Genomic DNA, 71,291 nt, shown 5'->3' on the forward strand with positions numbered 1-71,291 from the left:
GAATTTTTTATACAAACAAACCCTTCTACCCACAAAACAGGAGTGGACATTCTCCAGGTTGTGGTTGGGATCAGCTTTGCAGCCTCCCTCTCCTCAGCATTGATCTCAGGAACAGCTTTGGGCCACAACGTTATCTCAACCAACCAACTCCAAAACAACTCCAGCAGTTACAAGAGGAGGTCACCAGATCCACTGAGACCTCGGCCGACATCATCTGAGGACGTGATAATGGAATGAATCAAAGTTTCACCCACCAGGCGGACAGCCAAATGTTACTACAGGGATATACTCACACAGGAGATCACAACTTGAGAAAAGGCCAAGCCAGAGGAGAGTAACTCGTCACCCCATGGCAGCAGGAAGTTGCTCTAGAAGAAGGATCATCGTTGTAACAACCCTACTGGATGTTGGGGCCTATGTAACCCCATACATCACTTGCTTTATAAAAAAAATGGGGGGAATGTTAGTAAAATGGTATGGTCTTATTTGGGATGCCATTTTAGGCTCTGACCCTGTTGCCATTTGTGCATTAAGCTTCTATTCTAAGCCCAGCCTGCCTAACTAGAAGTCAGGTGACCAAATGGCCCAACAACAAGTGTCCACTCCACCCCTCTTAATGGGATTTGCTGCTCCCACTTCCTGACCTCTGCAAGCTATATCACACATGTTCTTCTGTTACAGGCTGTTGCTATCTCACACATGGGACAGCAGCCTATTGGGTTTCTCAATGCAACAATAAACCTTTTCCCTTAAAAAAAATAGGAACAGGCAATTTCCAGGGCTTCCACTCAGATTTCATGATGACAACAGCTCTTTCTTCTTAGCTAAATGAATGCAAATGTTGAATTTTTACATTTGACAACTGGGTGGATGAACAGCAGGTGTGTCTGTGAACTCAGCAGACAGACTGAGCCAATATTCCACACACATTCTGATGACCACTTCCTAATTCTCATGCTGACCGTTTGAGTATCCAGCTGTCAATATCAACTCAGAATTGGTATCAAATAACATTCAGTTGCATGGATACTCCATTTCCCCCTGAATAGATGGCCATAAGTATCTTTGGAAAGGGACTGAGGAGGTCAGTACTGAACTCACTTGGTTGGTCCTATCTCCAGGCCACTGACCTTTCTGTCACTTGACATGATGTATCCAGGTACATGGTAGCTGCAGTTCCTGAATCATGTTTGCAAACATCAATTGGGTTCACTTCCTTCAAATATCTTTACATTTACTCAACTGAATTCCTTTATCATGGCACTCTAAGAGTCAATAAAAAGATTCAAAAGAAGTACATGAGGAAAGAAATTACAGTCTTCTGGGTAAAAATAGAGGTATGGTTTAGGCAGAGTTGACATTTTGTATGTGTATGATCCTGATGTCAGTTACCAATTCTACTTTCTGACTATGGGCAACATTAGGCATGGAGTCTATAGGGCAATGGCTGTCTTAGTTTTGAGTTTCTTTTCCATATATACCCCCAGTGAGCTTTCTAAAGAAATCGTCCACTGTGGCTTGTGTGTTATTGGTTCATTCTGATTCATGGAGGATGGGTGGTCATGTTACCAGCATGATTGAAAAGCGTTAACACCATAAATACTAAAGACAATCACAAGCACTTGGTCTGTAATGCTCAATGTTTAGGGTTTTAAATTCAGGGTCTTCTCTATTATGTTGTTAAAACAATTGTATTTAATTATTTTAGCTATGTCTGTCTTCAATTCACACTTCTACAAATGGATGCAATACAGCAATTTAGAAGGTGCTTCTCAAGCTTGGTGTCCTATTGGGATTACTGAGAAGCTTAAAACACTTCTAAGCCCAGGCCACATCCCACACCAATGGAATCAGAATGTCTCTGAGCAGAAGCCAGGACCGGTGGTTTCTGACATTCCCCAGGTGACTGCAAGAGGCAACTTGGAAAGCCACTGGCTGGGCTGTGACTGCACACCAGTCAGTATGAAGCCTGCGCTGTGCCCTGTAGCTGTGGTGAGAGTTCACTTTATCCCCCTCAACCTGTGCAGAAACCACTCTCCTGATAATCAACAACTCTTTCTTTAAGGTTTTATTCTTCGCTTAGCCACTCATACACAGTACATCCAGGGAAAAATCTGCCCCCGGGGACATCATGCTGCTTCACAACACAGTGGTTTAAATCTGTCCTTCCAGCTTAGCAAACACCAGCTTATGACTAAAACATGTCAATAAGTGTTTGATAAGGAAGTAGGTAAGATAATATTCTGCAAAGTGCTCTGTCTTTAATTAATGAACTTAAAGATGACATCATGGGTTACCAACTCATCTCCCCCCAGATTTCCTTGGCACAGGGGCCACAGATGGATGGGCTGTATTCATCATGTTATGACACTGTAGTGGTCCAGCAATTTGTTTGGGCATTTCTGTTCCTATAAGCTTCCACCTCATCCTCAGTACAAATAAATATAAGATGATTCTCTTTGATCTCGAGGCTCTTTTCTTTAAAGTGTTTTTATTTATTAAATTTTTACAGGCATACAAAATAGTATCTAGTCATGAGTCCCCTGTGATGTCTGATACGTGCACACATTGTATACTAACCAATCAGAGCAAACATATCTACATCTGAACAAGTTCAACATTTCTTCAGGGTGAAAACATCTAGTATACTAGACACTTTGCAGTACATTCTGTGCAGTCACCCTGATGTGCAATAGAACCCAGACCTCCTCTCCATAGCTACAATGTAGGACCTGTTAATTAACCTTCCCAATCCCTTCTTCCCTATTTCTCTCCCCAGCCTCTAGTAACCACCTTTTTACTTCTATGAGATCATCTATGTTGATGCCACACTACGGGGTGTATACCCAAGGGAAATGAAATAAGATTGCTAAAGAGACATCTGCACTGCCATGTTTCCTGCAGCACTAATCAAACCAGCCAAGAAATGCAAACACCTAAGTGTCCATTTGAATAAAGAAAACATGTTATGCATGCATGAAGGAATACCATTCAGCCATAAAAATGAAATCGTGTCACCCACAACAACATGGATGGAATGGAGGCCACTGTGTAAGACAAGAGTCACATGATCTCCCTTTTAGAGCAACGTCAGGGCTGAGACTCAACAGAGACAGGAAGATGGCAGTGTGCAGGTTAGAGAAGACACCAGAACACGGGGCAATCTCCCTCGGCTTCCTTGGACAGTAAGTCAGGGAAACAGAGGACACCACTTAGTTCATCTTGTAAAGCCAAGGGACAAGAAGTCAAAGGGACAAGGAAACCAGTCCTGGGGGGGAGCTGAAGACCTAACCATTAAGGTGCAGGTGATCATACTACTCAGTCTGTCCAGGTGGGCCTGAGACTTGAAGATGTTTCAAAAGAAAAAGCAACATAAAAACTTTACCACTTAGATTTCTTCCTTAAAACATTTCTGTTTCTCATGAAAAAGTCTAAACACTGGGTCGTGTTCCACAGAGGGAAGGGATGTGTCCTAGAAGCCTTTTTCTCTTCAAGCCCAGGGTCTTTTTCAGAGTGTGTTTACTGCCCATCTTACAGATAATGGACCTGTTATCACTCTGGAATGGAACTCTATCAGCCTGGATTGGCAAAAGGAAGATGAGGACCTAGAAGAATCCTTACAAAACTGGAGTCCACATGATGTGCTGTGCACGACCACACAGAGGCAGACAGCACCAAGAAGACGAGTGTCACATGACAGCTTTCCTTGAGAAACTCAACAATAACGACACATGGCAGGCGATTCAGGAAGAGCTGACCCATGAGTCCCAGCACTCCAGGAAAGGGAAATAATGTTTCCCACCTAGTGTGAACATTTCAGGCAGGAAAACACACTTACCTAATTTGATAATCACCTATTCATTGGAACAAACAATAACAAGGAAAGAGCACTGCACCTGATGCCAGAACCCCTCAGCAGGGTATAAAAGGGGACCACAGTCAGGGAGACACCCACACCTCACAAACCCACCGTCTGTAAACCCACAGCAACCTCCACCCTCTGACACCATGGTCAACTCCTGTTGTGGCTCCGTCTGCTCTGAGCAGGGCTGTGGCCAAGACTTCTGCCAGGAGGAGTCCTGCTGCCGCCCCAGCTGCTGCCAGCCCAGCTGCTGCCGCCCCACCTGCTGCATCTCCAGCTGCTGCAGGTCCCAGTGCTGCCAGCCCACCTGCTGCCGCCCCACCTGCTGCATTTCCAGCTGCTGTAGGCCCCAGTGCTGTCAGCCCTCCTGCTGCCGCCCCACCTGTTGCCAGACCACCTGCTGCAGAACCACCTGTTGCCGCCCCAGCTGTTGCATCTCCAGCTGCTGCAAGCCCCAGTGCTGCCAGTCTGTGTGCTGCCAGCCCACCTGCTGCAGACCCTCCTGCTGCATCTCCAGCTGCTGCCGCCCCACCTGCTGCATCTCCAGCTGCTGCAGGCCCATCTGCTGCCAGACCACCTGCTGTAGAACTCAGTGCTGCCGCCCCAGCTGCTGTGTGTCCACCTGCTGCCGCCCCTGCTGCTCTAGTGGTTCTTGCTGCTGAGCCTTTCACCTCCACTCACCTGTTCTTCATGAACTAATACTCTTGATGTAGTCAGTGTATGCGCTGTCTTGTGAGGGCCCAAGTGTGAACCCTCATTTCTAATGAAATTTTAGATGGAATTTTGGTCTCCAATACATTACTCCCTACTCCCTCCATTTAATTTCTGTCTCCCAAAGACAAATCTCCTCTGAAATCTCTCCACTATCATGTCTCTGAAACGGAAAATTTTGATATTTTGCTCTGTGCCACGTTTTCTCATATGAAGGTATTATCACATCTTGAATAAATCTGAATTTTCCCGAGCATACAAATCCAAGTGCATTATGCTCATTATTTCTCTGTATGGAAATTCCATCTTTATCTGGCAGTTTGTCTGAGTTATTCTGTGAGGAAGAGAAGAAGCTGCAGGTGATTTCTGAGTGCTACCTCTACTCCCTCTGCACTCTCCTCACTACCTAGGAGGACGCTTGCTTCGAGCAGGCTCCTCCGCTCTCTGCACGAGGACTCTCAAGATGAAAGCATGAGCCCTGGGCAGGAGAGTCAGAGCCTCTGAGCCCAGTGATCACCCAGGGCAGGAGGTGGTGAGCACAAGTGGTCCTCACTGACTGCTTCCCCAGTGGGGACGTCTGTGCTAGTCTCCAGTGTCCTTGAGGGATGAAGCCCAGCCACATCCAGGAGTCCTCTTCTCACTCTCTCACTCTGTTTTGGCTTCCATGCCTGCCCTGCTCATTTACCCAGTTTCTTTCACTGACTGTAGGGATCATCTCGCAAATGAACTACTTCTCAAAAAAACACCTGTGTCTGGGTCTGCTCTAGATGTGGCCCAATCTAAGACCATTCCCAACCTCCCTAAGAACATCCTTGAAAACATTTCTCATATAAAGCTCAAGGTGTTCTGATGGATCTGTAGTTCACTCTCAAAAACCATGCTAAACCCTCTTTTGAATTTTGCACAGATGTTGCAATGCTAGTTGTCTTCTCTCCTTTCCTCTATAACCACATCTGAGGGTTGGGGCACAACAGCCACACAAGTAACAGTCTTCCTTGAGAAGTCTGTGGTTGAGGAGAACACCTGAGATGTGCATGCTGAGGCGGATATAAATCAGGAATTTTGCATTAGGAATTTCCATGACAGTGGACCTATATCTATTGTGGTCTCAGAATCACATTGGTGTATGATCTATGTTGCAACCTGAAAGATGGTGCTCCAACCTCACTGTGGGTCAGCTGCAAGCTGTTACCTCATTCACGCCATCAAGAGGTGACTTCATCGCTGTATCAGCTCACTGTGTTGCCTGGTGCAGCAAAAATCAGGACCCAATGAGGCCATGACCACTGTCCACTGGTCTCATGTCCTGTGATAGGTGTGGGTCCGCTGACCTCAGAGCTGTTACACGGCACTCCTTGGTGACAGTCATTTCCGCAGGATCCATATTCTCACCAAGGACTGCACAGGACCTTTGTGCTGTTCTTGTGGCAGCACAGATGAATATTGTACCTACGAGGGCTAGTGCTTAGACTTTGTTTCCTTTGAGGATAGCTGGTGGGCATGACAATACACTGACAAAGCAGAACACAGCTCCTCTCTGATTTAAAAAAAATAGAGGAGATTTACCTCGATGAATGTGGGTCTCACCTTGGAGAGTCCCTTCACCCTGCAGCACTGAGCAGAGCTCCAAGGCCACACCAGCACACAACTCTGGGTATTCACTGAAAGAGCAGACACTGCACTAAAACACAGAGGCAAGTTCAAAGATAAAGCCATCAGAGGGAAAACAACAATGACAACCACAGGTATCCCCACAGATGCCTGATAATAAATGCAGCAATTCAAGAACCAGAATAGGAAGACAGCACAATGCCTCCAAAGAAACACAGCATTTCAGTAAGAGAACGTGAATATTAGATTGACGAAATCTCAGAAACAGATTTCAATAACTGATCATAGCATTACTTAGAAGTAATCAGAAACTAATTCACAAACTAGAAAAATCTGTACATGACATGAATAAAAATCTTTCCCACAAAACTGAGATTTAAAGGAAAATCAAAATGAAATATTGGAAATTAAAAATTCAATAGAACAAATAAAATATGGTGGAAAATCTTAAGAATAGACTTAGTGAGGCAGAAGAAAGAAGATCCAAGTTAAATATCCAATCCATGGAAATTTTACAGTCAGACCAAAAAAGAAGAAGAAGAAGAAACAGAAATTAGAAAACTAAAAAATTGTGTCAGAATTTACAGTGTACTATCAAACAATCCAACATAGTGATATTAGGATTCCTGAAGGCATGGAAAAATAAAATGGACCAGAAGACCTTTTTAGTGAAATAACTACAGAAAACCTCCCCAATTTGGAGAATCAAAGGGACATCTAAGTGCTGGAAGCACACAGAACTCCTAATAGACATGGCCAGACACATTGTAGTCAACCTTTCCACAGTAAACCATAAAGAAAAGATTCTAAAATGTGCACAAGAGAAACCTGATTCCTTTCAGAGGATTTGCAACTGGACTCACAGTGGACTTCTGATCAGAAACCCTACAGGCTAGAAGAAAACGGTGAGATATAGTCTAAGTCTCAAGAGAAAAATACTGTCAACCCAGAATACCATACCCTGCAAAACTCTCACTTATAAATTAAGGTGAAATAAAGATCTTCCACAAAGAGCAGAAATTGAAAGAATCTGTCACTAGTCATCCAGCATTACAAAAGATGCTTAAGGATGTTCTACACATAGAAACACAGAAACACGGTCATCACTACAAAAGAAGGTGAAGGCAGAAAATCTCCCAGTAAAAGTACAAAGGGAATCCAAAGGAAATAATAAGAATATTTATAGGAAAATGGCTGGGCAAAGTCGTTACTTATCTACAGTCACCTTGAATGTAAATGGCCTCAACTTTCCAGTTAAATGAGACAGACTGGCTGAATGCATTAAAAATAAAACCCATCCGTTTGCTGCATCCAAGAAACACATCTCACCAACAAAGACTGAAAGTGGAAGGATGGAAAGGAACTGGTGTAGCCATCCTAATATCAGACAAAGAAGACTTTAACACAAAAGCTGTTAAAATAGACAAAGAAGGGCACTATGCAATGATTAAGGGATCAATTCAACAGGGAGATGTGACTATTTTAAACATATATGCAGGTCATCTGGCTATTTAAAAGAAATGTTATTGACTCTAACGGGAGACATAGACTCCAATATAATAGTAATAGGGGACCTCAATACTCTACTTTCAGCAATGGACAGATCAACCATACAAAAAATCCACAAGGAAATAACAGAGTTTATCGACACGATGGACCCCATGGATCTAATGGATATCTACTGAACATTTCATCCTACAGATGCAGAATACACATGCTTCTCACCAGTGCAAGAAGTTTCTCTAGCATAGACCCCCCATGCTAGGCCATAAATCAAGTCTCATCAAATTCAAAATAATCAACGTATACCATGCTTCCCTGACTATAATGGAATGTAGCTGGAAATCAACAACTCAAGAATCTCTAGACCATATGTAAACACACTGAGACTAAACAATGTGCTCCTGAATGAACAGTGGTACATTGGAGGAATCAAAAAAGAAATAAAAAGATTTCTGAAAACCAATGAAGATGACAATACATATATCAAAACTTATTGGATACAGCAAAAGCAGTGTAAAGAGGAACGTTTATAGCAGTTGGTTGGAAAGGCACTAAGTAAATGAGGTATCAATACTTCTTATGGACATAGAAAAACACCAGCAAACAAAATCCAAAATTAATAGGAGAAAAGAAATAATTAAAATTAGAGAATAAACAAAATTGAATCAAAAAATACAAAAGATCTGCAAAACAAAAAGCTTTTTTTTAAAAAATAAACAAAATTGACACAATTTCCCAACTAACAAAAAAAAGAAGGAGAGGACCCAAATCAAAAAAATTAGAGGTGCAAACAGAAATGTAACAACAGACACCACAGACATAAAAGGAATCTTCAGAAATTACTACAAAGAGCTATATGCCAACAAATTAGGAAACCTTGAAGAAATGGACAGATTACTGGACACATACAACTTACCTAAATTGAGCTATGAAGACATTGAAACCTAAACAGACCAATAACCAAGACAGAAATTGAATCAGTAATAAAGACCATCCCAGCAATGAAAAGCCCACAACTGGATGACTTCACTGCTGAAGTCTACCAGACATTTAAAGAACTAACTCCAATTCTTCTCAAGCTATTCAAAACAATTGAAAGGGAGGCAATCCTCCCAAACTCCTTCTATGAAGCCTGCATCACCTTAATTCCTAAGTCTGAAAAAAATACAACAGAGAAAGAGAATTACAGACCAATTTCCCTGATGAACATAGACACATAAATCCTCAACAAAATACTAGCCAACTGAAGCCAATAACACATCAGGAAGATCATTCAACTGGACCAAGAGAGATTTATCCCAGGTATCAGGGATGGTTTGACATTTGCAAATCAATCAATGTGATACAGCACATTAACAAAGTGAAGATCAAAAACCACACGATTCTCTCAATAGATGCATAGAAAGCATTTGATATAATACAACACCTTTCATAATGAAATCTTTAAGTAAATTGGGTATAGAAGGAACATTCCTCAACACAATCATGGCATCTTATGACAAACCCACGGCCAGCATCCTATTAAATAGGGAAAAGTTGGAAGCATTCCCACTGAGATCCAGAACTAGATAAGGATGACCACTCTGACCTCTGCTATTCAGTATAGTTCTGAAAGTTTTAGCCAGAGCCATTAGGCAAGAAAAAGAAATCAAAGGGATACAAATTGGGAAGGAGGAAGTCAAACGATCCCTATTTGCAGATGACATGATTCTATACATTGGGGATCCCAAAGACTCCACTAACAGGCTATTGGAACTCATAGAAGAATTTGGTAAAGTGGAAGGATATAAAGTCAAAACACAAAATCCATAACCTTTGTATACACAGACAATGCCTTGGCTGAGACAATTCCATTCACAATAGCTACAAAAAATATCAAATATTTGGAATAAATTTAACCAAGGATGTTAAAGTTCTCTATGATGAAAATTACAAAACATTAAAAAACACATAGAAGAAGAAACAAAAAAAATGGAAACATATTCAGTGTTCATGGACTGGAAGAATCAATATCATCAAAATGTCCATACTACTAAAAGCAATGTATATATTCAATGTAATACCAATCCGAATACCAAGAACAGGGGCTGGCGCTGTTGCACAGTGGGTTCATCCACCACCTGTGGTGCCATCATACCATATGGGCACCGATCCTAGTCTTGTCTGCTGCTCTTCCCATCCTGCTCTCACTATGGGCTGTGAAGGCAGTACAGGATAGCCCGGGTCCTTGGGTCCCAGCACGCATGTGGGAGACACAGCAGAAGCTCCCGGTTCCTGGCTTCAGATCAGCGCAGCTCCAGCCATTGCAGCCTTTGGGGAGTGAACCAGCGCATGGAAGACCTTTCTCTCAGTCGCTCCCTCTCACTGTCGGTAACTCTAACTCCAAAAAAATCTTTAAAAAAACTTATGGGATGTAAATAAAACTTATACCAAGAAAATTGTTCTCAGATAAAGAAAAAACATTGCTGAAATTCATATGGAGGCACAGGAGACCTTGAATAGCTAAAGCAATCTTATACAACAAAAACAAAGCTGGAGGCACCACAATATCAGATTTCCAGTTATACCACAGGGAAGTTACAATCGAAACAGCCTAGTCTAGCACAAAATCAGATGGATAGACCAATGCAACAGAACAGAAACACCAGAAATCAACCGATGCTTCTACAACCAACTTATCTTTGACAAAGGAGCTAAAATCAATTGCTTGACAAGGACAGTCTATTCAACAAAAGATGATGGGAAAACTGGATCTCCACATCCAGAAGTATGAAGCAAGACCCCTACAATACATCTTACACAAAAAAGCCACTCAGAATGGATTATAGCCCTATATCTATGACCCACTACCATCAAATTATTAAGAACATTAGAGAAACCCTGAGAGACATTGGCATACCACATAGTTCTTAGAAAAGACCCCAGAGGCACAGGCAATCAAAGCCAAAATTAACAAATGGGATTGCATTAAATGGAAAAGCTTCTGCACTGCAAAGGAAACGCTCAGCAAAGTGAAGAGGCAACAGAATGGAGAAGTTATTCACTAACTATGCAACTGATACAGGATTGATAACAAGAATATATTCAGAGATCAGGAAACTCAACAACAACAAAACAGACAACCCAACTAAGAAATGGGAAAAGGACTTAAACAGGCATTTTTCCAAAGAGGGCATCCAAATGGCCAACAGACACATGAAAAATGTTCAGGTTCACTAGCCATCAGGGAAAGCAAATCAAAACCACAATGAGGTTTCACCTTAGCACCGTCAGAATGGCTTTCACACAGAAACCAACAAACAACAAATGCTTTTGAGGAGGTGGGGAAAAAGGTACTCTAATCTACTATTGGTGGAAATGTGCACTGGTATAGCCACTGTGGAAGACAGTATGGAGATACCTCAGAAATCTGAATGTAGACTTATCATACAATTCAGCCATCCCACTCCTGGGAATTTTCCCAAGGGAAATGAAATCAGCATATGAAAGAGTTATTGATTCCCCCATGTTTATTGTAGCTCAACAATAGCTGAGATATGGAATCAACCCAAATGCCCATCAACTGAGGACTGGGAAAAGAAATTATGGGATATGTATACCCTAGAATACTACACAGTCATAAAGAAAATGAAATTCTGTCATTTGCAACAAAATGGATAAAATGGAACAGCATCACACTTAGTGAAATAAGTCAGTCCAAAAGGACAAATGCTATATGATCTCCGTGACCTGTGAAAACTAACAATTACCTAAACGGTAATCTCTAGAAGAGAAATTGACACTTTGAGATGGAAAAACTTTGAACAGCCCTTGTCTTAACTGTTGACGGTCAGTTTTTTTTTCATACAATCTGTGGAGCTCTTTACTTAGAAGAGTTAATCATATGTGTGTAAAATCATATGTGTATACTTAAAAAATTATCATTTCTACTACCCTACCTATGGGTAAACTCATCAGGTAGTATACAGAGTCTTGGCTGTCCTGGTTCTGAGGTTCTTCCCAAATAACCCAGGGTGCTCTCAGCAGAAATCATCCACTATGGCTCATGCTCTAGAGATTCATTCTTATCCAGGTAAGACTATGCGTTATGGTATTAGAGTGACCTAAAGAGTAAAAAAAATTCAGGAAAAAAAGAGTAAAGAAAATCACCACTGTTTCCGACTGCCATGTTCAAAACTCAGTGTTTCAAATTCAGGGTCATATTCTCTATTATTTTGTTAGTATCAGTTACATTTTAATTATTTTTAGCTACTTATGTTCCCAGCATAAACTTCCACAGTTGCATGCAAATGAGAAAAAAAAAAGAGGTGGTGCTTCTCAAGCTTTGTTATCCCTGGATTTACTTGAGAAGCATAAAAACTTCTCCTCCAGGCCAAATCCCACACCAATTAAATCAGCGTGTCCCTGGGCAGGAGCCAGTCTGGCAGTTTTTCACTGCAACAAGCAGCCGACATGGAGGGCCCCTGGCTTAGGGCTGTGACTCTGCACAAGGGTCTGTAAGGAGCCTGAGCTGCGCCCCTGTAGCTGTGGTGAGAGTTCACTTAACCTCCCTCAACCTGTGTAGAAACTTCTCTCCTGATAATCCACAACTCCCTCTTTTAGGTTTTGTTCTTCCCTACTTTCATACAGTAAATCCCGTGAGAATCTGGCCCCTCGGGACACCAGGCTGCTTCACAGTACATCTGCATACATCTTTCCTGCTCTGCACACATAAGCATAGGACTAAAACGTGTCAATCACTCGTTTGATAAGGAAATAAATGTGATTAAAATGCTGCTGGGGATGGTCTTAGAGGATCTTAACTAAGATACTTAGAGCTGCCACCCCAGTTACCACCTTGTCCCTGCTGCCCCTTTCCTTGGCCCAGATGGGTAGGGGTGGACTGGCAGCCCCACTCAGCACCTCATGCACAGTGATGGTGGCCCAGGAACTTGGCAGGCATTGCTGCAGCCTCCGGGCTTTCATCTCATCCCCGCTATGATCAAATGTAAGTGGGTGCCCATGGATCGAGATGTTTATTTCTACTTCACCTTTATTTTGCTCTGAGCTTTTTTTTGGTTGAAATCAATGACTAGAGAGTGAAATCTGAGCAATGACTTCAATAAAAAAGCAGGGCAGAGGGCCTGGCACTGTGGTGTAGCAGGTTAAACCGTGGCCTGCAGTGCCAGCATCCCATTTGGGCACCAGTTCAAGTCCCGGCTGCTCCACTTCTGATCCAGCTCTCTGCTATGACCTGGGAAAGCAGCAGAAGATGGACCAAGTCCTTGGGCCCATGCACTCAAGTGGCGCTCCTAGTTCCTGGCTTCAGATAGCCGCAGGTTCAGCTGTTGACAGCCAATCGGGGAATGAACCAGTGGTGGAAGACCTCGCTCTCTCTACTTGCCTCTCCTCTCTCTGTGTAACTCATAAAATGCATAAATCTTTTAAATAATAGCAAGGTAGAGAGTGCACCCTCAGATCTGGGATCAGCAGAGAGAAATGGAAGGGGTGAGCTAAGCTAAGAGGCCAGGACACTGGAGTCCTCTGGTTTGGCTTGGACACAGGTCACAGGTCACACACCTGTCAGCCAAGAACAGGTGATGAGAAGCAGTCCAAAGAGGAGGAAGGGGAGGGGACTGAACTGTGTGGTGAGGCTCATTTCTGCATCCAGATTCCTCAAGTTCCTAAAACTCACTTAGATGTTTGTGCATGGAGAAAAAAATCACAGCATAGTTTTCTTCCTTGAAACAGTTCTGTGTTTCTTTCCATGAAAAATTTAGAAAGAGGGCTGTGATTCAGAGTGGAGACAGGACATGTCCTCCCAGCCTTGTTGTTCTACTGTCTGGGGCCTCATTTCAGAGTCCCAATGTCTTGTCCCCCTGTCACGCAGGGAATGGGATCTGACAACGACGCACATCTACCCACTTGAGCCACCAGAAGTCCTCACAGTCCAGGAGAATTGAGGACACTGGAGGTACAGCCATGTGGGACTGAGCTGCAGAGCCCAGAGTGTGAATGCCACATGACTGCTCCTGCAGAAGCTCAACACCACCACACGGGAGGTGATTCAGGAAGGGCGGATGGGCTGAACTCTAACACACCAGGAAAAGGAAATAATGTTTCCCATCTGCTGAGAAATTTCAAGCAGGGAAACACACTTGCCTAATTTGCTAATCACCTATTTATCAGGGAAAACAATAACAAGGAAAGAGCACTGCACCTGATGCCAGCAGCCCCTCAACAGGGTATAAATGGGGAGCAGGGGCAGGGAGACACCCACACCTCACAAACCCACCGTCTGTAAACCCACAGCAACCTCCACCCTCTGACACCATGGTCAACTCCTGTTGTGGCTCTGTCTGCTCTGAGCAGGGCTGTGGCCAAGACTTCTGCCAGGAGGAGTCCTGCTGCCGCCCCAGCTGCTGCCAGCCCACCTGCTGCCGCCCCACCTGCTGCATCTCCAGCTGCTGCCGCCCCACCTGTTGCCAGACCACCTGCTGCAGAACCACCTGCTGCCGCCCCAGCTGTTGCATCTCCAGCTGCTGCAGGCCCCAGTGCTGCCAGTCTGTGTGCTGCCAGCCCACCTGCTGCATCTCCAGTTGCTGCCGCCCCACCTGCTGCCGCCCCACCTGCTGCATCTCCAGCTGCTGCAGGCCCATCTGCTGCCAGACCACCTGCTGTAGAACTCAGTGCTGCCGCCCCAGCTGCTGTGTGTCCACCTGCTGCCGCCCCTGCTGCTCTAGTGGTTCTTGCTGCTGAGCCTTTCACCTCCACTCACCTGTTCTTCATGAACTAATACTCTTGATGTAGTCAATCTATGAGCTGTATTGTGAGGGCCCAATTGTGAACCCTCATTTCTAATGAAATTTTATCAGGGAATTTTGTTCTCCAAATATGTCACTCCCTAACCCCACCATGTACTTTCTGTCTCCTAAAGAAAACTCCTCTGAAATCTGGCTACTATCATGTCTCTGCAATGGAAAATTTTGATATTTTACTCTGTGCCATGTTTTCTCTTATGAAGATATTCTCACATCTTGAATAAATCTGAATTTTCCCGAGCATACAAATCCAAGTGCATTATGCTCATTATTTCTCTGTATGGAACGTCCATCTTTATCTGGCAGTTTGTCTGAGTTATTCTCTGAGGAAGAGCAGAAGCTGCAGGTGATTTCCGAGTGCTACCTCTACTCCCTCTGCACTCTCATCACTACCTGGGAGGACGCTTGCTTCGAGCAGGCTTCTCCACTCTCTGCACGAGGACTCTCTAGAGGAAGGCGTGAGCCCTGGGCAGGAGTCAGATTCTCTGAGGACAGTGATCACCCAGGGCAGGAGGTGGTGAGCACAAGTGGTCCTCACTGACTGCTTCCCCAGTGGGGACGTCTGTGCCAGTCTCCAGTGTCCTTGGTGGGATGAAGCCCAGCCACATCCAGGAGTCCTCTTCTCACTCTCTCACTCTGTTTTGGCTTCCATGCCTGCCCTGCTCATTCACCCAGTTCTTTACACTGATTCTTGGTATCATCTCCTAAATGAACTACTTCTCAAAAACCCTTGTTCTGGGTCTGCTCTAGAGGTGGCCCAACCTAAGACTGTTCCGAACCTCCCTAAGAACATCCTGAAAACATCTCTCATGTAATGCTCAAGGTTGCTGTGGTGCACTGTGAATCTGTAGTTCACCTGCAACCAACGTGCTGAATGCCTTTTAAATTTTGCACAGATGTTGCAATGCTAGTTTTCTCTCTTTTCCTTCATAACCGCATCAGAGGATTGGGGCACAACAGCCACACAGGTAACCATCATCCTGAAGAAGTCTATGGTTGAGTGGAACCATCTGAGATTGCGTGCTAAGTGGATATAAATCAGGAATTCTTGCACAAGGAAATTCCATGAAAGTGCTCTCGGGGAGATCTCTAGGTACTCAGGCAGGTAGGACATGCTGGTAGAAGCAGTGAAGCCCACGTGTTGCCTGCCAGTGATATTCTGACCCCAAACGAAGCTTCCCAGTACAGCCAGTACCAGAGGGGAGGTGGTGCGAGCTTCATGTCCATACATCAGACCTCACTAGAGCTGGATGCCCAGCAGTCAGGAGAGGGTGCAGAGTGGGTAGAGCCACCCAGATGAGGTGATTCCTGTGAGCTGGGAGACTTCTGGTAGCAGTGCAGGTGGACACTGAGAGCCACCAGCAATCCCCACCCACACTGACTTGGGTGTAGGAGCACCTCTCTGTCAGCAGATACCCAGACCTGGCACTGAATCATGGACTTGCGCATGGCTCTGGTCCTCCTTCCAGTCTTTCTCAGGTCACTGCAACTGCTGGGCCACAATTTCTAAAGAAAGTGACAAGAGGTGGTTTAGTGGGCGTCATGTCTGGTTGTCCAGGTAGACTGTAGCTGTTCTCCCTACCCAATTACAACAAAAACTGGAATTAGTAATGCCTGGTGCCCCCAGCATTACCTGTGATGAATTTCCTTGTCTCTGTCCCCACTGTGTGGCAGTGCTCACACAGTGAGCATCCGTCACCAGAGTGAATAGCTCTTTTTCTTTGCTTGTGGACCCCATAGCACAAGTAGCCAAAAGAGATAAAGAGGTCAAAACCATGTCTCCTGGAGGTGGCACCTGCCCTCTAGATCCAGGCCCTCTGGATTCATAAGGGCTAAAACTTCACTGGAGGGAAGCAGAGATTTCCCCAAATGCATCCTCAGGATCGAAAGGGAACAGCCTGTGTATGATCTACGTTGCAACCTGAAAGATGGTGCTCCAACCACACAGTGTGTCAGCTGCAAGCTGTTACCTTATTCACGCCATCAAGAGGTGACTTCATCACTGTATCAGCTCACTGTGTTGCCTGGTGCAGCAAAAATTAGGACCCAATGAGGCCATGACCACTGTCCACTGGTCCCATGTCCTATGTGTGTGTCTGCTGACCTCAGAGCAGTTACACGGCACTCCCTAGTGACAGTCATTGCTGCAGGATCAATGATCACACCAAGGACTGCACAGTTCCTTTGTGCTGTTCTTATGGCTGTGGAGATGAATATTGTACCCACTAAGGCTAGTGTCTAGGAATTGGTATCCTTTGAGGGAAGGAGGTAAGCATGAGAATACACCTACCTAGCAGACACACCTCCCCTTTGATTGAAAAATAAAAAAAGAGAGATTTACCACGCCAAATGTGGGTCTCACCTTGGACAGTCCCTTCACCCTGCAGCACTGAGCAGAGCTCCAGGACCACACCCAGCACACACCTCTGGGTATTCACTGAGAGAGCAGACACTCCACTAAAACACAGAGGCACAGTTCAAAGATAAAGCCATCACAGGGAAAACAACAATGACAACCACATGTATCCCCAGAGATACCTGATAACAAATGCAACAATTCAAGAACCAGAATAAGAAGACAACACAACGCCCCCAAAGAAACACAATTCAGTAACAGAATGTGAATATTAATGATTGATGAGATACCAGAAATGGAATCCAAAATCTGATCATAGCATTCCTTAGAAATAATCAGAAGCAAATTCATGAACTAAAGAAATCATACATGCCATGAATGAACATTTTTCCCACATAACTGAGATTTAAAGAGGAATCATAATGAAATATTGGGAATGAAGAATTCAATAGAACAAATAGAAATACAGTGGAAAGCCTTAAGAACAGACTTGATGAGGCAGAAGAAAGAGTATCTGACTTAGAAGACAAATCACTGGAAATTTATAGTCAGACAAGAAGGAGAAGGATGAGCCGGAAGAGGAGGAGGAGGAGGAGGAGAAGGAGAAAAGAAATAGAAAGGTAAAAACATTGTTGGTTCTGTTCTCTGTTGTACAGGGAGGCAGACTGTCGGGTTTCCCCCACCTGACCATAAACCTTTCCCGGGTCCAGGCTCTTCCGTTGACCTCGCTCTCCCCTTGGGGATGTGAGGTCCTTTGGGATCTTGGACTTCTGACAACAAGCTCAATGCCTTCCATGGGCTCTACACCTCCCATGGGCTTTACGCCTTCTATGGGTTCTACGCCTTCCAAAGGCTGTATGCTTGTTCCCGGGCTCTATACCTTCCAAGGCTTTATGCCTCTCCATGGGCTGTGTGCCTCTCCATGAGCTCTATGCCTTCCACGGGCTTTAGGTCTCAGGCTCCAGTGGGTGTGTGGGTGACTACCCCCATTCTCTATTCCCACACTCTCCCCATCAGATGGTCGTGATCTTGGGGATGCCTGATATCCGCCAGTCCGACTCCAGGAGTCACCATGGGAACTTCCTCATCCTGTGTTCCATCCAGCTCTCCTCTCAGTTGCCTTCGAAATCAACAACCAGTCCAGATGGCTGCTTAATGGCACATTTGATCCTGACATTCAGGTTTTCTACCACTTCTGTGACCATTTAGTAAATGGAAGAAAATCCTTATGTTCAGGCTTTCACCTATCTGAGCTCTAAACCCTCTCTTCATACCTCATGTTCTCTGGCTCAAGCTTTCTAACTTCCAAAGCTCTCACTAAAAGACAAAACCCCTTTCTTCTATGTTTGCTGCTCCAGCTCTCATGGTCCCACTCACTCTACCTCCCCCTCCCACCCAGAAATTCTAAGCATCTGCTTACCTTTATCTCAGAACCAGCCCTTATCCATGTCTACTCCCCCTGCCTTATCAATGACCCTCTCTACCACCCTCCTCCCGGAGAAGCAAAGTCGAGCTTGGAAAAGGGCTGTCTCTATGCCATCATCCTCCGGCCCTGATCCCCCAACTCGACAGGCAATTCCATCCTGATCGCAAAGTTTATGAAAAACATGTCACCTACCTCACGATTTTTTTAAAAAAGATTTATTTATTTACTTAAAAGTTCAAGTTATACAGAGAGAGAAGGAGAGGCAGAGAGAGAGAGAGAGAGAGAGAGAGAGAGAGAGGCCTTCCATCTGCTGGTTTATTCCCCAATTGGCTGCAATGGGCAGAGCTGCGCCAATCCAATGCCAGGAGCCAGGAGCTTCTTCCAGGTATCCCACACAGGTGCAGAGACCCAAGGACTTGGGCCATCTTCCACTGTTTTCCCAGGCCATAGCAGAGAGAAGGATGAGAAGTGGAGCAGCCAGAACTCAAACTGCTGCCCATATGGGATGCCAGCACTGCAGGTGGTGGCTTTATCACTATGCTGTTGCACTGTCCCCCATCCCAGGCTTTTCATGGCTCTTAGTTCTATCAAGAGCAAGCCAGACAGGATAAAGGATTGCAAATCAAATCTTTTGATGGGTTTTGTTCACACCTTTTACTGAATGTCAAGTTGACCTCACCAGGTCTCCTCAATTCCTGCAAACTGATTTCCAGTGTCCCATTGGCATGTTTGTTAGCTCTGGGTTAACAGCCAAAATTGCCTCTCTCTTCCTAAACCTTCTTCCTCCATTCTGCTGCTCTCTTTTTTTAACCTAGCCACCTTGCTCTCCTGCCCTGACCAAAAGGGCCATAAAGCCCTGAGAGAAATTTCAGAAATTCTGCACCCATGTATCTCTCCCAACCTCTGTGAGATAATGATCAAGACTACTGGCCCCTCAAACCAGTAGGCTCACTGCGTTAATTATTATTTCCAGACATATCTTCTTTTTTATTAATTTCCCCTTACTCTGTCACCTATCAGATTCTACCCCTCAGAAGTCTCTCTCTCCAACCTGGAATCCTCCCCCATTAAACCTAACACAATGGTGAACAACCTACAGCGGAAAACTAGACTCATAGCCAATTAAAATCTAAAAAAGATGCCTCTGGTAAATAACAGTCTCACACACTAGTCTGTAACTGGTTATTGTGTTTAAAGAAATTTCTCCCCTTTGAATCTAGGAAGATCACTGCCCTTAAAAATATTGCTTTGTGGCCAGCGCCATGGCTCACTAGGCTAATCCTCCGCCTGCGGCGCCAGTACCCCAGGTTCTAGTCCCGGTTGGGTGCTGGATTCTGTCCTGGTTGCTCCTCTTCCAGTCCAGCTCTCTGCTGTGGCCAGGGAGTGCAGTGGAGGATGGCCCAGGTCCTTGGGTCCTGCACCTGCAAGGGAGACCAGGAGATCCTGGCTTCGGATCGGCGCAGTGCACCGGCCACAGGGCGCCAGCTGCAGAGACCATTGAGGGGCTGAACCAATGGAAAAGGAAGATCTTTCTCTCTGCCTCTCTCTCTCACTGTCCACTCTGCCTGTCAAAAAAAATTGCTTTGTAATTTGCCAAACTTGTTTTGCAACTTGGTTTAACAGGTTTCTGATAGCAATGGGTATTTCTGGTTTAATGTCACTGATTCATAGCTAAATGAAGTAGAACTCCATATAACTGCAATGTTGACCTTAATTCAGATGGAGGTATGATATAATATCAGCATCTTCAGTTATCTGGGTGCAATTGTTAAATGCAAATTAGGTAAAGGCAACTTATAAACGTGTCCACATGCAAACATTGGTACACATAACACCTTATATTCTATAGAAAAAACTATTTGGGTTTGTTGACAAATATGTCTTCATAAACTGTGAAAAATGTTTCAACACTGCTTGAAAAGAACTAAGGCTGAAGATGTGTTACCTAATTGTAAAAGTGTTATCTTCTCTTAGTCTATTTTTCTTTCACATAGAACTAGAATCTGATCCTCTATTAAAGCAATGAGATTTTTGCAAGCATTTATATTAGTAAATATTTTTAAATAGCCTTAAAAATCTGTTTAAAACCTACAGTATCTCATTTTGATAGTTTATGTTTAATTGGTGACTCACTGTCAGTTTTCTGGCCAGTCCCAGTAAGCTATTTTCTCTTCCTTAATTCTGACTGTTAAAATTGTTCCGTGCTATGAGATGATTACTTGCACTATCTCTAATACTTATTTTATTTGTGATTCTTAAAATGACCAAAGAGACAGATTTGGTGTTTTGTTAAAGTAATATATTGTGAATCTACTGTCTCTGTCAAGCTCCGATTGTTTAGGAACACTGAGTTTTAAAAGACTTATGGTATGATTGAATATATACCCATTCTAAAGTATATGAGTAATCACCTTGTAACAATGACCAAATCTGACCTATATTGTATCATGATGTTAAGGGATCCTGTTTCTGCTAGATAATTTAAACCTCCTTTGCATCCTGGATAGACAAGCAAAAAAATCAAAGTTCCAAATTCTTTGGATTTTGATATTTCCAGTTTGGCCCTTCTTCACCACGCTCAGCTCAGCCTTTAAGACCCAAAGTCAGCTGCCTGCTGACGCCCCGGGGGCCCCGACCTTGGAGTTCCCCGTCACGGACAGCCCGAGGCTCCTACAGCAGCTGGAAGAATGTGTGGAGTGCGATTTCTTGGAATATCCGGAATGTTGACGTTAGAAGGGCGCGTCTATGGGTACTTCCCTGCAAACCAGGACACATCCTAAAGGAGCAAAGACTTTCAATCAAGTCCAGTCTGCTGCTGCAAGTGCATTCCAATCCCTTTTTGTTCAGCCACAAAACACGCACACCCCCGAATGCCTTGTAAGATACTTGGGTCTGATTCTGTGTTTCCTCCTCAATGTATGTAATGGAAATAAAATTAATATGTCTCCCAGCAGTGGCACAAAAGCTGTGACGTGAGCAGAGCACGGGACGAAGGAGCCACTCCCTTTGCTGAAGCAGAGATGTGACCTTCCTCAGGAGATTTCTCGCACAGTGTAAGCTTATTAAAGATATCAATAGGAATATCAAATGGGAATATCAAAGGATAAATGTCTCTTATCTTGTAGAGACAACAAAAGGGCCATTTGGATTATATTACAGGTACTGCCAAAAGAAATGGTGAGGCGTGTGCTGTGGTATAGTGGGTGAAGCCGCCACACGCAGTGCCGGCATTCCACATAGGTGCTGGTTGAGTCTCCGCTGCTCCACTTTTAATCCAGCTCTCTACTATGGCCTGGGAAATCAGTAAACGATAGCCCAAGTGCCTGAGCCCCTGCACCCACATGGGAGAACCAAAAGATTCTCCTAGCTCCTGGCTTCAGATAGGCAAAACATTGTGGCCATCTGGGGAGTTAACCAGCTGATGGAAGACGCTCTCTCTCTCTCCTTCCCTCTCTCTCTTTCTCTCTCTCTGCCTCTCTGCAACTCTGCCTTAAAATAAATACATAAATCTTTAAAAAAATAAATCTCTGGAGCAGGAGGCTGCCCTCTGAATTTTTTTTTTAAAAAGATATGAAGTGGTGTTAAATTTACGTTATGATAATAAAAATTGCTACTGATACAAATGTCCAAAAGTTAAAAAGTCTAATGAACTTGTGTTACCAAAAATGATGGTTTTAATGAGAATGGCGCAGAGGCCTAAAAGGATAAGTGTTTTATAAAATCGTACAGGTGCTTTTGAAAATACTGTGTGGCATAAGCAAGTGCCTCTTGTTGGTTAATGAGTTTATAGTTTTAACCATGGCTATTTAAAGTCTTTTGTCATCCACAGTTTGTGCTCTCCTCCAAACTCTAAAAATCATCCTTTCTGCTCCGAAGAACTCAAGCATTGTTGGTTCTGTGTCTATGTGTCCCCATATAGGTTCTGAAGGACTTTTCCCAGTGACTTCTATTGTATTCCGTACTTTGGGATGGCTCTGCAAGCAGAGAAAGCCAACAATGGACTACAGGTTCCAACTGAGAGAAGGGGGGGAACTGACTCCATACTGCAGGACTCTCCGGGATGTCCAGTTTGACCTTGAGACCTTATAAAAGGGGTGTCTAACTTTTTTCTGTAGTAATGCATAGCCAAAATGAGAGATTAAATTATGCTTTCTTTTTTTTTTTTTTTTTTTTTTTTTTTTTTTGACAGGCAGAGTGGACAGTGAGAGAGAGACAGAGAGAAAGGTCTTCCTTTGCCGCTGGTTCACCCTCCAATGGCCGCCGCTGCAGCCGGCGCACCGCGCTGATCCTGGCAGGAGCCAGGAGCCAGGTGCTTTTCCTGGTCTCCCATGGGGTGCAGGGCCCAAGCACCTGGGCCATCCTCCACTGCACTCCCTGGCCATAGCAGAGAGCTGGCCTGGAAGAGGGGCAACCGGGACAGAATCCGGCGCCCCAACCGGGACTAGAACCCGGTGTGCCGGCGCCGCAAGGTGGAGGATTAGCCTATTGAGCCACGGCGCCGGCTCTAAATTATGCTTTCACAGCTATATTTACTTTGCCGGGGGCACAGTAAACAGGCAAATCATCATGTACGATGTTAAAGTGAGAATATAGCTTTCCTCATGGGCTTGTCTACCCTATCTCACTGAAAAACCACTGTCAACACATGCCTGTGACTATAGATTTCTAGTTTAGATTTCAAAGCCCAGGGATGGAGCACGCCCTTGACTTGAATCCTCTTAAGGGTCTCCTCTAGTCTGCTTTAACAAAAACCAGGTGGAAGAGAAAAGCTAGGCAGCAGAAGCAATGTAAAGAGAGGTGCCAGGCCAATTAACAGCTGCTCTACACAGTGATCTGCCCTCAAGGAGGCCCAACAGCCCAGTTCCCTGCATTGGTTTTCAAGGTGGAAAGTCAAGGCTCCAGTAGAAGTCAGCTTATGAAGAGTCCTGGCAGCTCTGCTGGCCAAGAGTTGAGTCACTGGAAACGGAACTGACGTGGAATCCAAGGACTCCCAGGTCAGAGTCGCAGCCCTTGTTGGCTCTAGGCTGAAAAGCCCAGCTTCCAAAACAACCACCGATGCTGAGTGGGCGGCCAAGCAGGGTCTGCATCACGGCAGGCAGAATTGCAAATTTCCTGTTGGAGATGCCACCAGCCTTTACCTGGCCAGCTCTCCTCCCAGGCCAGCTAGGTAATGGGTGCTAACAGTGTGCCTTCCCTAAGGAGGCAGACACCTCCTTTATGGTGTACTCCACGTGAAGAGATGGATGGGTCTGGGCCCCATAAGTGGTAAGGCCTTGGAGCCCACCTGATTATGGTCAAGCCCCTTCTGTCAGCTTCTATTTGCCTCTCAATAGGAAGACGAGCTCATGGTTTGGACAGCACCATTCCTAGGTCCTCTAGTGATTGCCTCTGTCCTTTGGTTTGGACCCTGTCTAGCCGACTTGGGGCCTCATTCCTTTGTAATTACCCTCTACTCTTACATCAGTGGCTTTAATCCTGACCCATGTGTATTGGTGGTCCTCTCCCCCTCACAATGTTGTATGATTATTCAGAATTTTTTATACAAACAAACCCTTCTACCCACAAAACAGGAGTGGACATTCTCCAGGTTGTGGTTGGGATCAGCTTTGCAGCCTCCCTCTCCTCAGCAGTGATCTCAGGAACAGCTTTGGGCCACAACGTTATCTCAACCAACCAACTGCAAAACAACTCCAGCAGTTACAAGAGGAGGTCACCAGATCCACTGAGACCTCGGCCGACATCATCTGAGGACGTGATAATGGAATGAATCAAAGTTTCACCCACCAGGCGGACAGCCAAATGTTACTACAGGGATATACTCACACAGGAGATCACAACTTGAGAAAAGGCCAAGCCAGAGGAGAGTAACTCGTCACCCCATGGCAGCAGGAAGTTGCTCTAGAAGAAGGATCATCGTTGTAACAACCCTACTGGATGTTGGGGCCTATGTAACCCCATACATCACTTGCTTTATAAAAAAAATGGGGGGAATGTTAGTAAAATGGTATGGTCTTATTTGGGATGCCATTTTAGGCTCTGACCCTGTTGCCATTTGTGCATTAAGCTTCTATTCTAAGCCCAGCCTGCCTAACTAGAAGTCAGGTGACCAAATGGCCCAACAACAAGTGTCCACTCCACCCCTCTTCTAATGGGATTTGCTGCTCCCACTTCCTGACCTCTGCAAGCTATATCACTCATGTTCTTCTGTTACAGGCTGTTGCTATCTCACGCATGGGACAGCAGCCTATTGGGTTTCCCAATGCAACAATAAACCTTTTCCCTTAAAAAAATAGGAACAGGCAATTTCCAGGGCTTCCACTCAGATTTCATGATGACAACAGCTCTTTCTTCTTAGCCCAATGAATGCAAATGTTGAATTTTTACATTTGACAACTGGGTGGATGAACAGCAGGTGTGTCTGTGAACTCAGCAGACAGACTGAGCCAATATTCCACATACATTCTGATGACCACCTCCTAATTCTCATGCTGACCGTTTGAGTATCCAGCTGTCAATATCAACTCAGAATTGGTATCAAATAACATTCAGTTGCATGGATACTCCATTTCCCCCTGAATAGATGGCCATAAGTATCTTTGGAAAGGGACTGAGGAGGTCAGTACTGAACTCACTTGGTTGGTCCTATCTCCAGGCCACTGACCTTTCTGTCACTTGACATGATGTATCCAGGTACATGGTAGCTGCAGTTCCTGAATCATGTTTGCAAACATCAATTGGGTTCACTTCCTTCAAATATCTTTACATTTACTCAACTGAATTCCTTTATCATGGCACTCTAAGAGTCAATAAAAAGATTCAAAAGAAGTACATGAGGAAAGAAATTACAGTCTTCTGGGTAAAAATAGAGGTATGGTTTAGGCAGAGTTGACATTTTGTATGTGTATGATCCTGATGTCAGTTATCAAGTCTACTTTCTGACTATGGGCAACATTAGGCATGGAGTCTATAGGGCAATGGCTGTCTTAGTTTTGAGTTTCTTTTCCATGTATACCCCCAGTGAGCTTTCTAAAGAAATCGTCCACTGTGGCTTGTGTGTTATTGGTTCATTCTTATTCATGGAGGATGGGTGGTCATGTTACCAGCATGATTGAAAAGCCTTAACACCATAAATACTAAAGACAATCACAAGCACTTGGTCTGTAATGCTCAATGTTTAGGGTTTTAAATTCAGGGTCTTCTCTATTATGTTGTTAAAACATTTGTATTTAATTATTTTAGCTATGTCTGTCTTCAATTCACACTTCTACAAATGGATGCAATACAGCAATTTAGAAGGTGCTTCTCAAGCTTGGTGTCCTATTGGGATTACTGAGAAGCTTAAAACACTTCTAAGCCCAGGCCACATCCCACACCAATGGAATCAGAATGTCTCTGGGCAGAAGCCAGGACCGGTGGTTTCTGACATTCCCAGGTGACTGCAAGAGGCAACTTGGAAAGCCACTGGCTGGGCTGTGACTGCACACCAGTCAGTATGAAGCCTGCGCTGTGCCTTGTAGCTGTGGTGAGAGTTCACTTTATCCCCCTCAACCTGTGCAGAAACCACTCTCCTGATAATCAACAACTCTTTCTTTAAGGTTTTATTCTTCGCTTAGCCACTCATACACAGTACATCCAGTGAAAAATCTGCCCCCGGGGACATCATGCTGCTTCACAACACAGTGGTTTAAATCTGTCTTTTCAGATTAGCAAACACCAGCTTATGAATAAAACATGTCAATAAGTGTTTGATAAGGAAGTTGGTAAGATAATATTCTGCAAAGTGCTCTGTCTTTAATTAATGAACTTAAAGATGTCATCATGGGTTACCAACTCATCTCTCCCCACATTTCCTTGGCACAGGGGCCACAGATGGATGGGCTGTATTCATCATGTTATGACACTGTAGTGGTCCAGCAATTTGTTTGGGCATTTCTGATCCTATAAGTTTCCACCTCATCCTCAGTACAAATAAATATAAGATGATCCTCTTTGATCTCGAGGCTCTTTTCTTTAAAGTGTTTTTATTTATTAAATTTTTACAGGCATACAAAATAGTATATAGTCATGAGTTCCCAGTGATGTCTGATACGTGCACACATTGTATAATAACCAATCAGAGCAAACATATCTACATCTGAACAAGTTCAACATTTCTTCAGGGTGAAAACATCTAGTATACTAGACACTTTGCAGTACATTCTGTGCAGTCACCCTGCTGTGCAATAGAACCCAGACCTCCTCTCCATAGCTACAATGTAGGACCTGTTAATTAACCTTCCCAATCCCTTCTGCCCTATTTCTCTCCCCAGCCTCTAGTAACCACCTTTTTACTTCTATGAGATCATCTATGTTGATGCCACACTACGGGGTGTATACCCAAGGGAAATGAAATAAGATTGCTAAAGAGACATCTGCACTGCCATGTTTCCTGCAGCACTAATCACACCAGCCAAGAAATGCAAACACCTAAGTGTCCATTTGAATAAAGAAAACATGTTATGCATGCATGAAGGAATACCATTCAGCCATAAAAATGAAATCGTGTCACCCACAACAACATGGATGGAATGGAGGCCACTGTGTAAGACAAGAGTCACATGATCTCCCTTTTAGAGCATCGTCAGGGCTGAGACTCAACAGAGACAGGAAGATGGCAGTGTGCAGGTTAGAGAAGACACCAGAACACGGGGCAATCTCCCTCGGCTGCCTTGGACAGTAAGTCAGGGAAACAGAGGACACCACTTAGTTCATCTTGAAAAGCCAAGGGACAAGAAGTCAAAGGGACAAGGAAACCAGTCCTGGGGTGGAGCTGAAGACCTAACCATTAAGGTGCAGGTGATCATACTACTCAGTCTGTCCAGGTGGGCCTGAGACTTGAAGATGTTTCAAAAGAAAAAGCAACATAAAAACTTCACCACTTAGATTTCTTCCTTAAAACATTTCTGTTTCTCATGAAAAAGTCTAAACACTGGGTCGTGTTCCACAGAGGGAAGGGATGTGTCCTAGAAGCCTTTTTCTCTTCACGCCCAGGGTCTTTTTCAGAGTTTGTTTCCTGCCCATCTTACAGATAATGGACCTGTTATCACTCTGGAATGGAACTCTATCAGCCTGGAGTGGCAAAAGGAAGATCAGGACCTGGAAGAATCCTTACAAAACTGGAGTCCACATGATGTGCTGTGCACGACCACACAGAGGCAGACAGCACCAAGAAGACGAGTGTCACATGACAGCTTTCCTTGAGAAACTCAACAATAACAACACATGGCAGGCGATTCAGGAAGAGCTGACCCATGAGTCCCAGCACTCCAGGAAAGGGAAATAATGTTTCCCACCTAGTGTGAACATTTCAGGCAGGAAAACACACTTACCTAATTTGATAATCACCTATTCATTGGAACAAACAATAACAAGGAAAGAGTACTGCACCTGATGCCAGAACCCCTCAGCAGGGTATAAAAGGGGACCACAGTCAGGGAGACACCCACACCTCACAAACCCACCGTCTGTAAACCCACAGCAACCTCCACCCTCTGACAGCATGGTCAACTCCTGTTGTGGCTCCGTCTGCTCTGAGCAGGGCTGTGGCCAAGACTTCTGCCAGGAGGAGTCCTGCTGCCGCCCCAGCTGCTGCCAGCCCACCTGCTGCCGCCCCACCTGCTGCAGAACCACCTGTTGTCGCCCCAGCTGTTGCATCTCCAGCTGCTGCAAGCCCCAGTGCTGCCAGTCTGTGTGCTGCCAGCCCACCTGCTGCAGACCCTCCTGCTGCCAGCCCAGTTGCTGCCGCCCCACCTGCTGCATCTCCAGCTGCTGCAGGCCCCAGTGCTGTCAGCCCTCCTGCTGCCGCCCCACCTGTTGCCAGACCACCTGCTGCAGACCCTCCTGCTGCATCTCCAGCTGCTGCCGCCCCACCTGCTGCCGCCCCACCTGCTGCATCTCCAGCTGCTGCAGGCCCATCTGCTGCCAGACCACCTGCTGTAGAACTCAGTGCTGCCGCCCCAGCTGCTGTGTGTCCACCTGCTGCCGCCCCTGCTGCTCTAGTGGTTCTTGCTGCTGAGCCTTTCACCTCCACTCACCTGTTCTTCATGAACTAATACTGTTGATGTAGTCAATCTATGCACTGTATTGTGAGGGCCCAATTTTGAACTTTCATTTCTAATGAAATTTTAGATGGAATTTTGGTCTCCAATACATTACTCCCTACTCCCTCCATTTAATTTCTGTCTCCCAAAGACAAATCTCCTCTGAAATCTCTCCACTATCATGTCTCTGAAATGGAAAATTTTGATATTTTACTCTGTGCCATGTTTTCCCATATGAAGGTATTATCACATCTTGAATAAATCTGAATTTTCCCGAGCATACAAATCCAAGTGCATTATGCTCATTATTTCTCTGTATGGAACGTCCATCTTTATCTGGCAGTTTGTCTGAGTTATTCTCTGAGGAAGAGCAGAAGCTGCAGGTGATTTCCGAGTGCTACCTCTACTCCCTCTGCACTCTCATCACTACCTGGGAGGACGCTTGCTTCGAGCAGGCTCCTCCACTCTCTGCATGAGGACTCTCTGGAGGAAGGCGTGAGCCCTGGGCAGGAGAGTCAGAGCCTCTGAGCGCAGTGGTCACCCAGGGCAGGAGGTGGTGAGCACAAGTGGTCCTCACTGACTGCTTCCCCAGTGGGGACGTCTGTGCCAGTCCCCAGTGTCCTTGGTGGGATGAAGCCCAGCCACATCCAGGAGTCCTCTTCTCACTCTCTCACTCTGTTTTGGCTTCCATGCCTGCCTTGCTCATTCACCCAGTTTCTTTCACTGACTGTAGGGATCATCACCCAAATGAACTACTTCTCAAAAAACCCCTGTCTCTGGGTCTTCTCTAGATGTGGCCCAATCTAAGACCGTTCCCAACCTCCCTAAGAACATCCTTGAAAACATTTCTCATATAAAGCTCAAGGTGTTCTGATGGATCTGTAGTTCACTCTCAAAAACCATGCTAAACCCTCTTTTGAATTTTGCACAGATGTTGCAATGCTAGTTGTCTTCTTTTCTTTCCTCTATAACCACATCTGAGGGTTGGGGCACAACAGCCACATAGGTAACAGTCTTCCTTGAGAAGTCTGTGGTTGAGGGGAACACCTGAGATTGCGTGCTGAGGTGGATATAAATCAGGAATTTTGCATAAGGAAATCCCATGACAGTGGACCTATATCTATTGTGGTCTCAGAATCACATTGGTGTATGATCTATGTTGCAACCTGAAAGATGGTGCTCCAACCTCACTGTGGGTCAGCTGCAAGCTGTTACCTCATTCAGGCCATCAAGAGGTGACTTCATCGCTGTATCAGCTCACTGTGTTGCCTGGTGCAGCAAAAATTAGGTCCCAATGAGGCCATGACCACTGTCCACTGGTCACATGTCCTGTGATAGGTGTGGGTCCGCTGACCTCAGAGCTGTTACACGGCACTCCCTGGTGACAGTCATTGCTGCAGGATCCATGTTCTCACCAAGGACTGCACAGGACCTTTGTGCTGTTCTTGTGGCAGCACAGATGAATATTGTACCCACGAGGGCTACTGCTTAGGCTTTGTTTCCTTTGAGGATAGCTGGTGGGCATGATAATACAGTGACAAAGCAGAACACAGCTCCTCTCTGATTTAAAAATAATAGAGGAGATTTACCTCGCTGAATGTGGGTCTCACCTTGGACAGTCCTTTCACCCTGCAGCACTGAGCAGAGATCCAGGACCACACCCAGCACACACCTCTGGGTATTCACTGAGAGAGCAGACACTCCACTAAAACACAGAGGCACAGTTCAAAGAAAAGCCATCACAGGGAAAACAACGACAACCACAGGTATCCCCACAGATGCCTGATAATAAATGCAGCAATTCAAGAACATAATAGGAAGACAGCACAATGCCTCCAAAGAAACACAACATTTCAGTAAGAGAACATGAATATTAGATTGATGAAATGTCAGAAACAGATTTCAATAACTGATCATAGCATTACTTAGAAGTAATCAGAAACTAATTCACAAACTAGAAAAATCTGTACATGACATGAATAAAAATCTTTCCCACAAAACTGAGATTTAAAGGAAAATCAAAATGAAATATTGGAAATTAAAAATTCAATAGAACAAATAAAAATATGGTGGAAGATCTTAAGAATAGACTTAGTGAGGCAGAAGAAAGAAGATCCAAGTTAAATATCTAATCCATGGAAATTTTACAGTCAGACAACAACAACCAAAAAAGAAGAAGAAATTAGAAAACTAAAAAATTGTGTCAGAATTTACAGTGTGCTATCAAACAATCCAACATAGTGATATTAGGATTCCTGAAGGCATGGAAAAATAAAATGGACCAGAAGACCTTTTTAGTGAAATAACTACAGAAAACCTCCCCAATTTGGAGAATCAAAGGGACATCTAAGTGCTGGAAGCACACAGAACTCCTAATAGACATGGCCAGACACATTGTAGTCAACCTTTCCACAGTAAACCATAAAGAAAAGATTCTAAAATGTGCACAAGAGAAACCTGATTCCTTTCAGAGGATTTGCAACTGGACTCACAGTGGACTTCTGATCAGAAACCCTACAGGCTAGAAGAAAACGGTGAGATATAGTCTAAGTCTCAAGAGAAAAATACTGTCAACCCAGAATACCATACCCTGCAAAACTCTCACTTATAAATTAAGGTGAAATAAAGATCTTCCACAGCAAGCAGAAATTGAAAGAATCTGTCACTAGTCATCCAGCATTACAAAAGATGCTTAAGGATGTTCTACACATAGAAACACAGAAACACGGTCATCACTACAAAAGAAGGTGAAGGCAGAAAATCTCCCAGTAAAAGTACAAAGGGAATCCAAAGGAAATAATAAGAATATTTATAGGAAAATGGCTGGGCAAAGTCGTTACTTATCTACAGTCACCTTGAATGTAAATGGCCTCAACTTTCCAGTTAAACGATACAGACTGGCTGAATGCATTAAAAAATAAAACCCATCTGTTTGCTGCATCCAAGAAACACATCTCACCAACAAAGACTGAAAGTGGAAGGATGTAAAGGAACTGGTGTAGCCATCCTTATATCAGACAAAGCAGACTTTAACACAAAAGCTGTTAAAATAGACAAAGAAGGGCACTATGTAGTGATTAAGGGATCAATTCAACAGGGAGATGTGACTATTGTAAACATATATGCAGGTCATCTGACTATTTAAAAGAAATGTTACTGACTCTAACGGGAGACATAGACTCCAATATAATAGTAACAGGGGACCTCAATACTCTACTTTCAGCAATGGACAGATCTACAAGGAAATAACAGAGTTTATTGACACGATGGACCCCATGGATCTAATGGATATCTACTGAACATTTCATCCTACAGATGCAGAATACACATGCTTCTCACCAGTGCAAGAAGTTTCTCTAGGATAGACCACATGCTAGGCCATAAATAAAGTCTCAGCAAATTCAAAATAATCAAAATATACCATACTTCCCTGACTACAATGGAATGTAGCTGGAAATCAACAACTCAAGAATCTCTAGATCATAGGTAAACACATGGAGACTAAACAATACCTCCTGAATGAACAGTGGTTCATTGGAGGAATCAAAAGAAAAAAAAAGATTTGTGGAAACAAATGAAGATGACAATACAACATGTCAAAACTTGTGGGATACAGCAAAAGCAGTGTAAAAAGGAACGTTTATAGCAATTGGTTGGAAAGGCACTAATAAATGAGGTATGAATATTTCTAATGCATCTAGAAAAATAAAAGCAAATCAAATCCAAAACTAGTAGAAGAAAAGAAATAATTAAAATTAGTGAATAATCAAAATTGAATCAAAAAATACAAAAGATTGGCAAAACAAAAAGCTTTTTTTAAAAAAATAAACAACATTTACTCAACAATTGCCCAACTAACAAAAACAAAAAAAGAATGAGAGGACCCAAATCAAAAAAATTAGAGGTGCAAAAGGAAATGTAACAACAGACACTACAGAAATAAAAGGATTCATCAGAAATTACTACAAAGAGCTATATGCCAAAAAATTGGGAAACCTTGAAGAAATGGACAGATTACTGGACACATACAATTTACCTAAATTGAGCTATGAAGACATTGAAACCTAAACAGACCAATAACCTAGCCAGAAAATGAATCAGTAATATAAACCACTGATCCCAACAACACATCAGGAAGATCATTCAACTGGACCAAGAGAGATTTATCCCAGGTATGCAGGGATAGTTTGACATTTGCAAATCAATCAATGTGATACAGCACATTAACAAACTGAAGATCAAAAACCACATGATTCTCTCAATAGATGCACAGAAAGCATTTGATATAATACAACACCTTTCATAATGAAAACTTTAAGCAAATTGGGTTTAGAAGGAACATTCCTCAACACAATCAAGGCATCTTATGACAAAACCACAGCCAGCATCCTATTAAATAGGGAAAAGTCGGAAGCATTCCCACTGAGATCCAGAACTAGATAAGGATGACCACTCTGACCTCTGCTATTCAGTATAGTTCTGAAAGTTTTAGCCAGAGCCATTAGGCAAGAAAAAGAAATCAAAGGGATACAAATTGGGAAGGAGGAAGTCAAACGATCCCTATTTGCAGATTACATGATTCTATACACTGGGGATCCCAAAGACTCCACTAACAGGCTATTGGAACTCATAGAAGAATTTGGTAAAGTGGAAGGATATAAAGGCAAAACACAAAATCCATAACCTTTGTATACACAGACAATGCCATGGCTGAGACAATTCCATTCACAATAGCTACAAAAAATATCAAATACCTTGGAATTAATTTAACCAAGGATGTTAAAGATCTCTCTGATGAAAATCACAAAACATTAAAAAAGAAATAGAAGATGACACACACAAAAAATGGAAACATTCAATGTCCATGGATTGGAAGAATCAATATCATCAAAATGTACATAGTACTAAAAGCAATGTGAATATTCAATGCAATACCAAACCGAATACCAAGAACAGGGGCCAGCACTGTTGCGCAGTGGGCTAATCCTCCACCTGTTTATTCCCTCCTTCACATCCTGCTTTCTTTTTTTTATTTTGACAGGCAGAGTGGACAGTGAGAGAGAGAGAGACAGAGAGAAAGGTCTTCATTTACTGTTGGTTCACCCTCCAATGGCCGCCATGGCTGCCGCACAGCAGCCGGCTCACCGTGCTGATCCGAAGCGAGGAGCCAGGTACTTCTCCTGGTCTCCCATGCGGGTGCAGGGCCCAAGGACTTGGGCCATCCTCCACTGCACTCCCGGGCCACAGCAGAGCTGGACTGAAAGAGCAGCAGCCAGGACAGAATCCGGCACCCTAACCGGGACTAGAACCTGGTGTGCCTGCACCACAGGTGGAGGATTAGCCTAGTGAGCTGTGGCACTGGCCCACATCCTGCTTTCTATTATGGCCTGTGAAAGCAGTAAAAAATGGCCTAGGTCCTTGGGCTCCTGCACCTGTGTGGTAGACCAGGAAGAAGCTCCTGGCTCCTGGCTTCAGATAGGCGCAGCTCCAGCCATTGCGGCCCTTTGGGGAATGAACCAGTGCATGGAAGACCTTTCTCTCTGTCTCTCCCTCTCACTGTCTGTAACTCTACCTCTCAAATAAATCTTTAAAAAAACTTATGGGATGTAAAGAAAGCTTATAAAAATACTAAGAACATTCTCAGATAAAGAAAAACGTTGCTGAAATTCATGTGGAGGCACAGGAGACCTTGAATAGCTAAAGCAATCTTATACAACAAAAACAAGGCTGGAGGCATCACAATACCTGATTTCCCGATATACCACAGGGCAGTTACAATCAAAACAGCCTGGTCTAGCACAAAAACAGATGGATAGACCAATGCAATAGAACAGAAACACCAGAAATCAACTGATGCTTCTACAACCAACTTATCTTTGACAAAGGAAGTAAGACCAATTCCTGGAGCGAGGACAGTCATTCAACAAATGATGCTGGGAAAACTGGATCTCCATATCCAGAAGTAAGAAACAAGACCCCTACCTTACATCTTACACAAAAAAGCCACTCAGAATGGATTAAAGACTTATATCTATGACCCACTACCATCAAATTAATAAAGAACATTAGAGAAACCCTGAGAGACATTGGCATACCACATAGTTCTTAGAAAAGACCCCAGAGGCACAGGCAATCAAAGCCAAAATTAACAAATGGGATTGCATTAAATGGAAAAGCTTCTGCACTGCAAAGGAAACGCTCAACAAAGTGAAGAGGCAACAGAATGGAGAAGTTATTCACAAACTATGCAACTGATGCAGGATTAATAACAAGAATATATTCAGAGATCAGGAAACTCAACAACAACAAAACAGACAACCCAACTAAGAAATGGGAAAAGGACTTAAACAGGCATTTTTCCAAAGAGGGCATCCAAATGGCCAACAGACACATGAAAAAATGTTCAGGTTCACTAGCCATCAGGGAAAGCAAATCAAAACCACAATGAGGTTTCACCTTAGCACCGTCAGAATGGCTTTCACACAGAAACCAACAAACAACAAATGCTTTTGAGGAGGTGGGGAAAAAGGTACTCTAATCTACTATTGGTGGAAATGTATACTGGTATAGCCACTGTGGAAGACAGTATGGAGATACCTCAGAAATCTGAATGTAGACTTATCATACAATTCAGCCATCCCACTCCTGGGAATTTTCCCAAGGGAAATGAAATCAGCATATGAAAGAGTTATTGATTCCCCCATGTTTATTATAGCTCAACAATAGCTGAGATATGGAATCAACCCAAATGCCCATCAACTGAAGTCTGGGTAAAGAAATTATGGGATATGTATACCCTAGAATACTACACAGTCATAAAGAAAATGAAATTCTGTCATTTGCAACAAAATGGATAAAACGGAACAACATCATACTTAGTGAAATAAGTCAGTCCAAAAGGACAAATGCTATATGATCTCCCTGACCTGTGAAAACTAACAATCACCTAAAAGGTAATCTCTAGAAGAGAAATTAACACTTTGAGATGCAAAAACTTTGAACAGCCCTTGTCTTAACTGTTGAGGATCAGTTTTTTTTTCATACAATCTGTGGAGCTCTTTACTTAGAAGAGTTAATCATATGTGTGTAAAATCATATGTGTATGCTTTAAAAATTATCTGCTCTACTTCCCTACCTATGGGTAAACTCATCAGGCAGTATACAGAGTCTTGGCTGTCCTGGTTCTGAGGTTCTTCCCAAATAACCCAGGGTGCTCTCAGCAGAAATCATCCACTATGGCTCATGCTCTAGAGATTCATTCTTATCCATGTAAGACTATGCGTTATGGTATTAGAGTGACCTAAAGAGTAAAAAAAATTCAGGAAAAAAAAGAGTAAAGAAAATCACCAGTGGTTCAGTCTGCCATGTTCAAAACTCAGTGTTTCAAATTCAGGGTCATATTCTCTATTATTTTGTTAGTATCAGTTACATTTTAATTATTTTTAGCTACTTATGTTCCCAGCATAAACTTCCACAGTTGCATGCAAATGAGAAAAAAAAGAGGTGGTGCTTCTCAAGCTTTGTTATCCCCTGGAATTACTTGAGAAGCATAAAAACTTCTCCTCCAGGCCAAATCCCACACCAATTAAATCAGCGTGTCCCTGGGCAGGAGCCAGTCTGGCAGTTTTTCACTGCAACAAGCAGCCGACATGGAGGGCCCCTGGCTTAGGGCTGTGACTCTGCACAAGGGTCTGTAAGGAGCCTGAGCTGCGCCCCTGTAGCTGTGGTGAGAGTTCACTTAACCTCCCTCAACCTGTGTAGAAACTTCTCTCCTGATAATCCACAACTCCCTCTTTTAGGTTTTGTTCTTCCCTACTTTCATACAGTAAATCCTGTGAGAATCTGGCCCCTCGGGACACCAGGCTGCTTCACAGTACATCTGCATACATCTTTCCTGCTCTGCACACATAAGCATAGGACTAAAACGTGTCAATCACTCGTTTGATAAGGAAATAAATGTGATTAAAATGCTGCTGGGGATGGTCTTAGAGGATCTTAACTAAGATACTTAGAGCTGCCACCCCAGTTACCACCTTGTCCCTGCTGCCCCTTTCCTTGGCCCAGATGGGCAGGGGTGGACTGGCAGCCCCACTCAGCACCTCATGCACAGTGATGGTGGCCCAGGAACTTGGCAGGCATTGCTGCAGCCTCCGGGCTTTCATCTCATCCCCGCTATGATCAAATGTAAGTGGGTGCCCATGGATCGAGATGTTTATTTCTACTTCACCTTTATTTTGCTCTGAGCTTTTTTTTTGGTTGAAATCAATGACTAGAGAGTGAAATCTGAGCAATGACTTCAATAAAAAAGCAGGGCAGAGGGCCTGGCACTGTGGTGTAGCGGGTTAAACTGTGGCCTGCAGTGCCAGCATCCCATTTGGGCACCAGTTCAAGTCCCGGCTGCTCCACTTCTGATCCAGCTCTCTGCTATGACCTGGGAAAGCAGCAGAAGATGGACCAAGTCCTTGGGCCCCTGCACTCAAGTGGAGCTCCTGGTTCCTGGCTTCAGATAGGCGCAGGTTCAGCTGTTGACAGCCAATCGGGGAATGAACCAGTGGTGGAAGACCTCGCTCTCTCTATTTGCCTCTCCTCTCTCTGTGTAACTCATAAAATGCCTAAATCTTTTAAATAATAGCAAGGTAGAGAGTGCACCCTCAGATCTGGGATCAGCAGAGAGAAATGGAAGGGGTGAGCTAAGCTAAGAGGCCAGGACACTGGAGTCCTCTGGTTTGGCTTGGACACAGGTCACAGGTCACACACCTGTCAGCCAAGAACAGGTGATGAGAAGCAGTCCAAAGAGGAGGAAGGGGAGGGGACTGAACTGTGTGGTGAGGCTCATTTCTGCATCCAGATTCCTCAAGTTCCTAAAACTCACTTAGATGTTTGTGCATGGAGAAAAAAAATCACAACATAGTTTTCTTCCTTGAAACAGTTCTGTGTTTCTTTCCATGAAAAATTTAGAAAGAGGGCTGTGATTCAGAGTGGAGACAGGACATGTCCTCCAACTTTGTTGTTCTACTGTCTGGGGCCTCGTTTCAGAGTCCCAATGTCTTGTCCCCCTGTCACGCAGGGAATGGGATCTGACAACGACGCACATCTACCCACTTGAGCCACCAGAAGTCCTCACAGTCCAGGAGAATTGAGGACACTGGAGGTACAGCCATGTGGGACTGAGCTGCAGAGCCCAGAGTGTGAATGCCACATGACTGCTCCTGCAGAAGCTCAACACCACCACACGGGAGGTGATTCAGGAAGGGCCGATGGGCTGAACTCTAACACACCAGGAAAGCGAAATAATGTTTCCCATCTGCTGAGACATTTCAGGCAGGGAAACACACTTGCCTAATTTGATAATCACCTATTTATCAGGGAAAACAATAACAAGGAAAGAGCACTGCACCTGATGCCAGCAGCCCCTCAACAGGGTATAAAAGGGGAGCAGGGGCAGGGAGACACCCACACCTCAGGTACTCAGGCAGGTAGGACATGCTGGCAGAAGCAGTGAAGCCCACGTGTTGCCTGCCAGTGAAATTCTGACCCCACACGAAGCTTCCCAGTGCAGTTGGTACCAGAGGGGAGGTGGCGCGAGCTTCATGTCCATACATCAGACCTCACTAGAGCTGGATGCCCAGCAGTCAGGAGAGGGTGCAGAGTGGGTAGAGCCACCCAGATGAGGTGATTCCTGTGAGCTGGGAGACTTCTGGTAGCAGTGCAGGTGGACACTGAGAGCCACCAGCAATCCCCACCCACACTGACTAGGGTGTAGGAGCACCTCTCTGTCAGCAGATACCCAGACCTGGCACTGAATCATGGACTTGCGCATGGCTCTGGTCCTCCTTCCAGTCTTTCTCAGGTCACTGCAACTGCTGGGCCACAATTTCTAAAGAAACTGACAAGAGGTGGTTTAGTGGGCGTCATGTCTGGTTGTCCAGGTAGACTGTAGCTGTTCTCCCTACCCAATTACAACATGAACTGGAATTAGTAATGCCTGGTGCCCCAGCATTACCTGTGATGAATTTCCTTGTCTCTGTCCCCACTGTGTGGCAATGCACACACAGTGAGCATCCGTCACCAGAGTAAATAGCTCTTTTTCTTTGCTTGTGGACTCCACAGCTCGAGTACCCAAAAGTGATAAAGAGGTCAAAACCATATCTCCTGGAGGTGGCACCTGCCCTCTAGATCCAGGCCCTCTGGATTCATAAGGGCTAAAGCTTCACTGGAGGAAGCACAGAATTCCCCAAATGCATCCTCATGATTGAAAGGGAACAGGAAGTCTGTTCATCTGCTCTTTTTATTGTATGGACGTATTATATCTGTTGTGGTCACATCATCACAGGATGGTCATTGGTGTATTATCTATGTTGCAACCTGAAAGATGGTGCTCCAGCCTCACAGTGTGTCAGCTGCAAGCTATTACCTTATTCACGCCATCAAGAGATGACTTCATCACAGTACCATCCCACTGTGTTTGCCTGGTGCACCAAATATCAGGACCCACTGAGACCATGACCACTGTTCACTGGTCACATGTCCTGTGATACACGTGTTTCCGCTGGCCTCGCTGCCTCACTGCAGTTACATAGGTCGCCCTGGTGACAGTCATTGCTGCAGGATCCATGATCACAACGACGACTCCTCAGGTCCTTTATGCTGTTCTTATGGCTGCGGAGATGAATATTGTACCCATGAGGGCTAGCGCTTAGGCTTGGAGGAGCGCTGGTGAGCATGACAATACACCTACAAAGCAGAACACAGCTGCTCTCTGATTTAAAAAAAATAGAGGAGATTTACCTCGCTGAATGTGGGTCTCACCTGGGACACTCCCTTCACCCTGCAGCACTGAGCAGAGATCCAGGACCACAACCAGTACACACCTCTGGGTATTCACTGAGAGAGCAGACACTCCACTAAAACACAGAGGCGTAGTTCAAAGATAAAGCCATCATAGGGAAAGCAACAATCACAACCACAGGTATCCCCACAGATGCCTGATAATAAATGCAGCAATTTAAGAACCAGAATAGGAAGACAACACGACGCCCCCAAATAACAGAACACTTCAATAATAGAACGTGAATATTAAATGATTGAAGAAATTCCAGAAATGGAATTAAAATCTGATCATAGCATTCCTTAGAAGTAATCAGAAGCAAATTCATGAACGAAAGAAATCGTACATGCCATGAATGAAATTTTTTCCCACGAAATTGAGATTTTTAAAGAAAATCTTAATGAAATATTGGCAATGAAGGATTCAATAGAATATGATGGGGAGCCTTAAGTACAGACTTGGTGAGACAGTAGAAAGAGCATCTGTTTTAGATGACAAATCTCTGGAAATTTATAGTCAGACTAACAAAAGAAGAAGAAAAGAAATACAAAACTAAAAACCATGTTTGGTTCTGTTCTCTTGAGCACACGGGCAGCTGTCAGGTTTCCCCCACCTGGCAATAATCCTTTTCCCTTTCTCTGTTGTTTGGTGTTGTTTTGTGGTGGCCTTTCTTTGGTGCTGAAACCTGGGTCCAGGTTGACCTTACTCTCCTCCTGGGGATGTGTGGTCCTACGGGATTTTGGAATTCTGACAACTAGCTCAATGCCTTCCACACCTCTACACCTTCCATGGGCTCTACACCTTCCATGGGCTCTATGCTTGTTCCCAGGCTCTATGCCTTTGCACAGACTCTCTACCTTCCATGGTCTTTGTGCCTTTCCGTGGGATCTACCCCTTCCATGGGCTTTACCCCTTCCATGAGCTCTATGCCTTCCATGGGCTTAGGCCTCAGGTTCCAGTGCATGTGTGTATTTCAACCCCCACTCTCTGTTCCCGTGCCCTCCCCATCGGACAGCTGTGATCTTGGGGGTGCCCGATATCTGCCAGTCCAACTCCAGGAGTCACCATGGGAACTTCCTCGTCCTGTGTTTCATCCAGGTTACACCTCGTCTCTGCCCACCATTTCCTTGGCACAGGGCCCACGGATTGACTGGCGGCATTCATCATGATATGACACAGTAGTGGTCCAGGAATTAGTTTGGGCATTTCTGACCCTGTAAGTTTCCACCTCAAATAAATATAAGATGATTCTCTTTGATCTAGAAACTGCTTTCTTTAAAGTTTTTTTTTTCTAAATTTTTACAGGCATATAAAATAGTATATAGTCATGAGTTCCCTGTGATGTCTGAGACATGCACACATTGTGAATTAAGCCAGTCCCAAAGGGACAAACATCATATGTTCTCCCTGATCGGTGACAACTAACCAACCACAAAAAAGGAAACCTGTTGAAGTGAAATGGACACTATGAGAAACAGTGACTTGATCGGCCCTTGTCCTGACTGTTGATGTACAATTTAATACTTTATCCTTTTAGTATTTTTTGTTCTAGTTAATACTATTGGTTGAACTCTGTAATTAACACATAATTATTCTTAGGTGTTTAAATTTAACTGAAAAGTGGTCCCTGTTAAGTATAAGAGTGGGAATAAGTGAGGGAGGAGATATACAATTTGGGACATGCTCAATTGGACTTGCCCCAAATGGTGGAGTTAGAAATGTGCCAGGGGATTCCAATACAATCCCATCAAGGTTGCAGGTACCAATGCCATCTCACTAGTCCAAGTGATCGATTTCAGTTCATAATTGATCATACTGATAGGACTAAGAGTCAAAGGGATCACACAAACAAGACTAGTGTCTGCTAATACTAACTGATAGAATAAAAACGGCAGAGAATGATCCAACATGGGAAGCAGGATACAGAGCAGACTCACAGAATGGCAGATGTCTTAAACAGCACTCTGGCCTCAGAATCAGCCCTTAAGGCATTCGTATCTGGCTGAAGAGCCCATGAGAGTATTTCAGGCATGGAAAGCCAAGACACTCTGGCAAACAACAACAACAACAACAACAACAACAACAACCACCTAAATGAAAGATCTCTGCGAGTGAGATCCCAGTAGAAAGAACGGGGCCATCAAAGAAGGAGGCACCTTTCTCTGAAGGGAGGAGAGAACTTCCACTTTGACTATGACCCTGTCTGAATAAGATTGAAGTCGGCAAACTCAAAAGGGTTCCATAGCCTTGCCAACTCATGACTAGAGCCTAGGGAGATTACTGACACCATAAACAAGAGTGTCAAATTGTTAAGTCACCAACAGGAGTCACTGTGTACTTACTCCTCATGTGAGATCTCTGTCCTAATGTGTTGTCCAATGTGAAGTAATGCTATAACTAGTACTGAAACAGTATTTTACACTTTATGTTCTGTGTGGGTGCACACTGATGAAATCTTTGATTAATATATACTAAATCGAACTTCTGTATATAAAGATAATTGGAAATGAATCTTGATGTGAAAGGAATGGGAGAGGGAGCGGGAGATGGGAGTGGTGCGAGTGGGAGGGAAGTTATGGGGGGGGAGCCATTGTAATCCACAAACTGTACTCTGGAAATTTATATTTACTAAATAAAAGTTTAAAAAGTATAATAACCAATCAGAGCAAACATATCTACATCTGAACAAGTTCAATATTTCTTCAGGGTGAAAACATCTAGTACTAGACACTTTGCAGTACATTCTGTGCAGTCACCCTGCTGTGCAATAGAACCCAGACCTCCTCTCCATAGCTACAATGTAGGACCTGTTAATTAACCTTCCCAATCCCTTCTTCCCTATTTCTCTCCCCAGCCTCTAGTAACCACCTTTTTACTTCTATGAGATCATCTATGTTGATGCCACACTACGGGGTATTTACCCAAGGGAAATGAAATAAGATTGCTAAAGAGACATCTGCACTGCCATGTTTCCTGCAGCACTAATCAAACCAGTTGAGAAATGCAAACACCTAAGTGTCCATTTGAATAAAGAAAATATTGCACATGCAAGAAGGAATACCATTCAGCCATAAAAATGAAATCGTGTCACCCACAACAACATGGATGGAATGGAGGCCACTGTGTAAGACAAGTCACATGACCTACTTTTAGAGCATCGTCAGGGCTGAGACTCAACAGAGACAGGAAGATGGCTGTGTGCAGGTTAGAGAAGACACAAGAACACGGGGCAATCTCCCTCAGCTGCCTTGGACAGTAAGTCAGGGAAACAGAGGACACCACTTAGTTCATCTTGTAAAGCCAAGGGACAAGAAGTCAAAGGGACAAGGAAACCAGTCCTGGGGGGAGAGCTGAAGAACTAACCATTAAGGTGCAGGTGATCATACTACTCAGTCTGTCCAGGTGGGCCTGAGACTTGAAGATGTTTCAAAAGAAAAAGCAACATAAAAACTTCACCACTTAGATTTCTTCCTTAAAACATTTCTGTTTCTCATGAAAAAGTCTAAACACTGGGTCGTGTTCCACAGAGGGAAGGGATGTGTCCTAGAAGCCTTTTTCTCTTCACGCCCAGGGTCTTTTTCAGAGTTTGTTTTCTGCCCATCTTACAGATAATGGACCTGTTATCACTCTGGAATGGAACTCTATCAGCCTGGATTGGCAAAACGAAGATCAGGACCTAGAAGAATCCTTACAAAACTGGAGTCCACATGATGTGCTGGCAAGACCACACAGAGGCAGACAGCACCAAGAAGACGAGTGTCACATGACAGCTTTCCTTGAGAAACTCAACAATAACGACACATGGCAGGCGATTCAGGAAGAGCTGACCCATGAGTCCTAGCACTCCAGGAAAGGGAAATAATGTTTCCCACCTAGTTTGAACATTTCAGGCAGGAAAACACACTTACCTAATTTGATAATCACCTATTTATTAGGACAAACAGTAACAAGGAAAGAGCAATGTACCTGATGCCAGCAGCTCCTAAACAGGGTATAAAAAGGGACCACAGTCAGGGAGACACCCACACCTCACAAACCCACCATCTGTAAACCCACAGCAACCTCCACCCTCTGACACCATGGTCAACTTCTGTTGTGGCTCCGTCTGCTCTGAGCAGGGCTGTGGCCAAGACTTCTGCCAGGAGGAGTCCTGCTGCCGCCCCAGCTGCTGCCAGCCCACCTGCTGCCGCCCCACCTGCTGCACCTCCAGCTGCTGCAGGCCCCAGTGCTGCCAGCCCTCCTGCTGCCGCCCCACCTGTTGCCAGACCACCTGCTGCAGAACCACCTGTTGTCGCCCTACCTGTTGCCAGACCACCTGCTGCCGCCCCAGCTGTTGCATCTCCAGCTGCTGCAGGCCCCAGTGCTGCCAGTCTGTGTGCTGCCAGCCCACCTGCTGCAGACCCTCCTGCTGCATCTCCAGCTGCTGCCGCCCCACCTGCTGCCGCCCCACCTGCTGCATCTCCAGCTGCTGCAGGCCCATCTGCTGCCAGACCACCTGCTGTAGAACTCAGTGCTGCCGCCCCAGCTGCTGTGTGTCCACTTGCTGCCGCCCCTGCTGCTCTAGTGGTTCTTGCTGCTGAGCCTTTCACCTCCACTCACCTGTTCTTCATGAACTAATATTCTTGATGTAGTAAATCTATGAGCTGTATTGTAAGGGCCCAATTTTGAACTTTCATTTCTAATGAAATTTTAGATGGAGTTTTGGTCCCCAATACATCACTCCCTACAACTGCCATGTACTTTTGTCTTCCATACACAAATCTCTGAAATCTGGCCACTATCATGTCTCTGCAATGGAAAATTTTGCTCTGTGCCATGTTTTCTCTCATGAAGATATTCTCACATCTTGAATAAATCTGATTTTTTTCAAGCATACAAATCCAAGTACATTGTGTCTCATTATTTCTCTGTATGGAACGTCCATCTTTATCTGGCAGTTTGTCTGAGTATTCTCTGAGGAAGAGAAGAAGCTGCAGGTGATTTCCGAGTGCTACCTCTACTCCCTCTGCACTCTCATCACTACCTGGGAAGACGCTTGCTTCGAGCAGGCTCCTCCACTCTCTGCATGAGGACTCTCTGGAGGAAGGCGTGAGCCCTGGGCAGGAGAGTCAGATTCTCTGAGCGCAGTGATCACCCAGGGCAGGAGGTGGTGAGCACAAGTGGTCCTCACTGACTGCTTCCCCAGTGGGGACGTCTGTGCCAGTCTCCAGTGTCCTTGAGGGATGAAGCCCAGCCACATCCAGGAGTCCTCTTCTCACTCTCTCACTCTGTTTTGGCTTCCATGCCTGCCCTGCTCATTTACCCAGTTTCTTTCACTGACTATAGGGATCATCTCCCAAATGAACTGCTTCTCAAAAAACCCGTCTCTGGGTCTTCTCTAGATGTGGCCCAATCTAAGACCGTTCCCAACCTCCCTAAGAACATCCTTGAAAACATTTCTCATATAAAGCTCAAGGTGTTCTGATGAATCTGTAGTTCACTCTCAAAAACCATGCTAAACCCTCTTTTGAATTTTGCACAGATGTTGCAATGCTAGTTGTCTTCTTTCCTTTCCTCTATAACCACATCTGAGGGTTGGGGCACAACAGCCACATAGGTAACAGTCTTCCTTAAGAAGTCTGTGGTTGAGGGGAACACCTGAGATTGCGTGCTGAGGCGGATATAAATCAGGAATTTTTCACAAGGAAATTCCATGAAAGTGGACCTGTATGTACTGTGGTCTCAGCATCACAGGATGCTCATTGGTGTATGATCTATGTTACAACCTGAAACATGGTGCTCAAACCTCACTGTGGGTCAGCTGCAAGCTGTTACCTCATTCACGCCATCAAGAGGTGACTTCATCGCTGTATCAGCTCACTGTGTTGCCTGGTGCAGCAAAAATTAGGACCCAATGAGGCCATGACCACTGTCCACTGGTCTCATGTCCTGTGATAGGTGTGGGTCCGCTACCTCAGAGCAATTACTTGGGACTCCCTGGTGACAGTCATTGCTGCAGGATCCATGTTCACTCCAAGGACTGCACACATCATTTGTCCTGTTCTTGTGGCAGCACAGATGAATATGAACCCACTAGGGCTAGCACTTAAGCTTTGGTCTCCTTTGAGGAGAGCTGGTGAGCATGACAATACACCTCCCTAGCAGAATACACCTCCCCTCTGATTTAAAAAAAATGGAGGAGATTTACCTCGCTGAATGTGGGTCTCACCTTGGACACTCCCTTCACCCTGCAGCACTGAGCAGAGCTCCAGGACCACACCAGTACACACCTCTGGGTATTCACTGAGAGCAGACACTCCACTAAAACACAGAGGTATAGTTCAAAGATAAAGCCATCACAGGGAATACAACAAACCCAACCACAGGTATCCCCACAGATGCCTGATAATAATAAATACAGCAATTCAAGAACCAGAATAGGAAGACAACATGACACCCTCAAAGAAACAAAACATTTCTTTTTTTTTAATTTTAATTGTTTTAATCAAGTAACGTAGCTGTTTGGAACAGGAAATTTTAAGACAGTTCAATAGAGCAGTGAAGGATCACTCTGTTAGGATACCCTCCATGAATAAAATTCAACAGATTACGTGAACTGGAATTCCACTGGAAATTTGGCACCAGACTAAACATTAGTCCAAGCCAAAATTTTTTCTTTAGTGTTGAGAAGCCCTAAACATATTTTCCTTCAGGTTAAAAGTAAAGAGCTCTATAACAGAACCTCATTAGCTTGACACTGTTGAGTACAACTTAGGTCACCAGGATCTCCTATGGGTATTTCAGTTGATGAAAGCAAACTGGCCATACAGCAAAATTTGAAACCTAGGCGACATATGCGTTTGCAAAACTCCCCTCTTTGGTGTGACACAGCACATTCCATCCAGGTATATGGCTCCTGTTCCACTCTCATCAGAATCTACCAAAGGCAGTTGTAAATAAACTCTCTCAAATAAGATTGCTAGGTTTCAGTTCCTTAGAATATCAAGCTAACAAGGTTTTATTTTACCAAATGTCTGTATAATTTCAATGTGAAAAAATTTTTTACATACATTTGTTAAAGTCTCATAATCTGTGAGATGGGTCACAAGGAAATAAGGAAACGCTGTGAAAATCCTCCAAACAAGCTTAACCATACGGACTCCCAGTTCCCACAGTGCACTTCTTGCAGAAAGGAATAAACACAACAATTTTCCATCTTGAAGATGATTACTCAAATATAGTCAGAACTCGGATCAAGTGAGTTTACATTAGCTAACTGGGCAAGGAATTCTCTCACAGGTCCAAACCCGAAGCCCTGCAGGGCCGGCAGAGTCCCCAGTCACCCGCACTCAGAGCCAGCGTCACAGACCTCTCGGGTGTCTGCGTAGATTCAATGTGAAGTAAAAAATATCCCAATTCTTACACCAAAATAGAGGCTTCGACTTAGAAATATGCTTTTAACCTTATTTTTAAAATAAGACAGAAAAACAAAAATCAAGTTTGAAACACAGTAACACTTATTTTGGCAAGCTAGCAACCAAAATCTAGAAAGCGTAAGCTATGTGGTTCAAGTGGAAAAGGCATTCAAGAACAACCTTAGTATTCAGGGAAAAATCACACTGAACGAAATATACAGTATGTCTAAGCATTCGGAAGTTATAATTTAAACCATAATGGTAAAAGCTAAAAACTATGTTCAGTTTCTGCTAGAGATTAAGTGCACCTTTACCTGTTTCCCCCAAATAAAATCAGCTGACTATGTAATCACACCTCAGAATTTGTGTTCTCTTAGTACAAAGCAACCACTACACACACATACAATGCTTGCTTGTTAATGTAGTAGTCATTTCCCTGGCTCATCCAACGTGCAATGCACACGACTTCAAAGACTATAAATTTGGGGAAATTGTACACAAACTGGAAAAACAAAATTTCAAGTTTCAAAACCTGCTCTTAATCAACGTTTACAGGACACTCAGGTCACATCTGCTCCTCAGATGTTGCGCTGTCATTTGATCAGCAGTCTACCTCGCCTAAACGTGCATTACCAAACACCAATCCGTGGGACCAGAGGTAAAACTTTCCAAGTACTGTATTTCTTAGTGGCTGAATAAAGTCATTACAAATACACACACTTACACTCTGAAGACCTCATTATGGTCTTAGCACCTAACAACGTATCACAGGCTCCAAGAATCCTATCAGGTTAAATGATGGTACATTATAAAAGGAACCAATTACTTCAGCCGAAGTCATTCAGAGCCAAAAATCTTAAGAATGACCAAAATCAAATCTTTATTTTTGTTAACTGTATAAATGTGATCCAAATGTGTCCATCACTAGTTTTTCAAAAAGAAACATGCTATAAAATAAGCAAACTCTATCTGCTCGCTGATGTGTATGGACTCCCTAGATGTCTCACTGGGCTTAAATACAGATCACTCACAGTAATAGATTTTCTGAGTATAAAGTGTAGCATGATGTTAAGCTATTTTAGCTTTTGCACATACATGTTGCATTTCTGGCTGATAATGGAGAAAAAGTTGCAGCATTACACTGTTAAGCTAGGTTGCATCCGGCCCTTTAAATGGCATCAATATCAATGTCGTCATCCTTGTTGTCAGACTTCACAGTTTCAACTTTCGGTACACTGGCAGTCTTCGAATACACCACCTCAATGTTCTCATCTTCATCATCTTCTTCACCACCAGAAGACTCCTCCTCTGCCTCCTTCAACCATTTAATAAATGGCTCTGCTTTGACGCATCTCTTTGGCAAGTTCTTTCGAGACGTATTTCTTAGAAGCCTTTTCCGACCAGCTGATGAGGACTTCTTCTTCTACAAGGTCTGCATCGTACATCTCCTTCAAGATGTGTGGAATCTTGGAGATGAGCTGAGCTTGACGCATTGCTGCCACACACTCCAAACCATGAAGAAGGTACCGCTGAGCTTTTTTGTTGTTGTGACAAAATCTTAGAAAATGGCGCCTGTATTTCTTAATTTGTTCCCTCATCTTCTCATTAAAGAGAACTTCAGTCAGAACAAGAGGGCCCATGGCTTTCACGTCCAGCCTTTCTGCCTCCGCGACGATTTCCTTGTCAGATGAGTCAATGACACCTTCTTCTTTTTCTTAACAAAATCAAACAGGATGTTGACGCGCTCTTCCACAGTCCTCTCCAAGTGGTCACTGAGCGTCAGAACCTTCGCATGGTCACTGATTTCATCATTCTGCGCCTCTGAGCTTCCTCAGTTGTATCCTCTCCCCGGTCATCCTCCTCCTCCTCTCCCACAGCATGTGGAGGAGGACTGATTTCATTTGGCGGTGGTGGTGGTGGTGTTTCACTGCTGGATACGGAGCCGTTCTCCTTGTCTTTGCCCTTCCTGTTCTTCTTTTCCTTTTCTTTCTTCCCTGTAGCACTGTCACTATTCTCAGGTGGGTTTTTGAGAATGAACGTGCAGAGTTTAGGATGTGTGTCAAGCATGCCTCGATAGCCACAGGCTTTACAAGAATTACCTATTGTTTGCTTCTTCGGATTGACATGCAGATCTGTTTCAGGATTCTCACACTCAGGACAGAGAACAAATTTTTTAATGAATCCATCCAACATGTCTTGCAGCTTATTCGCCTCATGAGATCCATTGACAATGTAACGGTCATTCTTAACATCAAACTGGGTCTGTGCTCCCAGCTCACAACCAAAATATTTGGTGGGATACGTTGGAGGCCGATTAAGCGCCTTTGCAACGTCAACCATGTTGACTATAACTGTCTTGATTCCATTTCCTTTGCCCTCAACCTTGGCAATCAGACGGGGCATCTTGTAGCGATAGAACTGGTCTGACACGCTGCGGTTGATGTTGACAGACATTTTGGCTTACTAGTGGCTTTATCAATAAGATGAAGAGATCTTTGATTGCAACTTTTTGGTATCTTCTGTCTGGAAAAGAAGGGATGACATAAACGACTGCAAGAGTTCTCGGTCTCTGACAGGAAAAAATTTTCGCCACTAAGGCTGAAAGCTTCTTGCTTGTATGCTATGTGTCCCCAATACAGGTACCAATGGCTGCGCAACAGCTCAAATAAAGACAAACCCAACGCTGCTCGCCCGGGACTGGGATGAAGTGAGGCGCGTTTCAACCCGAGTCCGAGTCCGGGGCGGCGGGGGTGGCGGAGGCGGCGGAGCTCAGCGCAGCGCGGGGAGCGGCCAGGCCAGGTGCGGCCGCCGAGCAGCGGGAGGGACTGTCCCAGACGTCCGCAGTCGGGCAGCGCGCAGCGGCGACCTGGCACAGAGAGATGGCACCGAGAGCCGCGGCCGGGCGGGCGCGCCTGCCCAGCCAGCCAGCGGCCCGCGGGGTCGGGGGGCGGGGAGGGGGCGCGGGGCCACCGCCCCTCCAGCGGACTCCCACAACATTTCAGTAAGAGAACGTGAATATTATAAGATTGATGAAATGTCAGCAACAGATTTCTTTTTTTCTTTTTGACAGGCAGAGTCAGACAGTGAGAGAGAGAGAGACAGAGAGAAAGGTCTTCCTTTGCCATTGGTTCACCCCCCAAGTGGCAGCCACAGCTGGGGCATTGCGGCCAGCGCACTGTGCTGATCTAAAGCTAGGAGCCAGGTGCTTCCTCCTGGTCTCCCATGAGGGTGCAAGGCCCAGGCACTTGGGCCATCCTCCACTGTACTCCCGGACCACAGCAGAGAGCTGGAGTGGGAGAGGAGCAACTGGGACAGAATCCGGCGCCCCGACTGGGACTAGAACCAGGGTGCCAGCACCACAGGAGGAGGTTTAACCTACTGAGTTGCGGCACCGGGCAAGAAACAGATTTCAAAAACTGATCATAGGGTGACTTAGAAGTAATCAGAAACAAATTCATGAACTAGAGAAATCTGTACATGACAGGAATAAAAATTTTTCCCACAAATGAGATTTAAACAGAAATCAAAATAAAACATTGGAAATTAAAAATTAAATAGAACAAATAAAATATGGTGGAAATCTTAAGAACTGGCCTAGTGAGGCAGAAGAAAGAAGATCCAAGTTAAATATCCAATCCATGGAAATTTTACAGTCAGACCACAAAAAAAATAAATAAATAAAAAAAAAGAGAAGAAAAAGAAACAGAAATTAGAAAACTAAAATATTGAGTCAGAATTTACAGTGTACTATCAAATAACCCAACATAGTGATATTAGGATTCCTGAAGGCATGGAAAAATAAAATGGACCAGAAGACCTTTTTAGTGAAATAACTACAGAAAACTTCCCCAATTTGGAGAATTAAAGGGACATCTAAGTGCTGGAAGCACACAGAACTCCTAATAGACATGGCCAGACACATTGTAGTCAACCTTTCCACAGTAAACCATAAAGAAAAGATTCTAAAATGTGCACAAGAGAAACCTGATTCCTTTCAGAGGATTTGCAACTGGACTCACAGTGGACTTCTGATCAGAAACCCTACAGGCTAGAAGAAAACGGTGAGATATATCCTAAGTCTCAAGAGAAAAATACTGTCAACCCAGAATACCATACCCTGCAAAACTCTCACTTATAAATTAAGGTGAAATAAAGATCTTCCACAACAAGCAGAAATTGAAAGAATCTGTCACTAGTCATCCAGCATTACAAAAGATGCTTAAGGATGTTCTACACATAGAAACACAGAAACACGGTCATCACTACAAAAGAAGGTGAAGGCAGAAAATCTCCCAGTAAAAGTACAAAGGGAATCCAAAGGAAATAATAAGAATATTTATAGGAAAATGGCTGGGCAAAGTCGTTACTTATCTACAGTCACCTTGAATGTAAATGGCCTCAACTTTCCAGTTAAACGATACAGACTGGCTGAATGCATTAAAAAATAAAACCCATCTGTTTGCTGCATCCAAGAAACACATCTCACCAACAAAGACTGAAAGTGAAAGGATGGAAAGGAACTGGTGTAGCCATCCTAATATCAGACAAAGCAGACTTTAACACAAAAGCTGTTAAAATAGACAAAGAAGGGCACTATGCAATGATTAAGGGATCAATTCAACAGGGAGATGTGACTATTGTAAACATATAAGCAGGTCACCCTGCTATTTAATGAAATGTTATTGACTCTAAAGGGAGACATAGACTCCAATATAATAGTAATAGGGGACCTCAATACTCTACTTTCAGCAATGGACAGATCAACCATACAAAAAATCCACAAGGAAATAACAGAGTTTATCGATACGATGGACCCCATGGATCTAATGGATATCTACTGAACTTTTCATCCTACAGATGCAGAATACACATGCTTCTCACCAGTGCAAGATGTTTCTCTAGGATAGACCCTCATGCTGGGCCATATATCAAGTCTCAGCAAATTCAAAATAATCAACATATACCATGCTTCCCTGACTACAATGGAATGTAGCTGGAAATCAACAACTCAAGAATCTCTAGATCATAGGTAAACACATGGAGACTAAACAATACCTCCTGAATGAACAGTGGTTCATTGGAGGAATCAAAAGAAATACAACATGTCAAACTTGTGGGATACAGCAAAAGCAGTGTAAAAAGGAACGTTTATAGCAATTGGTTGGAAAGGCACTAATAAATGAGGTTTCAATATTTCTAATGGATCTAGAAAAACAACAGCAAATCAAATCCAAAACTAGTAGAAGAAAAGAAATAATTAAAATTAGCAAATAAACAAAATTGAATTGAAAAATACAAAAGATCAGCAAAACAAAAAGCTTTTTTTTAAAAAAAAATAAACAACATTGACACAACAATTGCTCAACTAACAAAAACAAAAAAAGAATGAGAGGACCCAAATCAAAAAGATTAGAGGTGCAAAAGGAAATGTAACAACAGACACTACAGAAATAAAAGGATTCATCAGAAATTACTACAAAGAGCTATATGCCAAAAAATTGGGAAACCTTGAAGAAGCGGACAGATTACTGGACACATACAACTTACCTAAATTGAGCTATGAAGACATTGAGACCTAAACAGACCGATAACCTAGCCAGAAAATGAATCAGTAATATAAACCACTGATCCCAACAACATATCAGGAAGATCATTCAACTGGACCAAGAGATTTTTTTTTTTGACAGGCAGAGTGGACAGTGAGAGAGAGAGACAGAGAGAAAGGTCTTCCTTTGCCGTTGGTTCACCCTCCAATGGCCGCCGCGGCTGGCGCGCTGCGGCCGGCGCACCGCGCTGATCCGATGGCAGGAGCCAGGAGCCAGGTGCTTTTCCTGGTCTCCCATGGGGTGCAGGGCCCAAGCACCTGGGCCATCCTCCACTGCACTCCCTGGCCACAGCAGAGGGCTGGCATGGAAGAGGGGCAACCGGGACAGAATCCGGCGCCCCGACCGGGACTAGAACCCGGTGTGCTGGCGCCGCTAGGCGGAGGATTAGCCTATTGAGCCGCGGCGCCGGCTGGACCAAGAGATTTATCCCAGGTATGCAGGGATGGTTTGACATTTGCAAATCAATCAACGTGATACAGAACATTAACAAACTGAAGAACAAAAACCACATGAACAGTTGGTTCACCCTCCAGTGTCTGCCATGGCCGCCACACTGCAGCCAGCTCACCGTGCTGATCCGAAGCGAGGAGCCAGGTACTTTTCCTGGTGTCCCATGCGGGTGAAGGGCCCAAGGACTTGGGCCATCCTCCACTGCACTCCCGGGCCTCAGCAGAGCTGGACTGGAAGAGGGGCAGCCGGGACAGAATCTGGCACCCTAACCGGGACTAGAACCTGGTGTGCTGGCACCACAGGTGGAGGTTTAGCCTAGTGAGCTGTGGCACTGGCCCACATCCTGCTTTCTATTATGGCCTGGGAAAGCAGCAGAAGACGGACCAAGTCCTTGGGCCCCTGCACTCAAGTGGAGCTCCTGGTTCCTGGCTTCAGATAGGCGCAGGTTCAGCTGTTGACAGCCAATCGGGGAATGAACCAGTGATGGAAGACCTCTCTCTCTCTACTTGCCTCTCCTCTCTCTGTATAACTCATAAAATGCCTAAATCTTTTAAATAATAGCAAGGTAGAGAGTGCACCCTCAGATCTGGGATCAGCAGAGAGAAATGGAAGGGGTGAGCTAAGCTAAGAGGCCAGGACACTGGAGTCCTCTGGTTTGGCTTGGACACAGGTCACAGGTCACACACCTGTCAGCCAAGAACAGGTGATGAGAAGCAGTCCAAAGAGGAGGAAGGGGAGGAGACTGAACTGTGTGGTGAGGCTCATTTCTGCATCCAGATTCCTCAAGTTCCTAAAACTCACTTAGATGTTTGTGCATGGAGAAAAAAAATCACAGCATAGTTTTCTTCCTTGAAACAGTTCTGTGTTTCTTTCCATGAAAAATTTAGAAAGTGGGCCATGATTCACAGTGGAGACAAGACATGTCCTCCCAGCCTTGTTGTTCTACTGTCTGGGGCCTCGTTTCACAGTCCCAATGTCTTGTCCCCCTGTCACGCAGGGAATGGGATCTGACAATGATGCTTGAGCCATCAGAAGTCCTCACAGTCCAGGAGAATTGAGGTCACTGGAGGTACAGCCACGTGGGACTGAGCTGCAGAGCCCAGAGTGTGAATGCCACATGACTGCTCCTGCAGAAGCTCAACACCACCACACGGGAGGTGATTCAGGAAGGGCCGACGGGCTGAACTCTAACACACCAGGAAAGGGAAATAATGTTTCCCATCTGCTGAGAAATTTCAGGCGGGGAAACACACTTGCCTAATTTGATAATCACCTATTTATCAGGGAAAACAATAACAAGGAAAGAGCACTGCACCTGATGCCAGAACCCCTCAGCAGGGTATAAAAGGGGACCACAGTCAGGGAGACACCCACACCTCACAAACCCACCGTCTGTAAACCCACAGCAACCTCCATCCTCTGACACCATGGTCAACTCCTGTTGTGGCTCCATCAGCTCTGAGCAGGGCTGTGGCCAAGACTTCTGCCAGGAGGAGTCCTGCTGCCGCCCCACCTGCTGCCGCCCCACCTGCTGCATCTCCAGCTGCTGCCGCCCCAGCTGCCTTCAGACCACCTGCTGCAGGACCACCTGCTGCCGCCCCAGCTTCTGTGTGTCCAGCTGCTGCAGGCCCCAGTGCTGCCAGTCTGTGTGCTGTCAGCCCACCTGCTGCCGCCCCACCTGCTGCATCTCCAGCTGCTGCAGGCCCCAGTGCTGCCAGCCCACCTGCTGCAGACCCTCCTGCTGCATCTCCAGCTGCTGCCGCCCCACCTGCTGCATCTCCAGCTGCTGCAGGCCCATCTGCTGCCAGACCACCTGCTGTAGAACTCAGTGCTGCCGCCCCAGCTGCTGTGTGTCCACCTGCTGCCGCCCCTGCTGCTCTAGTGGTTCTTGCTGCTGAGCCTTTCACCTCCACTCACCGATCTTCTTTAACCAATATTCTGCCTGTAGCTGCTCTGTGAGCTGAATCATGAAGATCTGATTGTAAGACTTCAGTCCCAACAGATTCTCAACATGTATTTGGACTCCAATTTTATTACCCCAGGCATGTCTGTCTGTCTCTCTTTCTCTCGTGTTTGTCTCTCTGCCTGTTGTAATCTGTCAACTATCATGTAACCCAAATTGAAGTATTTCCTCTCTCTTATAATTGTGACATGGAGATATTCCCTCATTTTCAATACATTTGAATTTTCAAGTCTCTCAAATATGTGTTCAGTGTGTCTTACTTTTCCTGATGGAATTTTGAAGCTTATCTGGCAATTTTCTGTTGTTCGCCTCTAATGGATGAGAGGACGGCAGCAGAGGATTTCAGGGGTACTGCCCCTCTTCCCTCTGCACTCTTGTCACAAAGTGGGAATATGGTTCCTTGGAGGAAGCCTGAGGCCTCTTTCTGGAGGAAGGAGCGAGCCCTGGGCAGGAGAGTTAAAGCCTCTTGGATCAGCGCTCACCCATTACAAGGAGGTGGTGAACAGATGCCCCCCTCCCACCTGCCTCCAAGCAAGGCGTTTGTGCCAGTCTCCCAGGGTCCTTGTGGGATCAAAACCAGCTGCATGCAGGGTCTTCTGCTCCCTCCCTCCCTCTGCATGGTTCCCTCCCTGCCCTGCTCATGTCCCAGTTCAGGTTACCTGCAGTGCTTCTTGGGATCATCTCCCAAATGAACAACCTGCAACAAAACTCCTATAACTTGGTCTGCTCTAGAGGTGGCCCAATCTAAGACATCACCGTTTCTGATCTCCCTAGGAACGTCCTTTGACACATTTTCCGTAGAGTGGGAATGGCTGATGTGGTTCATGGGGAGCTCCGGAGCTCCCTGGCAACTGCCGTGGCAAATCCCCCGGACAGCTTCTATTTCACCTTCAGCTTTTATGCAGACGCTGTCACAGTCATTGTCTCTGACGTTCTTCCCACTGCTCCACAACAATCAGGTTACATGCATAGGAGAGGGGGGCTGTGTTTGCGATGCAACCACTGTGAGACCTGAGACCTACATTGCCTTTACTAACAGTGATAGTGGAACAAGGACTCCCACACAAGTGCTCTCCTGGGAAATCCGTAACATGCAGAGGCAAGCAGGACATGGTAGTAGCAGGAGCTATGCCGAAGTGTGGCTGGTTGAATTCTGTCATCTGCCACAACAGGAAAGTGCAGAGTGTGAGGGGGACCACACACTTGCCTGCCCTAGAGGCAGGGTGCTTGGACCACTGCACCCCTGTACCAGTCTTCACAAGGTGTGGGCCATGTTGGATCCAAGGCAGTGGGACAGAGAGAGCAGAAGCCCCCCAGACTCCAGATGAGGTGGTCCCCATGGGCTGAGGACAATTACCTGGTGAACAGTGCAGCGGAACGATGAGAGCCACCAGGAGTCCCCACTCACCCTAGCTTGGGGATGAGAGCAGCTCTCTGAGAGAAGGTGTATGGACAAGGCTTCCTAGCATCTACCCGGGCATATCTCAGGGCCATCTACTGCTCTCTTTCAGCTCCTGCCAACTGATGGCTCACAATTCTAGAGAAACTATGGTGGGTTCGTGGGCACGTTTTCTGGGGAAGGTGAACTGGGTGGTGGATTAACCTCAGTCCTCATCCTAAGAATTTAGACCTCTTGGTTACTACGTCCTTGTGGGACTATAAATGTGGTAGGACTATAAATGTAGGGCCAAAACTGGAACTAGAAATGCCACAGTGTCCCCATGGATCACCTAAATGATCAATGTCTTTGTCTCTGTCCCTATGGGCAGCAGGGCTCCCACTGTCTGCTGGTTGTGAGGTCGGTCGCCTGTGGAATAGCTCCTTTCTTTGCATGTTGCACCCTAGCCCCAGAAGTCCACAATGAAGAGGTGGCAGCCAAGATTTAATTGAGGGGCACTTTCACTGTATCTCCTGGAGGTGGCTCCTCCCCTCCTGGATCCAGGGCCTCTTGCTCCACAGAGACTAAAATTATGCAGGCGTGAGGCACAGACTCTCCCTAGCACAGTGGGTCGTGAGGAATGAAATAAGTGAGGCAGCTCCTCTTTCCACTCCTCACCTCTCCATGTGAAAGCCTTTTCCCTATTGGTGACAGCACCAAGGATTGGCATGGGTTTAGGGCGTGTTACGTCCTGAAAGAGAGTGCTCCATCCTCACAGGATGTCAGCTCCAAGCTGTCACCTCAGCCACGGCTTCAAGAGGTGGCTGCACCACGCCATCCATGCAACTGTGTCTGGATGGTGCAGATAAAGCAGGAGCCCTGGATTCCCTGCCCGCTGCCCGACATCACACCTCCTGTGCTGTGGGTGGAGTCTGTTGATCCCAGTGCAGTTCTGTGGGATTCCATGCCGCTAGATCAGTACTCTTGAACCCTCTCATAACGATGCAGACTGGGGAACCACAGTCATGCAAACCCAGATGGAGACCACACATCAACCCCAATCAGAAACTAGGACACATCTGAGTTCCCAAGGGATGATGCCTTGGCAGGGCCCAGTGTTGGTCTCCTGCGGGCAGTTCTGCTATTTACCAGGGGGTATCCTGACTGGCTTTAGACCTGACTCAAAAGCAGTACCAACAAGGCAGCCCTGGAGTCTTTGTCAGATTTATCTGAAAAAAAAACAAAAACAAAAACAAAACTGCTCTCCATGTAGGACTGCATAGAATAACAGAGGCACATATTGGGAGGAGTTTAGATAATTAGTACGTGGAATTCTGTTGTTAATTATCAATTCTACCTCCCCAACTATGAGTAGAACTTAGCAGGGATTTCACAAAGTGATACTTGTCCTGGTTCTGAGTTTATTTTTCCAAATAACCCAGTGTCCTATTTATAGAAATCACCCATTGTGGTTCATGACCTCTTGGTCCATTCTCACCCATGTAGGACCATTGGTCTTGGTACTGTGACCTAAAAAAGTAAAAATAATTTAAAATAGCTGGCACCACGGCTCACTAGGCTAATCCTCTGCCTTGCAGCGCCAGCACACCGGGTTCTAGTCCCGGTCGGGGCGCCAGATTCTGTCCCGGTTGCCCCTCTTCCAGGCCAGCTCTCTGCTGTGGCCCAGGAGTGCAGTGGAGGATGGCTCAAGTGCTTGGGCCCTGCACCCCGTGGGAGACCAGGATAAGTACCTGGCTCCTGCCATTGGATCAGCGCAGTGCGCCAGCTGCGGCGGCCATTGGAGGGTGAACCAACGGCAAAAAAGGAAGACCTTTCTCTCTGTCTCTCTCTCTCACTGTCCACTCTGCCTGTCAAAAAATAAATAAAAAAAAATACTAAAGAGAATTACCAGGGCTTCCATCTGTAATGCTTGGAGCTCAGTGTTTCAAATTCAGGATCATCTTCTCTATTATTTTGTCATCACCAGTTGCATTTTAATTGTTTTAGCTATGCCTGTTCTCAATTTAAACTTCCACAAATGCACTCAATATAGACTAATTGATGGCTGCTTCTCAAACTTTGCTACCCGTCGCCATTACCTGAGGAGCTCTAGAACCCTCTGATATGCATCCATACCTGACATGACTCACTCAGAATGTCCCTGGGCAGAAGCCAGGCACTGCTGTTCTCAGCACTCCCCAGGTGACTGCGACAAGCAGCGACTTGGAGAGCCCCTGGCTTAGGGCTGACTCTGCACACGGGTCTGTAAGGAGCCTGTGCTGCACCCTTGTAGCTGTGGTGAGAGTTCACTTAGCCTCCCTCAGCCTGTGTAGAAACCTCCTCCCCTCAGAATCAAAAACTCTTTTTTTGTTCTTCCCTTGGCCTCTCATAATCAGTAAATCCAGTGAGAATCTGACCCCTCGGGACACCACACTGCTTCACAGTACAGCTGCATACATCTTTCCTGCTGTGCACACACACAAGCTTATGAACAAAACCATGTCACTCAGGTGTTTGGGAAGGAAATCAATATGATAAAAATGTTGCTAGGGGTTTGGTTTGGTCTTATGATCTTAACTAATGCACTTAAAGATGTCATCGTAGAGTCACCAACTTGTCTCTGCTGCCCATTTCCTTGATCCACAGGTGTCACGGATGGACTGGCAGCCAGCACTCATCACCTCATGACACAGTGGTGGTCGCCCAGGAATTTGGTTGCGATATTTTGCGCCCTTCAGGATCTCATCCCATTTCCTTCCATGAATAAATACAAGCAGATGTCCACTGATTGAGATGTCTGCTCCTGTACTTCTTTCTTTGCCTCTAGAATATGTGTGTGTGTGCCTCTCTCTCTCTCTCTCTCTCACACACACACACACACACGTATACATTTTTTTTAATACAACACCTAGAAAGACAAACCTGATCTCAACTGGAATACTAAAGCAGATCAGCATAGGGATCTTCAGAGCTGAGACCTGATGCAGAGAATGAGATGGGATGGGGTGATTAGAGCAAGAGGCCAGAACATGGGGGCCATGTATTTTGGGTTGGACAGTAAATTACAGAAACAGAGAACACCAGTGAGTGCCCCCTATTAAAGCCAGAAAGAAAGGAAGTCATAGAGTGAACATCAGCCCCAGAGAGAGGGAATGAGCGGGCTGAATTTTGTGATACAGTTGATTTCTGTGCCCCAATTCCCGAGAAACTCTAAAACTCAATTTTGGATGTTTGTGGCTGGAACAAAAACATAAAATAAAAATCTCACTACATTTTCCACCTTATAAGAGTTCTGCATTTCCTATGAAGAAGTCTAGCAAATGGGCCGTGGTTCCCAGTGGGAAGGGGATGTGCACTGACACCTCCAGTTCCTCCTGCCAGCAGTCTTGTAATCATTCAGGCCCTCCTGTCCACCAGACCCGTAAGGAACGAACCCTCAGACCAGCATGTAGGTCGCCAAGAAGGCTTGTAGGCCTGCAATAATCACTCTCACTGAAGGCTGGACATGACCTGCTCTGAAAAATAAGACTGCGGCCACCAGGACCAGGTCCAGGAGAGGGAACGGCACCTGCCAGCCCCCCTTGCAGCAGCTCAGGCAAGAACGACACACGGGTGGCGATTCAGGGAGAGCTGGAGGATGGACCCCAACACAACAGAATAGCAGACGGTGCCTTCCATCCACTTTGGGAAATTTAGTCAGAAAAACACCCCTGGCTAATTAGATAGTCACCTACTTACTAGGACAGACAATAACAAGGAAGGAGCCACCCCCCAGCAGACCTGGGCCCAGGAGACATCTACACCTGACCAACCCAACCTCCTGGAAGCCCCCTACAACCTCCACCCTCTGACACCACGGGCAATTCCTGTTGTGGCTCCGTCTGCCCTGAGCAGGGCTGTGGCCAAGACCTCTGCCACCCCAGCTGCTCCCACCCCCACTGCTGCCAGCCCAGCTGCTCCCAGATCACCTGCTCTGACCCGCAGTCCACAGTTCCTGGTGAACCAATGCCTGAGTCTGTCTCTGCACTGGGCCAGGAGAGGCCGACTGTGAAACCAAGTTCTCACGGATTACTCAAGTTTGAATCTTCTCTGAAGTCTGTCCACTTTCCTGCCACACAAACTGAAATATTTGCTCTCTGCCACATTTTCTCAAATGGAAACCTTCCTATCTCTCAAGTAAAGTTGGATTTTCCAGACACACACGTAAAAGGGCCTTTTGACTCATTATTTTTCCTTATGGAATTTTAACCCTTGGTTGTCCATTTTTCTGTTGTTCATCTCTGGGGAAAGAGAAGATGATAGCAGATTCCTCCAGGGGTGCCGCTTCTGCTCGCACTTCTTTCTGTGTGAAATGGGGACGACACACTGTTTTTCAGACTTACAGAGCTGGCCCAGCTAATATTCTTATCACTGGCACATGATATTGGCTCTCATGACTCTAGCTTTCATTGACCTTGAAACACTGCCCCGGGCTTGAGTAACAGTGCGGCGTCTTCTCTGATAGAACAGTGAGAAAATGTGCATGACAGCGTCACTGTCCTCTGACACTCAAAATGATGGCTGGATGATGTCGCAAATGTCCCTCAGTGAGTTGGTATCATGATATCACCTAAATTTCACCTGGCAATGTTTTTATTGGCTGAATGTTCCAGTGGTTGGATAAATGTGAGTGTTCTACTCAGATCAAGTGTTTTCTTCTCCCTATCTCCCTCCCTTTCTCCTCTCCAAACATCAAACTCTTTTAGAATACAAAGTATATCTTTTTAACTTAAAGGGTAAAAGGTAACTTAAAAGGTAAAACTTCTTAAGGTGAAAAAAACATTTTGAAATGTACGCCCCTTTCATGATACACATTTCCATAACCATTTTGAGACCCCCTCATATCACATTTATACAGATATGTGTGTAGACTTAGGCTTGTGATCCAAAGTATATTAAAAACATTTTAAGTTTAGATGCAGCAGATTTTTATATATTTGACAGTGCTGTAGTTCCTTGTAAGCATAACTAAGAGCTAGTTATTACCTAAAACATGTTTTAAAAGTTTCAAGCTGTCATGTGACAAGATGAATAGAGAAGCTGGTGCTGTGGTGTAGTGGGAAAAGCCGTCACCTGCAGCACCAGCATCCCTAATGGGTGCTGACGTGAGACCCGGCTGCTCCTCTTCTGATCCAGCTCTCTGCTGTGGCCTGGAAAAGCAGTGGATGATGCCCAGGTCCCATGTGGGAGACCCTTCAGAAGCTCCTGGTCCATGACTTCAGATCGGCCCAGCCCTGGCCATTGCAGCCATTTGGGGAGTGAACCAGTGAATGGAAGACCTCTGTCTGTCTGTCTCTCTCTCTGCCTCTCTGTAACTCTGCCTTTCAAATAAATAAATACTTAAGAACCTTCATGGCTGTGCGCCTGGCAGAGGTTTTCAGCTTCAGCCTGTCCCACGCCCTCTGAGCTGTCCTACAGAGGGCACACCTGTCTTCTCACACACCACGCCAAAGTTCACAGACCTTTCATCCTCTCCTATGTTCCTCCTTGACACTTGTTAATTACAAGATGCAGGCTCTGGTTTTAACCTGATGTTTTATGAGCTACGGCTAAATCAAAGAATAGAGGTTTTATGTGGTCTTTTCAGTGTCATAGTAGATGCTGCTTATAATTCCCTGTTTTTACGAGGCTGGAGTCACAGCAGGAGTAGACGGCACCCTGAGCCTGGGTGATAAAGGGCAATTTTCAAAGGCATTGATGGAGTTCAGGGAATGCAATGAGAGAAAGCTTGTAATAACAGGGAGCAGCGCCCCCGGATCCGAAGGCCACGGCAGTGACTTGGGTGGCCAGAGGGCGGCCTGCCAGACTTCTCAGGATGAGTAACTACAGGCACTCAGGAGCACTCGTGGCCTGCAGGGAAGGCTCCGGTGCTCTAACGCACCCTGCAGAGGAAACCGAGGTAGACACAAAGTCACCAGTGGGAAAGCGCGACTCCAGGTCACAGCAGCCTCACCGAAACGCAGAGTCGGGATGGATTCTAAGTGAATGGAACATTGGCTAACTGGCCTTGCTGAATGGGCACCTTGGGAGTTTCCCAAGCCCTTCCAGGTGGTCAACACTAAGCAAACTCCAAGTCCAGAAGGCCAACGAGAGATGACATTTCTGATTAGAGAAACAGCTGGAGCGGCAGTTTTGATTCTTACGACCTTTTTAACAGTCCTGCCTTTGCCCCTATGTAAGGCAGGCAGCTCCCAGAGCTCTTGGGGATTAAACAAGGTAGCTCCAGGTAGTTGCTTCAGCTGTGCCTGATGTGTTAGAACTTCACAGGAAGAGCGACAAGCCTAACAAGACTGCTGTCCCATTAGAGACTCGGCAGGTGCATTCTTTTCAATGCCAGCTGCGTAGTGCAGCCAAGTGCAAGTGCAAGTTCTCTCAAGGCAGAGAACCCAGCAGACATTTATGGCTTTGCCACATAGATGTTTGAGTTCACCAGCAGAGTCCCACAGCCTAATGAGGACGAAATGGACTTTCTTCGCTATTTCATGACAAATAAAGTTGCCCATGTTATTATTATGCAATTATTATCATACAGTAGATGCAATGTAACTGTGTATTAGAACTCTCATTGGCACCACCTGATACTGATAGTTCATCACTTACTCTGCCTGTTACACAACATCGCTCCCAAGAAATCCAAGAGTGAAATTCAAGAGTGTTTGGGCACTTCTAAAAGGAACTCGAAATCCAACATAAATTGTATGCAGCACACTTATTACCTTATGTTCCTGCCTGAAGACTTCTCATATCTTGCCCCCCTCTCGCACTCCATTTCTTCCAGGATTCAAGGCTCCCCAGAATCTCTCTGCATTCCATAAATCTCAACTTCTCTCTCACTGGTTCTTAAAGCAGCCTTTCAGACACAACACGTCCATCACCACAGGCCACCGTGATCCTGGTCTCCGTCGTGGGCTCATTACGTGCATCCCCTTTCTGTTCACGTATTTGGATGAGATGAGGTCTCCGAGACCAGGGTGTGTCCCTTGAAGGCCTCCACACAGTGTTCATTCATTAAACAGAGAGCTCCTTTACTAAAAGCTCGTCGATTTCAGACCCTGGCCTACAAAGATGGAGAAATCCCCCACCTTAATGGAGGCTGCATTCTAGAGGGAGCTCGGAGACAAAGGCTTTTCAGACAGAGAATGGGATAACGGGACTCATGCATCTTTACTCTGGAAGTGCAAGGGAGGAGGCGCTTTGCATTGTGTGGGGCCACGGAAGGTGCTGAAGGAAATGGCGCTGAAGGGAATTCAGCTTACTAGCAAAAGACCCTGAGGGGAATGCAGGCTCCACGAAGGACTGCTCCTCCCCAGGAAGAGGGGAGACCAAGGTGACTTGCTCCATCCTGAATAATTTTCCCTAAGTGCCTGGGGCACTGCAGAAGTTTAGGGCCAGAATCAAGACAGGCTTTGACGAAAAAGAACTTTAAAGGTACAATTGATAAGTACGTATGAGATAAGGAACACATCATTTGTACTCCCCCAATGCATTCAGAAACAGCTCAGATATAAGTAGTACTACAAAAACTGATCAAATTTTTAGTTTACAATGTATGAAAAAGATTTTAATAAAACATCAACAAAGCACAACTATGACATATCTTGACATTTCAAATGGCAGATCAAAAATTCTCATCTAACTTACTACACCTCAGTCTTGAGAATGATGCCCAGGTGACTCTTGGCTCCTTAACGGCACTGAATCGCTGCTAATGATTGGAAGGTATGTCAGGGGCTTGGAATGTGCTAGGGACTTGGTTAGCTCAACATCTCCCAGGACATAATGAATCATAAGCTTCCTCATTTTTCACACTGAAAAAGAGGAGTCTATGTCCTTTTTTTCCCACCAGCATTCCATATGACTGAAACATGCATTTCCCCACCAGGGACCCCAGTCCTATCCCCAAACCATATCAAGGTGAGAAACAGACAAGAGACAGTGATCCTCCCACGTCACATGATACCCAGAGATTGAAGTCTTGTGACACTAGAATCAAGGAAGAGAGAAAAGGTGATTCATTTGGGAATACTGGGCAATCTGAGAAAAGGGAAATAATTATTTTCAATCTATTGTGAGTTTTTAACTAGAGAAACACAATGATATATTAATTGCATCTGTGTCATATAAACAAAAACAAGGAAACAATCTTCATAATCACAGAAACTCCTTAGCTGGGTATAAAAGGGGGTGCAGCAAGGAGACTCTCAAACTCGGGAAAATCACTCTCTTGGAAACCTACGCAAAACCTCTACCCTCTGACACCATGGTCAACTCCTGTTGTGGCTCCGTCTGCTCTGAGCAGGGCTGCGGCCAAGACTTCTGCCAGGAGGAGTCCTGCTGCCGCCCCAGCTGCTGCCAGCCCAGCTGCTGCCAGCGCACCTGCTGCACCTCCAGCTGCTGCAGGCCCCAGTGCTGTCAGCCCACCTGCTGCCGCCCCACCTGCTGCATCTCCAGTTGCTGCCGCCCCAGCTGCTGTGTGTCCAGCTGCTGCAGGCCCCAGTGCTGCCAGTCTGTGTGCTGCCAGCGCACCTGCTGCCGTCCCAGCTGCTGCAGACCCTCCTGCTGCATCTCCAGCTGCTGTCGCCCCAGCTGCTGCCAACCCCAGTGCTGCCAGTCTGTGTGCTGCCAGCCCACCTGCTGCAGGCCCACCTGCTGCAGGCCCACCTGCTGCATCTCCAGCTGTTGTCGTCCTTCTTGCAGCTCCAGCTGCTGCCAGCCCACCTGCGGTAGTTCCAGCTGCTGCCGCCCCAGCTGCTGCCCTGGCTGCTGCATCCGCCCAGTCTGTGGCCAAGTCTCCTGCCACACCAGTTGCTATCGCCCAACCTGTGTCATCTCCACCTGCCCCCGCCCCATGTGCTGTGCCGTCCCTTGCTGCTGAGCCCCTCCCTGGAGCTGGATTCCTCAGTCATCACAGAAGCAGACCCTGGGCACCACATAGATGACTCAGGAGAGGCATTCCCACCACTGTCCACCTCCCAGCCCAAGGCAATCCCTTTCCTTTGTTGAATTTTTCCACATGTTGACACAAAGTATGAGATTAGATGTGACCAATGGCAAGAAATTAATAGAATTGCCCAAATTTTACTCTCTACCTTTTGATTTCTGGGTGCCTGGTCCTCCTGTCTCAAACATGGACATTTCTGCAGGGCCTGTGGGGGCCAGATCGCACCCTCAGGCCTGAGAGTCTAAGGGCACCACCCTGAATCCCTGCACTGTAATGTTTCTGTATCTTATAGTTGCTCTTTCTCAATAAACCACCACTCTCTTGGCTTGAAATGCAGTTGTCTTGTGCCTGTTGCTTTACATTGGTTGTCCTCAGTGACTAGGAAATTATACAAAACACAACTGATTCAAGCTTCCAACTCCTACTCTCACCTTCAGGAAAATTCTGCCAGCCAGAAACAACAGCAATGCACTGATGTTTCCAAAAGCACTGATGGACAATGAAGACGTTTATTTAAGTCTTCCAGGGATTTGGAGAAGCAGGGTTCTATTCCACAGGAAACCTTTCTTAAACACTTTTGAAAATATCCCTTTAGGGACTGGCATTGCTGCAGAGCAGGTCAAGCCTCTGCTGGCAAGGCTGGAACACCATGTTGGAGTGCTCTGCTTCCACTCCAATGCACCTGGGAAGGCAGCAGATGATGATCCAATTGTTGGGGTCCCGGCCACTCATGCGGGAGACCAGGATGGAGCTCCTGGCTCCTGGAATCGACCTGGTGCAGACCCAGTTGTTGGAGCCACTTGGGGAGTAAACCAGCAGATGGAAGAGCTCTCTCTGCCTGTCCCTGACTCTCTCTGTTGCACTTCCTTATAAATAAATAAATAAATAAATAAATAAATCTTTCTAAAATGTATGTTTCCCTACAACTGCATTCCTGTCCTGCTTGTGTAATTCCTCTATTAAGCTTCTTTCTTTCTCTCCCCCTCCATTTCATCTTCTTTGTTCTGCCATTGTGTAACGGAAAACAAGAGGGTCGTTAGGATTTATTCATCTCTCATGCAATCCAGTTCATCATATTCTGAGCTTCTCTGATTTCATCTCCATTCATTAACAACAAAATAATACCTTTGGGGGAAAACCAACTTTCGTGATAAGTTGAGGAATAGAACAAAGTGTAAAATATTCAAATTTTAATATTTTCCTATATTTTAAAAACATTTCTTTATTTGAGAAGGAGAGGGAGGAAAGGGAAGGGGAGAGAGGCTGTGGCTGAGCCAGAGCTGTAAGCAAGGAACTCAACCCAGGTATCCTGAAAAGATGGCAGGAACCCAACTACTTGGACCTGTACTGGCTTATTGCCATGATCCACATCAGCAGGAAGCTGAAGTCAGGAGCAGAGCCAGGTGTTGAACCCAGTGCTCTGACATGGAACTTGGACATCTTAATCACTGGTCCAAATATCTGTCTCTATTTACCTATCTTAATGACTTTCCTGAAAGTCACCTCACATTGTGGAGGCATCCTGTTAAAAAATTCCATGCAAAATGTGGGGACTAGGGCTGGTACTTTGGCACAGTAGGCTAAGCCTCTGCCTACTATGCACCAGAATCCCATATGGGCACTGGTTTGTGTCCTGGTTGCTCCTCTTCTGATCCAGCTCTCTGCTGATGGCCTAGGAAAGCAATGGAAGATGGCTCAAGTCCTTGGGCCCCTGCACCCTCGTGGGATACCTGGAAGAAGCTCCTGGCTCCTGGCTTTGGATTGGCTCAACTCTGGCCATTGCGGCCATTTGGGGAGTGAACCAGCAGTTGGAAGACCTCTCTCTCTCTCTCTGCCTCTCAAATAAATAAATAAATCTTCTTAAAAATGTGGAGACTGACAAAAACAATTAATGGAATGGCTTGGTTCTTACACAGACACAGACTACTCCCAAATTTCTATATAATCCATCCCAGGAAAAAAGGCTAAAATTTTTTTCAGGTAAATTGATGGTAGTGAAAATATAAAACACTTATAAAGCTCTGTACTAAATGATATTCAAAGAGTGGTAGGATTAAGGCTCATCAGTAAGACATTGTTGCATCATTAATGTCTTTAACCTTCATGTATTCTACAAAACAAATAATAATTTAAGCCATATAGGGACATTATTCCTCCACCTCACTCACACCATGGAACTCCTGATGGATCTGAGATACTTGCTCAGAACTGGTTGAACCCCCACTTGCTCTCAGCATATGAAGCGGCTTTGTAGGCCATGGGACTCTGGTTTCCTGGATCATAAGGAATGAGTGTCTGAAGGCAAGACATCCATGATCTACGCTGAAGGAAACTCCAGTTGCCAAAGAAGCCACAGTAGCCACAGGAGACTAAACAGGGGCATCCAGAGAAGTAAGACAACAACAAGGACAATGGAAAGTCCAAAATCCAAATGAGAAGACAGTGGCTACTTGAAAAGCAAAAGGGCAGAGTTCCTCTTCCAGCTAGGATGAAATAGTTGGTATCAGGTCAGACTGTTCAGTGAGGAGAACGATGATAGCTGGGTAAATTTAAGAATACAGTTGCCTGTAAACACTGAGCATTAGCCTAAGCAGGCAGGAAATAAGGGACCATCATCTCAGAAAAGAAAATGAAATCGTTTCAGGTAGAAGAAAAAATCAATTCAGTCTCTACAGCTTTTCGTAGATAATATCTGGTATTCAAAAAAAAAAAAAAAAAAAAAGACCAGCATTCCAGAAAAAAAGGACCAAATGAGTAAGATCAAGAAGTTATAACAGAGAAATATCCAAAGCTCATTCATACACAGCTGTTACCACTGACTTCAGAATAACTATACTTAATGTGTTTGAGACAACAGATGGAAATGTGAATTTCATTAACAAAGTGGAATCTGTAAAAAATGGATGTCTAGCAAAAATCCTGGAACTTAAAAACTCAAAAACTGAAATTAAGAATTTAATAAGTGAATTTAAAAGCATATTAGACAGAATAGAAGCGAGGAAGAGAATACTGGAAGTCGGACCTATCCATACTGAAGTTCAGAGAGAAGATAAAAATATTTAAAAAGAGCATACAACACACATGGAATCTGTGAAAAGGTCTAATTACATGTAAATTGGAGTCCCAGGAAGAAAGAGGAGAAGTTGTAAATGTAGGGATACTGGAGGAAAATTTGGCAAAACTGATGAAAACCTTCAAGTTACATATCAAGAATGTGTTGAAACTCAGATTGCAGTGAATCAAAAGAAAGAAATCTAAGCACTTCATGGGCAATTGTTGATCATCAATGATAAAGACAAAATCACAAAAGCTGGAAGAAATTGATACAGTCATTATGGAAAACAGCATGGACACTCACCCCCCAAAATTTTAAATTTGCTGTATAAAACTCAGCAATCCTACCTCTGTGTATGTATCTGAAGAAGTAAAATCAGTTATCTTAAAGAGATATATGCGGCCGGCGCCGTGGCTCAATAGGCTAAACCTCTGCCTGCGGCGCTGGCACTCCAGGTTCTAGTCCCGGTCGGGGCGCCGGATTCTGTCCCGGTTGCCCCTCTTCCAATCCAGCTGGAAGTCCAGCCCGGGAGTGCAGTGGAGGATGGCCCAAGTCCTTGGGCCCTGCACCCACATGGGAGACCAGGAGAAGCACCTGGCTCCTGGCTTCGGATCAGTGCAGTGCGCTGGCTGTAGCGCGCCGGCCGTGGCAGCCATTGGAGGGTGAACCAACGGCAAAGGAAGACCTTTCTCTCTGTCTCTCTCTCTCACTGTCCACTCTGCCTGTCAAAAAAAAAAAAAAAAAAAAAAAAGAGAGCGAGAGAGAGAGATTTGCATCCCATGTTCATTGCAGCACTATTCATAAGAGCTAAGATACGGAATCAGTCGTGTCTTTGAATGAATGAATGGATAAAGAAATTGCAGGATTATAGGAAATGGACTATTACTGAGCCTTATAGAGGAAGTGGAGCCTGCCATTGGCGACAACATGTGTGAACCTGGGGGACATGTGGCCAAGTGAAGCACGCCAGACACAGAAAGGGAAATACTACATGATCTCACCATACATGGAACCTGAAAGGTAAGACCTATAGACAAGAGTAGAAATGGTGGTTTCCCGGGGCCGGAAGGTGAGTGAGGGATGGCCAAAAGGCACACAGTTGCAGTTACATAGGATGAGTAAGATCTAGAGACCAAGTCTGGCATTGTGATTACGGACAATTAACACTGCACTGTGCACTTGAAACTTGCTAGGAGACTTTACGTATTCTTACCACACACACACAACCCCACACACATACACACATCACATACACACCCCATATACAAACCACATGCACACACACAGACACACACCACAAAGGTAAGACTACCTGAGGTGATGTGCATGTTAATTGGCTTGACTGTAGTAATCATTTCTCAGTGTACATGTATATAGAAATATAATGCTGGATATCTTCAGTAGACACAATTTTTATAAGAAATAATAAAACAAATGAAAATAGCAAGAGAAAAAAAAAGCCCAGTTTTCCCAAAAAGCATAGTAAGCATGAAATCCAACTGGAATGAAGAAAGCAAGAGGACGAAGGAAAGACGTTTTCAAAACACGGATGGAAACACTGCTGATCTGGAATCCGATAATCAGAGAAACAGGACAGAGCAAAATAAAGCTATCCTCCAAAAACCAAAAAGACACAACCTCGCCAGCAAGCTGCCCTCAAAGAAAGGAGACCACAGGGAACGCTCCAAGCAAGAGGAAAAGACCATTGCAATTGAAGCAAAATGCTGGGACAGGAAGGGGGATCGTGAGAAAGGATGTTTCTACATCACAATTCTTTTCCAAATTAGTTATTTCCTATAATGTCCAATGCCTTCACTGCGATTGCTATCTTTCGCCTGCCATTTAAGCCAATTTACACCATTGCCTCCCTCAGTCTCTAGCTACCTCCACTCTTAGGGGTTACCTTCCTTTCCCTACACCCACTGCCGCTCACCAAGGGCTGTTTTCTGTGGCTCTGGCCACACGTGCCTCTGCATTTATCTTGGCAGGAATTCGCCCTTGGTGGCTGGGGGAGGGGTCTCCTTGCAGCCCACTGTGGTTTCTCAGAGGCTTATTTTCCCTTGTGCTTACAGTCCTTTCATTTTGAGTTTTCCTGTCATGGAAATGATTTCTGGCCTTCACTTTTTGCCTGTGTTTCAGATGATTCCAAGGACACTCACTAGTTAGTACCTATCTGTTTTCTCTCCTTGAGCAATGCATAGAATGTAAATTACAAAGCATGGGACACTGTGTGGGTTACCTTTTCCCGAGAGACTTAACTATCACATAAAATTCCTGTGGGCAGACTTAGGTTTCCATGGCCCCATCTTAAAAGGTGCCACTTTAAGAGTACTTCAGAGGGGCCGGTGCTGTGGCATAGCAGCTTAAGCCGCTGCCTACAGTGCTGGCATCCCATATGGCCACTGGTTCGAGTCCCAGCTGCTCCGCTTCCAATCCAGCTCTCTGCTATGGCCTAGGAAAGCAGGAGAAGATGACCCAAATCCTTGGGCTCCTGCACCTGTGCGGGAGATCCTGAAGAAACTTCTGGGTCCTGGCTTCGGATTGGCTCGGCTCCAGCCAGTACGGCCACTTGGAGAATGAACCAGCGGATGGAAGACCTCTCCCTCTCTGCCTCTGCCTCTCTGTAACTCTGTCTTTCAAATAAATAAATAAATAAATACATAAATAAATACTTAAGAACCTTCATGGGGCTGGTGCCATGGTGCGGTAGGTTAATCTTCTGCCTGAAGCACTGGCATCCCATGTGGACGCTGGTTCTAGTCCCGGCTGCTCCACTTCCAATCCAGCTCTCTGCTGTGGCCTGGGAAAGCAGTGGAAGATGGCCCAAGTGCTTGGGTCCCTGCACTCACAGGGGAGACCGGGTTCCTGGCTTCAGATCAGCACAGGTTCAGCCATTGCAGCCATTTGGGGAGTGAACCAATGGAAGGAAGACCTTTCTCTCTGTCTCTCCCTCTGTTTGTAACTCTACCTCTCAAATAAAATATATGAAATCTTAAAAAAAGAAACTTCATACAGGGGTGGTGCTGTGGCATACCAGGTTAAAGCCATGGCTTGCAGCACCAGCATCCCATATGGGTGCCGATCGAGTCCCGAGTCCTGGCTGCTGTACTTCACATCCAGCTCCCTGCTAATGCACCTGGGAAAGCGGCAGAGGACAGTCCAAGCCCTTAGGACCCTGCACTCATGTGGCTCCTGGCTCCTGGCTCCTGCCTTTGGCTTGGCCCAGGCTAGGGCTGTTGCGGCCATTTGGGCAGTGAATCAGCAGATAGAAGACCTTTCTCTCTCACTC

At 45.2% G+C, this 71,291-nt stretch overlaps 5 protein-coding genes and 1 pseudogene across 8 annotated transcripts; 5 read left to right on the plus strand and 1 right to left on the minus strand.

Annotated features, from left to right (window-relative positions):
* The first annotated feature begins 3,918 nt into the window (after positions 1-3,918).
* LOC138846085 (keratin-associated protein 4-2-like) lies at positions 3,919-4,835 on the plus strand. Its single transcript, XM_070060721.1, has one exon. The coding sequence runs from the start codon at positions 4,009-4,011 to the stop codon at positions 4,522-4,524; it is 516 nt and encodes a 171-aa protein (XP_069916822.1). The 5' UTR covers positions 3,919-4,008; the 3' UTR covers positions 4,525-4,835.
* A 9,095-nt stretch (positions 4,836-13,930) lies between these two features.
* LOC127486965 (keratin-associated protein 4-8-like) lies at positions 13,931-14,736 on the plus strand. Of its 2 annotated transcripts, XM_070060732.1 has the most exons (2): positions 13,931-14,250; positions 14,281-14,736. In XM_070060732.1, the coding sequence occupies exons 1-2, from the start codon at positions 14,000-14,002 to the stop codon at positions 14,423-14,425; spliced, it is 396 nt and encodes a 131-aa protein (XP_069916833.1). In that variant the 5' UTR covers positions 13,931-13,999; the 3' UTR covers positions 14,426-14,736. The 2 variants fall into 2 exon arrangements, with proteins under 2 accessions (XP_069916833.1, XP_051687302.2); XM_051831342.2 differs by having other exon boundaries at positions 13,931-14,736.
* A 12,998-nt stretch (positions 14,737-27,734) lies between these two features.
* On the plus strand, positions 27,735-44,060 carry LOC108178582 (keratin-associated protein 4-3-like). The gene is made up of 2 exons (XM_070060899.1): positions 27,735-28,320; positions 43,163-44,060. Exons 1-2 carry the CDS (start codon positions 27,808-27,810, stop codon positions 43,754-43,756), a joined length of 1,107 nt encoding a protein of 368 aa, XP_069917000.1. The 5' UTR covers positions 27,735-27,807; the 3' UTR covers positions 43,757-44,060.
* Positions 44,061-47,426: 3,366 nt separating this feature from the next.
* Positions 47,427-49,244, minus strand: LOC127484395 (eukaryotic translation initiation factor 5 pseudogene; annotated as a pseudogene).
* Positions 49,245-54,008: 4,764 nt separating this feature from the next.
* On the plus strand, positions 54,009-54,828 carry LOC103351564 (keratin-associated protein 4-4-like). 2 transcript variants are annotated; one of them, XM_070060722.1, is made up of 2 exons: positions 54,009-54,304; positions 54,395-54,828. In XM_070060722.1, exons 1-2 carry the CDS (start codon positions 54,054-54,056, stop codon positions 54,522-54,524), a joined length of 381 nt encoding a protein of 126 aa, XP_069916823.1. In that variant the 5' UTR covers positions 54,009-54,053; the 3' UTR covers positions 54,525-54,828. The 2 variants fall into 2 exon arrangements, with proteins under 2 accessions (XP_069916823.1, XP_051687303.2); XM_051831343.2 differs by having other exon boundaries at positions 54,009-54,828.
* A 9,362-nt stretch (positions 54,829-64,190) lies between these two features.
* LOC138846083 (keratin-associated protein 4-11-like) lies at positions 64,191-65,279 on the plus strand. 2 transcript variants are annotated; one of them, XM_070060715.1, is made up of 2 exons: positions 64,191-64,452; positions 64,483-65,279. In XM_070060715.1, exons 1-2 carry the CDS (start codon positions 64,267-64,269, stop codon positions 64,879-64,881), a joined length of 585 nt encoding a protein of 194 aa, XP_069916816.1. In that variant the 5' UTR covers positions 64,191-64,266; the 3' UTR covers positions 64,882-65,279. The 2 variants fall into 2 exon arrangements, with proteins under 2 accessions (XP_069916816.1, XP_069916815.1); XM_070060714.1 differs by having other exon boundaries at positions 64,191-65,279.
* The last annotated feature ends 6,012 nt before the right edge of the window (positions 65,280-71,291 follow it).

This window comes from Oryctolagus cuniculus, chromosome 17, assembly GCF_964237555.1.
Source record: "Oryctolagus cuniculus chromosome 17, mOryCun1.1, whole genome shotgun sequence".
NCBI lineage: Eukaryota > Metazoa > Chordata > Mammalia > Lagomorpha > Leporidae > Oryctolagus > Oryctolagus cuniculus.

Excerpts from the sequence above, each read along its gene's own strand:
- LOC127486965 (XM_051831342.2), top strand. The coding sequence starts at position 14,000 with ATGGTCAACTCCTGTTGTGGCTCTGTCTGCTCTGAGCAGGGCTGTGGC.
- LOC138846083 (XM_070060714.1), top strand. The coding sequence starts at position 64,267 with ATGGTCAACTCCTGTTGTGGCTCCGTCTGCTCTGAGCAGGGCTGCGGC.
- LOC108178582 (XM_070060899.1), top strand. The coding sequence starts at position 27,808 with ATGGTCAACTCCTGTTGTGGCTCCGTCTGCTCTGAGCAGGGCTGTGGC. Across the intron at positions 28,321-43,162 it reads GCTCTAGTGGTTCTTGCTGC|ACAGGGTATAAAAAGGGACC; the intron begins TGAGCCTTTCAC and ends AGCAGCTCCTAA.
- LOC138846085 (XM_070060721.1), top strand. The coding sequence starts at position 4,009 with ATGGTCAACTCCTGTTGTGGCTCCGTCTGCTCTGAGCAGGGCTGTGGC.
- LOC103351564 (XM_051831343.2), top strand. The coding sequence starts at position 54,054 with ATGGTCAACTCCTGTTGTGGCTCCATCAGCTCTGAGCAGGGCTGTGGC.